The sequence below is a fragment of the Oryza brachyantha genome, chromosome 7, assembly GCF_000231095.2.
Source record: "Oryza brachyantha chromosome 7, ObraRS2, whole genome shotgun sequence".
Lineage (NCBI taxonomy): Eukaryota > Viridiplantae > Streptophyta > Magnoliopsida > Poales > Poaceae > Oryza > Oryza brachyantha.
In genome coordinates, this window is record NC_023169.2 from 9616264 (window position 1) to 9685777 (window position 69514).

General features: G+C 40.4%; 7 protein-coding genes across 13 annotated transcripts; 5 read left to right on the forward strand and 2 right to left on the reverse strand.

Moving 5' to 3' along the window:
* Positions 1-1862: 1862 nt before the first annotated feature.
* Positions 1863-6268, reverse strand: LOC102707325 (luc7-like protein 3). Of its 4 annotated transcripts, XR_001550741.1 has the most exons (9): positions 6117-6268; positions 5862-5990; positions 5721-5760; positions 4120-4195; positions 3852-4046; positions 3551-3760; positions 2228-2634; positions 2093-2135; positions 1863-1998 (listed from the first exon to the last, which is right to left on the reverse strand). XR_001550741.1 is itself a non-coding variant. In XM_015839783.1 (8 exons), exons 1-7 carry the CDS (start codon positions 6157-6159, stop codon positions 2266-2268), a joined length of 1062 nt encoding a protein of 353 aa, XP_015695269.1. In that variant the 5' UTR covers positions 6160-6268; the 3' UTR covers positions 1863-2135; positions 2228-2265. The 4 variants fall into 4 exon arrangements, 2 of the variants coding, with proteins under 2 accessions (XP_015695269.1, XP_015695268.1); XR_001550740.1 differs by having other exon boundaries at positions 2093-2634; XM_015839783.1 differs by having other exon boundaries at positions 1863-2135.
* Positions 6269-9700: 3432 nt separating this feature from the next.
* On the reverse strand, positions 9701-14248 carry LOC102700158 (phosphatidylinositol/phosphatidylcholine transfer protein SFH11). Its single transcript, XM_015839547.1, has 12 exons — positions 14070-14248; positions 13787-13886; positions 13345-13611; positions 12924-13001; positions 12208-12309; positions 12089-12138; positions 11913-12021; positions 11736-11813; positions 10654-10728; positions 10298-10399; positions 10136-10206; positions 9701-10042 (listed from the first exon to the last, which is right to left on the reverse strand). Exons 1-12 carry the CDS (start codon positions 14246-14248, stop codon positions 9994-9996), a joined length of 1260 nt encoding a protein of 419 aa, XP_015695033.1. The 3' UTR covers positions 9701-9993.
* A 7709-nt stretch (positions 14249-21957) lies between these two features.
* LOC102707601 (endo-1,4-beta-xylanase 1-like) lies at positions 21958-27943 on the forward strand. 2 transcript variants are annotated; one of them, XM_015839820.2, is made up of 9 exons: positions 21958-22165; positions 23326-23690; positions 23776-23917; positions 24254-24618; positions 24693-24852; positions 25293-25630; positions 25725-25902; positions 26043-26573; positions 26761-27943. In XM_015839820.2, the coding sequence occupies exons 2-9, from the start codon at positions 23362-23364 to the stop codon at positions 27874-27876; spliced, it is 3159 nt and encodes a 1052-aa protein (XP_015695306.1). In that variant the 5' UTR covers positions 21958-22165; positions 23326-23361; the 3' UTR covers positions 27877-27943. The 2 variants fall into 2 exon arrangements, with proteins under 2 accessions (XP_015695306.1, XP_015695307.2); XM_015839821.2 differs by lacking the exon at positions 21958-22165 and adding an exon at positions 22439-22815.
* Positions 27944-28880: 937 nt separating this feature from the next.
* Positions 28881-34712, forward strand: LOC102707884. 3 transcript variants are annotated; one of them, XM_015839360.2, is made up of 14 exons: positions 28881-29577; positions 29663-29806; positions 29915-30116; positions 30349-30423; positions 30507-30599; positions 30724-30764; positions 31207-31320; positions 31741-31855; positions 31951-32141; positions 32447-32563; positions 32895-32975; positions 33108-33343; positions 33557-33596; positions 33728-34712. In XM_015839360.2, the coding sequence occupies exons 2-14, from the start codon at positions 29753-29755 to the stop codon at positions 34310-34312; spliced, it is 1944 nt and encodes a 647-aa protein (XP_015694846.1). In that variant the 5' UTR covers positions 28881-29577; positions 29663-29752; the 3' UTR covers positions 34313-34712. The 3 variants fall into 3 exon arrangements, with proteins under 3 accessions (XP_015694846.1, XP_006658530.2, XP_015694847.1); XM_006658467.3 differs by having other exon boundaries at positions 28881-29806; XM_015839361.2 differs by lacking the exon at positions 32447-32563 and having other exon boundaries at positions 28881-29806.
* Positions 34713-38065: 3353 nt separating this feature from the next.
* Positions 38066-39738, forward strand: LOC102708167. The gene is made up of 3 exons (XM_015839134.1): positions 38066-38087; positions 38750-39469; positions 39533-39738. The coding sequence occupies exons 1-3, from the start codon at positions 38066-38068 to the stop codon at positions 39736-39738; spliced, it is 948 nt and encodes a 315-aa protein (XP_015694620.1).
* Positions 39739-42997: 3259 nt separating this feature from the next.
* Positions 42998-44612, forward strand: LOC107304606. The gene is made up of 4 exons (XM_015839525.2): positions 42998-43334; positions 43661-43819; positions 43901-44116; positions 44237-44612. Exons 1-4 carry the CDS (start codon positions 43092-43094, stop codon positions 44576-44578), a joined length of 960 nt encoding a protein of 319 aa, XP_015695011.1. The 5' UTR covers positions 42998-43091; the 3' UTR covers positions 44579-44612.
* A 21886-nt stretch (positions 44613-66498) lies between these two features.
* Positions 66499-69465, forward strand: LOC102700355 (sigma intracellular receptor 2-like). Its single transcript, XM_006657605.2, has 2 exons — positions 66499-66938; positions 69015-69465. Exons 1-2 carry the CDS (start codon positions 66615-66617, stop codon positions 69189-69191), a joined length of 501 nt encoding a protein of 166 aa, XP_006657668.1. The 5' UTR covers positions 66499-66614; the 3' UTR covers positions 69192-69465.
* Positions 69466-69514: the final 49 nt, after the last annotated feature.

Here is a 69514-nt window from a genome sequence, read left to right on the forward strand (position 1 = left end):
TGTCGCGAACGAGAAAAGAGACCATATCTCGATCGACGTAGAGCCAGCGCTTAGTGTGCCACGGCAGAGCTCTCGCGCTGTCGCGCATGCAAAGCCCCACGTTTCACTCCACACGTCCTCTCCACCCGCCTCCGCTCCTCTCCGCCGGCTTCCTAGTTAAAAACCCACTTCTGTAGATCAACCTGATTAATGATAATATCTCCAGTTCCGGCCAGGCCAGAGGCGCGCACGGCATGTCGCTTCTGCTGCTCATGGCTCCAGCGAGGAGCTGCGGCGGCGGCGGCCGCTTCGTCGCCGCGGTGGCGTGGGCGACGACCAGCACCGCCGGCGGTGGCACACGGCGGGCGATGGGGACCGTGGCGAAGGGCACCACCCGCGCCGCCGTGCACGGCTCGCGGTCGCCGGCGACGACCACCCTCCAGGTACGTAGCTACTTGGTTGGTGCGTAGTACGTCTTTTGTTTGAGCAAGCTATAAGCATATCTTAATCTTAAAGGAGATAAGAGAGAAGATATATGAGAGAAGAGAACTAATTTACTAACTTATAGCCAGCTGTAGCACAGTCTTTAAGACACATTATGCGTATAATATGTAGGACCATGTATTAATATTTTGTATAATATTTCATAAAAATTATTGTATGAATTTGGCTATTAGATTGACTACAGCTTAACTAGTAGGTGGCTATACTATTGAACTTGCTCTTAAGCCATGCGTATGCGTGACTGCGTGTCGTTCCTCCGTGCAGGACCGGGAGAAGGTGGAGGCGGCGGTAGAGAAAGGGCGGGAGCAGAGGCAGAAGGCGAGAGACGAGGTGGAGGACAAGGTGGACGCCGAGATCACCGCCGGCGGCCACCGTGAGCTGACGAAATGATCAGGCCTTGTCAACCTCTTTACCGTCGAAGCTGCATGCATCTAGCTAGCTACCTACCAAATATGCAGCACTTGCATTTCTTGGTACTTATAGTTTGTAAATAAGAAGGAATAAGTTAGATATGTAACATACACAAAAAGGACTAGAAACTGGCTGAGAAAAGGGTTCGATGCCAAACATGATGTCAACAATAATACTTCTGGCTGTGAATCTAAGCATGGCGACAGATCTGGAGGCCCAAGACGCCAAGCAGAGCATCATCAACGCAGTATTTGATTTCGCCGAGTCTCGCTAGACTTTTTCGTGTGTATAATCATAGATAAGAAAGATATTATGAGATCTCGTCACGCAACAGATGCATAGATAGGTAATTGCTCTTTGATTTCAGGTATCAAGAGAAACTAAAAGCTACAAGTGTTGTTTTGTTCTCTTCACATTCAATTATTCTCGAGGGGGCAGAGATGAGCGGTTACCGTTGGGGATTTCAGGCTGCTCAAGAACCATTTTATGGTGTATCCCACAAGCATGTTTAGGACTGCTTTCCTGAACACATCATTGCTTTCCTCAACTGGGAGAGTTTCCAGGTGACATCCATGATGAAAGCTACGCAAAGCAGGTCAAGCAGTGCATGATTGCATTATAACGTGAGACAACCATAGTAAAATCAGTTTACCTTAGGTAACTTCTGTTAATGATATGCTGAGACCAAACAGGCCAAATGAAGCCAAACATCCGGTAGATCCATCAGTCATAACAAAACTGCGGTGATTCCAGTGAAAATAAACTGTGCATGAACACAGAATTTAGGTTGTTCCTTAGGGGAAAAAAGACATTGATTTATACTTATGTGGTTTTAAACTCACGATGTTGCAAAAAAATTAACAAGTAATTGACTTGTCCCGGATGGTAGGGCAAAAAACGATTCTAGCATGAAAGCAACTAAAGAACCATATCCAAAATGCTCGTTGTAAATGTTACAAAGGGGAATATGGAAGATAAGAAACATGCAATTGTATAACATTACAAACTAATGATCACAGTTACCTTTTACAGGGCTGAATGTGTCTGCATCCAGATTTGCAGTCCAATACTATCGTTGGTGTACTAGCTTTCATCTTTATTAGACTAATTTTCAGTTTCCAATGATGAAACAAAACTTGAGCATATGTACGTTAATATAGAAAACTGAAACATATTAGGAATGGCAGATAATACCTACCTGGTATTTTCCCTCTAAAAGGAAGACTATGAGTCCAACAGAGCTGTTACAGCAAAGCAGAAATTCAACAGGCGCAACACATCGCATAACTCATTTGTACACAGGTTAAATGGCGAAAGGGACATAATGGTCTACCTCATGAGTTTTAACTCGGAATAAAACTATCTATATGTTCACTGATCTGGACTTGATCTTCCATAACCATGCCTGCTTGGAGAACGGGACCTGCTCCTCGCTCTACCCCTGTCCTTTCTCGGATCATCACTCCTATGGCGGTGCCTGTCTCTTTCAGAATCCCTACCATTTCTGTAGGAACTGCTTCTATATTCTGATCCTCTATCCCTGTGATCATGCGACCTTTCTCTACCACGATTGTGATCATAGTACCGATCACGGTCATGGTCACGATCCCCAGACTTCTCTCTTTTAGGACCACCATCCCTGCCTCCAACATCATACTCTTTTTCTCTCTGTTTCCTACGTTCTTCAACTTTCTTCTCCCTTGCAATCCTCTCTTCCTCTCTTGCCTTCTCTTTTGCAGCCTGAATGGAAAAGCAAATAATAAATTAATTCAATAGTATCCATGAGCCTGCATGAGCTAGTTATTTTGTAAATTTCATTATGTTTGTTTTTTTTTAAAAAAAAGACTCCCTCCATTTCACAATAGTTGCCCATCATATGGAGACCATATGCAGAGACCAAGTGGAGAGAAAAGCTAAGAAATTGAAAGTAAATCAGATCCAAACACCCATTTGGTGACATCGTAGCACTCAAAAGAACAGTAGAGTGAGAATATTGAAACTATGTTTGATTTCTTGAAAGCTAAACAATGCGCAATGTCAGTTCTGAAAATTTGCAATGTTTACACCTAAAAGTTTGTTATACCTCATAAGTACACAAGATGATAATTTCAGGCATGTTAGGACTAAAAGGATGAAAAGATTCCATCTATAGCATAAACATATGGCTGGTACTTGATAAATACGATAAGATTATTGTGCCTTCCAAAAATACCACAAAGCTCTATGGAAGTGGATGGAAACAAGCAGCGCTTCTTCTCACAACAAATTGCCCCAGCAACCCATTGTTCAACCCCATGCATCAGCACCAATTTCCATCTCGACTCTCAAAAAGCAGCGATGTCATCCCCATCCACTTCCATCCACAGTTCTGTTGCATTTATGGAAGGAATGGGGCCACGTTGCGGTATGCAGTGAAGGTAGGAATAGTTTTGTAGTATTTATTGGTAGCAGCCAAATGCTCATACTATAATTAGGATTTTTCTCAAATCATAAAATATCACAATATAATAGTTTTAATTTTTTTTATCAGTAGCATATTATTCATAAAAGAAAAAAAAAGCAGCCAAAATCACATATTTAGAATATGGGGACTCCTAGAGTATACAGATAAAAGGATTAAATAAGGATGACTACTTCTACTAAAATTATAGTTCACCTTGTGTTCAGCTAGAAAATCTCTGACCAAACCATAGCCAATATGTTGTTTCCCAGTCACATGGGATTGTGTCCTCTCAAGAACATCATCTGCGACTAAGAATGATCCACATATTTCACAAAGTTCCATCTTCTTCTCTTGTGGAAGCATAGCTGCTTTATTATCTGCTTGGTTTGTCAAAGCTGTCTTCTCAGCATTTAGAAGTTCAACCTGCAATCCAGAAATAGAGAGGCAAGCCCACCAGTTAGTGAAAAGCATTTGAGATAAGTACATAGTCAAAATGAATCTTTAATGACAGTACCTTCCTCATAAGTGCCTCAGCTTCATCTACTTTACCAGCTTCACCAAGCTCCTCAATTTGCTCCAGTAGCTTCTTAACTTTTTCTTCAATAATTGAAAGCTGCTCAGATGTTTTCCCGAGGATGGGAGGTGGCAGAGCAACATCTTGAGCCAACCTTTCTCGACCACGCCTTATTTTTCTATCCAAATCCATAACCTGCAATAGGATAAAGATATGAGATATTCTGATTATCTTTGCAAGAGCAAGTCTGCAACTGAATATAACCCACCAGCTTCTCACATTGTTGAGCAAGTTCTGCCTCAAACCTTCGCATGTAATTATCATGCCTGGGAGAGCTCTCAAAGCTGCACTTACACAGAAAAAAATTTTAATGCATAAATTACTGCATCCCTATATCAGATAGGTAAGCAACAGCGTAACTGAGCTGGATCATTTATTGAAGGGAATGCATCAGCCCCATGCAGCAGGTTAGGCAGGGCAGAATAGGAATAGATAAAACAAAGGTAGGAGATTATCTAATTAGGAAGGAGACAAGGTTCGTTAGTAAATTAGAGGCAGAATTTTAGACCGGTTTCCTAAATATTAGATATTAGTTCCTTGAATGTGAAGGCAGTCCCCTATATATAAAGGGACTGTCCAGCAGTAAAAAAGATGCCCTTGGTTAAATATATTCTATTAAAATAAGTCATAAATTACATATAATACACCATACATAAGTGGGGCAGGTGCATCTAGTACATATTACAAACCATTGGTGTCATTCCAATTTATGTTTGATAGAAAACAAGTATACCCCTTTCCCCTGCGCCATGTTTCTATGTGACTGCAGATTGTGAACCTGCACAGACCTACACAAACAATATTCACAATAAAAGAATTACACTAGTTCTGGACATTTATGCGTATCATGCAAGACATATCTTAATAAATGATCTTCCAAAGCACATAAGATAAAACTAGATTGGTACTGAACTAGCAGAAAAAGTCAAGCTAGCGAAGCCATGACGCTTGTTGGACTGTGTTCATCGGGTACAGGTTGCACATCTAAACATTCTGATTTCCACTTATTTCCATCTATGCGATCAACCGATCACATGATCAAATAATAGCCCATGAACAAACTTAAAGAAAGATCTGTATAATGTAGCTTCTTTCCAACGGTACTATGGAAGTCAACATTATGTGTGGAAAAGTACAATATCCATTTCAAGGCATCAAAGTTGTTGAGAAGATAAAGATACATGCATTGACTCCCTTTAGCCAAAGGAAATTATTGTTTCACCAAGGATTTTCTTAACAAAAGTTAGGTATTACATGATGTATATATTTCACTACGTTTCTCTTATCAATATGTATTTAGCCTTGCGTTTCTATCAGCTTGGCCTTTTTGCCATGATCTTGACATAAATAAAATATTTTAATATATAAAGTTTCTTATGTGTAATTCATCCAGAAGCGACTGCTTCTTCAGACACTAAGTAAAGCGCTGAGGCATCAGCATTCACATGCAAGACATGGTGTGATGCAAGAAATCTAGCATCCAGCTGTCAATAGAAGGTGCAAAAATAAATCACAAAAGGATATACGAAGGAAAATCAATAAATTGCCCCGGGGGAACGTGGAACACCAAATCCTCACCCCTCAAAACTAAATAAACCTTGATGGACAATGCTATAGATAATAGCTCATAGCGCACAAGCATCCATTATCTACACCATCTTAGCATCATGGCATATGCTCTCTCATAACAAAAAAATATCATTTCCACATACCCTAAGTCCTAACACACTCATTTGCTCATCCTACCAGATTAGCAGGCTCAACCTAAAAAACCTAGATAATTCTGAGAAGGCGCGAATCGGGCTTTACCTCTCCTTAAGCTTCAGATCATGAATCTTCGTGCACGGCCCTGCAAGCAGCACCAAAACCGGAATACCTCAGCAACCACTAACGCAACAAGCGCCCGAGACAACGAGACCCACGCAAATCGACCCAAAGGCACAAACATACCGAGGTTGCTCTTGGTGTTGACGAAGAGGTCATGGGGGCAGAAGCGGGCCATGAAGGCGCCGCACACGTCCGGGTCGTCCCACCTCACCTCCTTGTGCGCCTTCCGCTCCTCCTCCGTCAGGTCGCGGGCTACGGAAACAGCGCCCAGGAAAAACAAAACAAAACAGCGCCGGTCAGGAGGAGGCTAGGGTTAGGGTTTCGGCGGGGTGGGAGGCGAGGGCGGGCCGGGGGAGGGAGACTGGTGGGGTGGGGTACCTGTGCCCATGAGCTCGTCGAGGAGAGCTCGCTGCGCGTCCATGGCTGGAGGTGTAGAGGGGCGGCGCCGCAGGGGAGAGGGAGAGGGAGAGGGCGAAGAAGAAACCTTAGGCCGCCTGCTTTTGATGCGGTTTCTCTGCCGGTTTTCTGGGTTTGGGATTACTGGGAGATGTAAATTGAGAGAAGAGAACCGACCCTAGAGGGTGGTGAAATGCAAGAATGCAAGGTTACGAGGTTTTCGGGTGTAATTAAAAAAAATAGAAATACGTCACCTTGTTCTATGCCAATCAGATCAACTTTAGTTTGAACTGTATGTTTTGTTGGTTCGACATATATAACCATAATCGTTCACCTCTCTCTCATTTTCTTGGCGGATCCAGAAAAAATATTAGGATGGACTGGACGAGAGAGAATTGCTTCTAGTCCATCCTTCTCTTCAGTAATACCAAAAATTTTTGTTACGGGAGCTAAGTTGGGGCTTCAATGGCGCAGAGGGACTAGGGGCTGAAGCCCCTTAGCCCCGGTGATGGATCCGCCACTGGCCATCGTCGTTGTTCTCCTTCCCTCTACCCAAGCCTCCCACCGTCGGCGTCTCTCTTGATCGTATTCCTCCGTGTGACGGTATTCCTCCCTCCAAGCCTTTGTGTGCCGCCACTCTGCCAACGTGCTCTCCTCTGCTAGAGTTGTGCTCTTCCACCACCAGTGAGGAGAGAGGAGGGGGATCCTGACCAGTGGGATCTCCCATCGACGTTGTCTCCCACCAGCGCTGTGGCATTCTCGTTGTGGTTCCTTCTTGTTCTCCCCTTCTTGCTAGCAACTCGGCCAGAGAATTATATGTTATTGGCTGATACTACCTGGTATCATATGTATCATATGATATCTCGTGTAAAAATATATAATCGATTTGGTTGATTTGTTCTTGAAGTTGAGGTGGTTTTTACCTGTTAGCCTAGCTCCAATTGATTTTCACAAGAATCACTGCCAGAATCCAAACCAAACAAACATGTAGGACAAATCAATGGTGTTAGTATCTACAAAAACCAGTGACTTCTTTTCACTTTTACCCTCTCCAAGTTGCTGAAGTGAGACAATCATGTGAGGCTAACGTCTGAGTGGCCTACCTCTTACTTGATAATGAGGCCAGTATTTGAGCACCATCGTCTTTTCGTTTCTGCTTATGCTTATAAAACAAAATTTAAATTTTTAACTTTATATTTGGAGTTGATTTTGGGAATTTTTCATCGAAGTTTATTTTCCAGCCTTGACTTTTAGATTGCTAAGAATACATATAAAATTTTTATTCACAAGTATTTTTGTTTACAAATATATCATTTGATTTTTCTATGAAAAAACAAACAATCACCCCAAAGGTTGGCCGAAGCAGCATCTTGGTTGCCTACTATGCTATTCCCTTTGTTTTATATTACTAGCACAATGTCCGTGCTTCACTACGAGCATAAAACTTAGAAAAAAATCTATAAAATTATGTGAATATCATTTAAAATTTGTTTGTCTTAAATGACTTTTTAAATGACCATACATGTAAGTCTTTATACTATATGTTGTAATCTTCGGTTGGTACATGCATTGTATTAGTACTTCTTTTGTTTTTTGAAATTTGTATTACTTCCATTCATGTGTAATACCATTTCTATGTTCAACATGTAAACTATCATTCTTCTATCACTTCAATCTACTGTAGTTATATCTAAAACCATATATCTTAGGCTTTAGGTACTCCATAGGTAATTGAAATTCAGGCGAAGAAACCTTTACCTTGGTGGCCGATTAAAAATATCCCATAGTAATTGAAATTCATATGGAGAAATCCTCACTCTAGTGAACGATCTAAGAAAGCAGATGTATATGTGAACGTGTGCGTATATATCTATCATATAATCTAGCCCCTCATCTTTTTATTTTTGCTTATGTTTATAAACCAAAATTCGATCAATTTAACTTTAAATTTAGAATTTACTTTGGATGTTTCATTGTAGTTCATTTTTGAGCCTAATTAGTGCATGATTATCCATAAGTTCTACAATAACCCACATGTGCTAATGACGGATTAATTACGCTCAAAAGATTCGTCTCGCGGTTTCCAGGCGAGCCGTGGAATTCGTTTTTTCATTCGTGTCCAAAAACTGCTTTCGGCATCCGGACAAACGTTCGATGTGACCACAAAAATTTTTATTTTTGCAAACTAAACACACCCTTATACAAATACAAATCGGAAGTCAAGAATGATAAGAAAAGATAGTAAATACAACTAATGGATAACTTACATATCGGAGGGAGGCTTGTTTTTTTCTGTCTCGTAACCCTTTCTCCTCCGAAAAAATTATAGTGCTGAGTGACGGGTTAAAAAGGACGAGCGGTTTTTTTGCGATAATTTGTTTTGATATTTTTTGCGAGATGTTGCATATTTAAAGGGAGATTACTTAAAATTGGAATCGGATCTAGTCTTGGAGAATCCGATCAAGAGTCTATAGGGGAGATGATGTGCTGCTGTTGCTGATCCCACGCGTCACGCACGGCGCTGCAGGAGTTTGGACGGAATACGACATCTCTGCTGGCTGCTGCTGACAAAAACGACCACGCGTTGCTGCTGCTGCTCACCCACGAGCGTTGCTGCTGCTGCTGACCCAAGGGCCACGGCTTTGCGGAAATGGATCCTCTACCATTTCATGCTAATGCTAATGGTAGAGGATGAACAGTGCACTGTTATTGGATCAATCTCAGCCCCCCGTTTCGTGGTAGACGGCTATGGATCAATATGCTACAGTGATTTGATACAGTACAAAACAGTAATTATTTTATTATTTTAAGCTACAGTACATATGCTAAAATGTTTTGCCATCCTCTCTCTACTTTTTTACTGTGCTACTCTGCCATTGCTAACCTTAGCAATGGCAAGTGATCCGAATCCCGGCTTTGCTGCTTCTCCTCTTGATCCAAGGGCAAGGCTTTGTCGTACGGGAGGAAGGAAATACCAAAGTAGCGCTGAGGTTGTTGTTGCTGCTGCTTATATTATCATGATGTCAGCATAGATGGACGAAAATTCCCGGCATAATCGTTACCGCTTTTTATAATAATATAGATAAGACTTTCTGGTCTTACATAGATTTATATATGTGCTAATTAATCTAGACAAACCTAAAAATTCTTATAATATAAAGCTAAGGGATTACTCATGTTCATCAACACAGCACCAGCGGCCTACCACGGTGACGACGCTACTCTTGCTCATAGAGCTACAAGGCCAAGGCGACCCACCTCTCATATACTTGTTTGATTTCAACTTTTTTATTTTTTTGAGGCAATTTAACTTCAACGTTGTGCTGCTTCCATTGCTGGTGCCTACCACTTCCTTTCTTAGTTTATATTATCGATATTGCTCGGTTTTTTTTTTTTCAATTGTAGCTACAGCTATTTATCTTTGTTGCAGCCGATAATTTATTCCATGCAACATGGATGATGATGGGCTGCGTTTGGGGATTCAATTCGTTGTACAATATTACTATAATTGTTCATTTCGATTTTATACTGACATATTCACAATGCTAAATATGGTGTAATGGGCAAGTATTCTGCGTTCACTAAGGTGAACTTAGCATGGGATGAGAAATTTTGACAAGTAACACATATAACACTTCTTCCTTCTGAGAAGATGCGGTACATGACGCAGCATGCGTGCAAAGAATTTACATAGCGTTTTGAGATCATCATGGTGTACGATTGCTTTCTTTGCTTAGTGTTATACCAGCCAAGGGGCTAACGACTAAGGAATCAGATCATCCGGCGTGTCTATTGTTTTCTATAATGGTATGCTGGTTTAATTTTCTCGCCTCACTTCCTGCTGAAAAGAACGCCTTTTTCACTTCAAGATTAGGACGCTTGATTTGTTGTCTGCATCTACGGCCTCCCTGTGTTCAATAAAAATAGCAGATATTATCTGATATTTTATAATTACAAATGCTGCAATTCGAGAAATGAACAAGTAGATGTCAAATTCTTACCGGAGGAGTTTCCTTAACTGTTCAATGTGGTTTGCAAGCTCATTCTGCTTCTGTAGTAGCGTTTGCAGGGTCTAAACGTACAGCACAACAACAATATTGCCGTTCAGCTAATGTGCAAGATCATGTGGTTTGCAATGTTTTATACTAAGTACCTTTGCTCACCTCCTGGGTCTGAGCAGAGCAATTTTCAAGTTCTTGGATCTTCTCTGAGATTTGTTCGCTGACTTTACTCTGTTGAATATTTCCATTCATATCATTTTCAACCTGTTCCATAGAGGTTTATCAAAAATTAGCAACTGTAAAGTTCTCCTTACATAAGGAAGAGTTGGACCACCATCTGGTTAAACTACCAAAATTGAAGTGCGTACAGGTACATCTGGCTCACAGTCAAGTCATAGCAGAAAAACTCCATATATTTTGTCAGTTGCGGTGTTGAAAGTATGTACGGTCACATGCTTTCAAGTTTCTTAATTGAATTCAAAACAAAAATCAACATAGGGACAGGGAAGTATCAAGACCTGGTTATCCTTCAGCAACATGCCAAGAGTACGTTTCCAGCCAGAAATGGGATGCATTTTTCCTACAGAAGGCTCCTGCAATTAAATATCAAGAATACATAGCTGCTCCTTTTCAAGAAGAATGAGGGAGAGGAGAGACAGAGTGGACAGTTATGACAGGACTCAGAAAAGAAGCTCCAGTTAACGTACAAGTAACAAGTCTATTTTCTTACGGTATGGCATTCACGAATGAAGGAGAAAGAACCAAAAGAAGATGACATAGGTAGATAAAACGAATCAAGTGATGAATTTTATTTTTCTCCCTAACTGACTTATATAGGTGAATCCTTAGGACATGTACAACAGTTCATACTACAGTTGTCTATTTAACACGTAGAGACAGCAAAACAGATTGTATAACGGTTAGACAACTGTTATCTGTTGTCTATAAAGTTCTCTAATACATACTAACTTTATGAGTGGGAGCACGTGCCACTGCCATGGCTGAACGAACGACGGCAACTCTCTCTTCCTTCATTCAATGCTGTGCATGCAAGCACTTTTTGCCTCGATGATAGCATGGAGACAGCTACCGTCTGAGCGCTGTACTTGCCCTTAGGGCTCGTTCGTGAGGGACTAATGAGTCCAATTTCCCTCTCTTTTTCCGTGCGCATATTTCCGAAAATGCTAAACGGTGTATATTTTGCTAAAAAAGTTTATATGAAAGTTGTTTTAAAAAAAATCATATTAATCCATTTTTAAGTTTGCAATAGCTATACTTAATTAATCATATATATGCTAATGACTTTTCTTGTTTCGTGTGCGCTGATTAGACTCATTTGCACCCCCTCCTACGAGCAAGCCCTTAGAACACAAGTCTCACTGACAGGTGTCAATTTATTACAGCAAAATTGGCCAATAGATATATTATATAAAATATTAGATATTAATAGTTTAATAATCCTGAAGTGTTTAACCCATAACAGTCGAAATTGCAAGCATATACCATACCAGTGGCTGCCGACCAAACAGAATTAGGCTGTAACCCTGCTAAAGCCAAAGTGCAAAAGACAACAATAACTGGGCATCTTAAATCTCATTACCTGGTGACTAGGGAAGTCTTCGCTGGTAACTGTAGTATTCATATCATCAAAAGATTTCTGACCTTTACCAAGCACACCCTAAGAAATAGAAATATGCTTCAAGAATCCAAATAACAGGCTTCTTCTTGCTATTTCAGCTCCCAAAAAAATTTCAAAGAACTATACACCATACCTCACCTTAGAAGCTCGAGAAATTTCCTGGTCAATCCAAGGTCCTTTATCTTGGAGCAAGCACCCTCCAGTAGCAGAACAAGTACATGTTCCACCTAAGAAGTCTGGTAAATTACTACAGAAAGGAGCAAACTTCAATCCGTGAAATATGCAAAAGTTAGTTAAAACTTGGAGCATTTTACCTTGGGTCAATTGCTTCTAGTACTGTACCAAGGTAATTGGTCCCTAAAACCTAACAAGTAGGACAGAAGTGAGAAAAAATATGTCTCTCCAACAATAATTAAGAAAGGGCATGCAGTACCTGAATCTTGGCTAAAGTTCTTGCTTCCATGCATGCTTTTAACACTTTCCACAGTGCTCTAAATCCAGAACCAGCATTGATTATGTATAGTTGATTTAATGTCTGTACCAGAAGCAAGACCACGTAAATAGATAGTGGAAAATACTGACATCTGTGGTTAGAGGCAAGAAAAAATGATCATAATTATATGATGCAAGTGAAGGTACAAAAATGTCTCCAATGAAATTTCCTTACGTTTGATTGATATGTACATAAAACGGCATGGCCAAGCAGGAGCTTAATAGTGCATTTGAACATATGCAATAATTTACATGCCTTGCCATTTCATATTCTAGTATTTACACTGAAGCAGTCCACAAGGGTGCTAGAGAACATACATAGTGGGGATCATTTCCCCTCCATCTGATATGTTATTGGTCTCATGCCAGTCAATCTTATCAGTATGTTTTGTTTTACATTATTCAATTGAACTGAAAGATATTACGATTTCACATTTTTTATGAAAGAACATTAGCAGAGTCCCCTACTGTATAGCTTTTAACTTTATATATATAAGGGAAGAGTAATTTACAAAGTTATACAAACGTTTTGCAAATGATAATCATGGAAATATGGATTTGTTAAACTAACCCATGTGTGCATATTGTCTAAAAATTTCACTTACAATATCATGAGACAGATAATACGTTGAAGGCTTAGAAATGGCAAATACAAACCTCTGGATAGTAATTGCTGTCTATCTTTTGAATCTCTATGAACAGCTCCCTTCCAGATTTTGAAAAGTTATTCATGCCCTGAATGTGGAGGAGTCAAGTCAAAATGAACTTACTACAGTAAAAAATAACTTCAACATGTGCCAGTAAGAGCACTTCTAATTATATGTATGGAAGTATCCTGCAAACAGTTCTGTTCCAAGAATGTTAATTTCTATTCCAGCCATAAATGTGTAATTGAAATACAACCTTAAAAGTCATACATCCTTAAGGAGGGACCAAGGTACAGTGCAACCAAAGCAATTCTACTTTCAAAGCATATTTGGTCCCCAAATTTTGCAGAACAGGAAATGGTTGTTCTGTGAAATAATTAAATTGGTGCGGAATAGTAGAACAAAAGTAACTTCATGTAGCAATAACGTACCAATCCTTTCACATCGAATATGGCTGTTGTAGAGCCTATGTGCTTCTTAGCAGCAAGGGAGCAAGCTGGATATCTTAAAGATAAAGTTTTCTCTTGTTCTGATATATGATATTTTACATATCGATCAGTGCTAGTTACTTGCATGAGCTTATTGAGATCCACCAAGCCAATCCTTTCAATATACAATGGCCTGCCAAATCTATCCACTCCATGAAATCCATGAGGATAACATTTTTTTACAGCATCATATTCTTCAAATTTAAAATCCTGCAATATAGAAAAATCATTTCCCTTTAATATTTCAATCATATCGTGCAATACTGTGGCATTCCGTGATTCAGTTTTGATGGATAAAAAAGTATAAGGATACAAGAATACTTTAAGCATTAGTCTTTGGACAACCTTACATGCAGAAATATTACAAACAGTAAGCACACCTTACCTTTGCAATGGCATCAACAGCACATTCTTCACGCCATTTTAGCATATTTAAAAACATTTCTTTTGCTTTTACTATGTTGAATCCTCTCATTTTTAGAAAGCTGCATGATGAAGAAAGCAATCAGATAAAGCCCATCCCGAATGCAAAAAATCAAAAACTCAATACATCAAAACCTAAGAGAAAGGAGGTGTAATATATCTTCTTCTAGTTACGAAGATGGATAATTCTATTGCAGTAACTGTGTACATGACAAAGTTTCTGGATAGCAAACAAATTTCCATACCGTAGTAGGATATGATAGTCGTCAAACTTCTCGGGAAGCTGGTTGTTTGCAAGAAGTAACTCCCTCAAGGATTGCACATATTGCTCTTCCTTCTGATCATAAATACCATCAACAGTATTCCGAGAAATTTTGGTCTTACTATTCCTCCTAATTAACCGGTCAATAGATTTGAAGCTCATCTTTGATATGAGAAGTTTTTCTTGTCTATTTGCAGGAGAAACACTAAGCTTCAAGTGGATAGTTAGTAAAGTTAGTTCTGACAATATGATAGCCATAACTCATAAAAGAATGAGATATACTGTTTTAATGGAACATCGTTTATAAGCATGGATGATGAAGAAAGATTATGAAGAAAAGTAGCATTTTTAGGAGAACAGATGAAGATATTCAATTGATTATATTGTTAGCTACTGACTAGATGAATGGTTATAGACTTCTAACAGGCAGCAGAAGTTTGCAACGTTGGGTTCATGAGCATTAAAAAGAAATCCAATGTCGTTGCAATGATCCTGTGGCCCTGCAAGGTCCTCTAACCTATTTGTAAAAGCAAGTAGACACTAGCATCATAGTAAAGGATTAGGGGTGCATTTCCTCCAGAATTCAGCACACAATTCCACCATCCTCCTGATGCACATGGGCATGGCTACAAGTTAAGGAAATAATGCAAGGGAGAGGAAGAAAGAAAGTGTGATGACCACCGACCAAATTATCGCCTTGATGAGCATGTACATATTCGTTAAACTCAGAGCTACTATGTGTTGGTACATAGTTTCAAGAATGACAAAAAACCAGCAAACAGGACAGTTGGGACACCCTGGGGGCATGACCGGGAAAGAACACAGACTAGAAGAACAGATCATCCTAGGGGCATGAATTGATATAGTGAACAGATTACCTACGTTTGAGTGCTGCAGCGAGGGCACGGTACGACCTGACGTATAACCAGTCCTCCTCCTCCTCCTCCGCCTCTGTCCCGGGGAGATATAATAAAAACAAAAGTCAAGGTTTCTTGGCGTTGCAGGCTTGCAGCGCCTCCCGTCGAACACCTGGTGGGCATGCTGGATGCGGCCCTCGCCAGGCAGTCCGGGTTGCTTCCGCAGGCGGCGATAGGGTAAGGCAAGGCACAGAGGCAGCGAATGCGAATCTCCTGCCGTCCGCACGCACACCATGACGGTGAGGAGCCCCGCGGTGCGTGGGGAGGAGAAGCAAACCTGAGGCGGCGGTATGCTCCTCCTCGCCCATCGCATCACGTGGGCGGCGGTGGTGGAGGAGGTTGCAGGCAAGCAAGGCAAAGGAAGGGGATCTTTTCCTTTCCCGCCGCTCGGAAGCAAAAGCCGGAACCGCGAAAGTGCACGCGACGGCCTCGAGCTCGAACAGCTAGCGCAAGGCTAGCTACCGGCTGGCGCGCCGTGGCGGTGGCGAGCTAGGTGAGCAGCTACGTACTGCCCGCGAGCGGCAGCTGTGCGGAGGTGAGGCGGCGGCCGGGAAGCGTCCGTCCGTGAGCGGCGGGAGGCGAGCCGACCGTCGAGGGGGTGAGGCCGCTGATGCGTACGGCGGTGGGGAGGGGAGGACGGGCGCGAGCCGGCGAGGGGCATTGCTGCGCCGACCGAGGAAGAGACCGACCGTTGTGGCAACTGCAAAGACGAGGAAGAGGTGCCAGAGGCATGGCACTTCATCTTTGAAAATAGTAAACGGTTCAATTTTTTTAGTTTGTTAATTTTTTTTAGAACACTATACAGTCGATAATCGACCATGATCTCAATTGTTACTAATGTCTTAAACTACGAGGCTGCAGGCTCTTTCGTAGTTTGTTAAAAAAAATTAAGTAGTGCAAAAACTGCTTGTCCAGTATTACTGCCTCTATAAAAAAACTTTGAATTTGAAACTTCATTTTGAGTTGAACAACAGTACCTAACTTAACTATTACTTTCTAAAGTTAATTTAAGATCGTTTTATCATAGTAATAAAATGGTCTTTTAACCTCGAATAATACCTATATAATTTATACATTTATTAATTATGAGTCTTAGCTTTACCCATCAATGTCTACATGGTTTGTTTGGATATTGGATGAGCGTAAGTTAATACTCTTTCATGCAACCGTATATTGTCCCTAATATGGAAGGATTTTGTATTTAAATTGTGTCACTTCACGTTTATGTTAACGTTTTTTTAAACGTCAAATCTATGCTTGATATAATGAACATACATAAATATGTTTAATGCCTCTTTTCACAAATTGGTCTTCACTGTTGTGTGGTCCAAGTGATCAAATATGACAACTTCCTAGTCTAAAAAGATTTCATGTATCCCATCCCCATCATAAGAAAAAAAAACATACACAAATTATAAAAGATAGCATTGATTTGGCAAATAAACATGGATAAGAACCACTTATTTTAAGATAAAAATGTAACATTGTTGGAATATGCTATGAGAAAGATGACATTGTTACTAATTCACCACAAATAGGGGTTGTCATAGCCAAAGTTGAATGAGATAATATATATAGTGGTTGTGCGACTATTTTGTAATTGTGACTTTACCAATAACTTCACTCCGCGAGATCGTCGCCGTCGCCGCTGCTATTGGTGGACTCCGACTCAGACTACTTGACCGCCGGGGCGGCTAGGGAGAACCCTGGCGCCGAGCGGAGTCCAACCCTGACGCTCCCGCCGCATAGCGCCTTCTTTGCTCCTGCCAGTATTATCTTTGTAATTAATCTGTTTTTATGTTCCACCACACTATTACCTGTGAACGAAGATTGAGGCAGCCCATCGCGGTCGCCATTGCTATGTGAACTATGTGAAATTTACTTCCCTGCATAGGTAGATCTTATTTAGTCAGTTGCGGTTGTTTGTGATTGCCTTGTTCCTTGTTCCCTCATGCGGTCGCTTAGGGGTAGGTTTAGGCCCGAACGATGTCCACTGCCCAAGGACTGGCGTCTTTTGGAGCCTTGACGGGATATGCTGATTAGCGAGGCTGGCTATCAGGGGTGGCCCGACCGGGGGGAGGGGTCGGGGATAGCATTGATGTCCTTCTGAGCCCCCAGGCGTCAGTCCACCCCGGGACACGGCTCGCATTTTGGGTTCCTTATTTGGCGACATGTGTGACTTAGGTTGGGGGCACGATACAGACAGCTCAGTCAACCACCCTGATGGGGTGCAGCGAGGGGAAGCGGGGGAACACAACAACAAACAAAGCTAAATAGAACATGATATACAAATGGAAAAGAGGTTAGGAACACTTATTCATTGAGATATGGATGTTGGGGGCACAACCACCGTCCCCGACCCAAGGCCAGGCGCCTTTTGGAGCCTTGACAGTTAGTGAGGCTAGCCATTGAGGGTGGTCTAACGGGGGTCGGGGACGACATTGATGCCCTTCTGAGCCCCTAGGCATCAGTTTAGGCTTGGACAGAAAACTCGAAGCTCGTTAGCTTGCTCGGCTCGTGACCAGCTCGACTTGGCTCGTTAGCATAACGAGCCGAGCCGAGCCAGCATTTTAGCTCGATAGCACTATCGAGCTAACTCGAGCTGGCTCGCAAGCAGCCCACGAACCAAACGAGCTCAAAAAAATGTCTCAAGGGAACAGGCCCAGTGGCCTAAATACTGCCCTCTCCCCTAACCCCGTCGTCCACTCCCCCTCCACGCCACCCCCTCCCCGTTGCCATCGGCTCACTGCCACCGCCTCCCCGTCGCCATCATCTCACAGCCGCGTCCCCTCCCCGTCGCCCTCCTCAGCGGCGTCGCCCTCGTTGGCCCCTCACGCCGCTATCCCCGTCCGCCGCCCATCCAGAGCTCCACCACCGCCCCAGCACCGTCTGAGCCCGCTGCCCGGAGCTTCGCCATCGTCCTGGCACCATCCGACCCGTCGCCCTGAGATCCAGCACCGCCCACTACCGCTCAAGCTCGACGCCGTGGCTCTCACGCTGTCGTCATTGAGTTTGCTGTGTCCCTCACCGTCGGGGCCCAAGCCGTCGCCCGCCCACTGCAGGTTGCTTGAGTCGATGTCGCGCGACCTCTCTCCACCGCTGCCCGCCCCCTGTCGCCCCCCTCACCGTACGCCGCCGCCCCAACAGTACGACGCCACCGTGTGCAGTTCAACAAATCTCCAATCTATTGCATGTGCTGGCTCACGAGCTAAACGGGCTGGCTCGAGCTTTTAACGAGTCGAGCCGAGCCGACGTTTTAGCTCGTTATTTATAACGAGCCAGCTTGTTATCCTACCAAGTGATACCGAGTCGAGCCAGCTCGATATCCAGACCTACATCAATCCAACCCAGGGCACGTCGCGTTTCAGGTTCCTTATTTGGCAACGTGCGCGACTTAGGTCGGGGGGGACGTGTAATCACGCGTCAGGAGTGCGCCCCTCTTGGGAGAGATGCCACTTGTGGCACACGTTGTCGGAGGCGGCAAAGTCCGCGTTGCCAGCAAGCGGGCGCGTGCTCCTCCTGAGGAGCAGGCATCGCTCGTGACTTGTGCCTCGCGGCGCTCGTCGCGCCACCTCTTGATGCTCAGGTGAGCATCGCTCTCGGCGTAGAGCTTGCTCGTCCGCGCGCGTTGTCGGAGGCGGCAAAGTCCGTGTTGCCGGTAAGCGAGCGTGTGCTCCTCCTGAGGAGCGGGCGTCGCTCGTGACCTGTGCCTCGCAGCGCTCGTCGCATCGCCTCTCGATGCTCAGGTGAGCATCGCTCTCGGCGCAGAGCACGCTAGTTCGTGCGCGTTGGTCATGGATGATGGTGGGGCATGGAGAGCTCGGGTCGCCAAGGCCACTCTCCGCACCCGTCGCCACGCCATGGTCGAGGTGGAGGCCGTGCTGCGGGAGGCCGCATTTGACGTGCGGTTGACGGCCACTAGCTGCTTCGCTGTCGTGACCATCTTGGACACGTTGTCCAGCCAATGCTAGGCGTTGGTCCTCAGGTCTGGTGTAACCGAGGGATGGCGTAGTAACGCCTCAGTGGCCTAGAGAGCGCCCTCAGGGGTGCCAAACTCTAGGCGGTGTTGCTCCCCGTCCCTGACCCCCTGTGTTGCGCATCGGCGCGCTCATCAAGGAGAGGCACAAAGGCATCTGCTTCAGCCGCGGTTGCCTGCGCCGCTGCAGGGTCTTCGTCTACCGCAGGGCGCCGGGCAGTGGTGGCAGTGGATGGAGGATGTCGAGGATGACAGCGACACGACCGGTGAGGGCGATGACAACCCCCACTACCGCGCCAACTGTCGTGACCAACTTGGCCTCATCGTCCAGCCAGCGCTAGGCGTTGGTCCCCGGGTCTAGGGTGACCGGGGGATGGCGTAGGAGTGCCTCCGCGGCCTGGAGAGCGTCCTCAGGGGTGCCAAACTCTAGGCGGCGTCGCTCCCCGCCCCTGTGCTACGCACCGGCGCTCTCATCGGGGAGGGGCGCAAAGGCGTCAGCATCAGCCACGGCTGCCTGTGTCGCTGCGGGGTCTTCGCCCACCGCGGGGACGTCGGCACGGCGGTGGCGGTAGAAGAGATCCACGAGGGTGTCTGCGACGCCGGTAGTGGGGGCTGTTATTGCCCTCACCGGCCACGTCGCTGTCATCCTCAACGCCCTCCGCCACCACACTTGGGTCGCGGTGCTGGGGCGAAACGCGGTTCTCCTACCCTTCCACCATCACTGATCGACGATCGCAATCGAAGAAGGTTCCTTTCCGGAAGGTGGGAAGGAAAGGCTTTCGAAAAAACCCAAACGACGCTCCCCCTACCTAGCGCGCTAGCTGTCGGAGGCTGAGCTCCTCGAGCGGGAGTTCGTTGAACCCCTTTTTGAGTTTGGCCCAGGGGTGCAGGGTTGAGTCCAAGAAAGCCCTGTGAAAGAAGGAACACACAAGAGGAATTATACACGTTCGGGCCGCTGGGAAGCGTAATACCCTATCCTGTTGCTTGGGCACTATATGAGTAAATGCTATGTCTTCTTCTCATCCGTCCCCTCTAATAGTTGGGTAGGGCCTCCTTTTATAGTAGTAAGGGGACACCACAATCGCTATGGTCTTACCAACTACCGAAGCATAGACTATCATTACGCTACGGCTTGCAGCCCATCATCATGCTTGGTCGACGCTGTGGCGATTTGCTGGCATCAAACTACTCTCGTCCGATCCTATCCGTCAGCGGGTAGGTGTAGTGGGCAGCCATGCTGTCCTTGTCCGGTCCCATCAGTCAGAAAGTTGGTGGAGGGGGCGACCACACCTCTCCTGCCCGGTCCCATCGGTCAGCGTCTTGACCTTAGGACCAACACTCATTCGGACTCAGCGGTCCGAACGGGGCAGCCGCCCTTGCTTCTCCGCAGCTGTCCGTCGCATTTCATGCGACGGCGACGGAGAGGGGACAGGTCATCCTTGCGATGACAGGGACGTCACCGCGCTGTCAGGGATGCCTGTCCCCTTTTTTGCCTCTTTTTTTGTGGGGAGCGAACAGGGGCGCATGCCCATGCCCATCATGCGGGCGCTGCGCACCTCAGGCCCCTTCCTATCACAATAAATGTGGCAGTTGGGTTCCAGGGCTGCGCCTGCCACGCAGTGGGCCTCGTGGTGCCTTGGCCGTGCACCGAGGGGGTCAGGGGCGCCCCGACCCCTCCACTCGGCCAACCCTTTCAGGTCTAACCCTTGGGGCCCACGTGTCCTAGGGCCCGACCTCCCTTCCCTCTCAGGCTTAAGAGTTCCTGGGCCCACAGTTGTCACGTGGCAACCATTCAGGGGATACCCCTGGACTCATATCTCCGACAAAATCTATATAGTCAGAACGATTTCCAAGCTAACATAGGCCGCGTTCGGCCACCCCTATAAGTTAACTTATCCTCCTCGTTTTTCGCGCGCACGCTTCCCGAACGGCTAAACGGTGTATATTTTGCAAAAAAATTTCTATAGGAAGTTGTTTTAAAAAATCATATTAATTTATTTTATATTTTTGTAATAATTAATAATTAATTAATCATGTACTAATCTATTACTACGTTTTTCGCGCTGGGTAAGTTAACTTACCACGCTCGAAACGAACGCGGCCATAATCCGTGTAATTTTTCCTATATGTAATATTTTTGAAATTGTTTTAAAAGTAAATTTCAAATTAGTGTAGTAGCTAATTAGTTTGTTTATATCTTTAAATAACTATATAGAACCACATAATTTAGAAAATGTCATAATGTTACGAGAAACGACCAATGACAACTTTATACCGCTGCTCTAAGTTTATAAACACAATGTGGGAGGTTTGCACTAGTTTAGTACATGGTGGTACAACCGCATAGGGGTAATATAGAGATTCATATCTTCTGTCATAATGATAATTCTATTACATACATTAACATATGGATTTTTAAAAAGAATGAGACCTATATATGAGTGATGGTAATAACATTAATAAAATGATAGACAATTCTAGCTCTTAGAGCAGGTACAATAGCAGGCTATAAGCCAGCTATAAATATATTTTAAAGAGATAATAGAGGAGGGAGAAGAGATATGAGCTACTAATTTGTAGCCAGCTGTATATGGGCACCAAGATAAAATATGTGTATGACATGTGGGACCATGTATTAATGTTTGTAGCTAACTATTGTATGAATTGACTATAGATAAATTGGAGCTAGTAATTAGCTATACTATTGAACTTGCTCTTAAGTATCTATACTCTATACAGTGGTGGCAGTGAATCTATCACCTATCTCACTGCCAAAACCCTTTTATTTTTTGGAAAGAAATAATAAATAAGACCTATATATGAAAATATTTTAATTAACTCTAATTCAATAACAACAAATGATATATTTTTTTAAAAAATTCCCGTCACAACCCATTCGAAATGGAGTATGCTGTTTTGCTCGAAGCAAAACAAAGAAAGGGGGAGGTGGAAATTGGTAGGTCCACGGGGAAGAACAGCCAAACCCCACTGAAGAAGTTCCAACTTCTAACTCGTTCGCGGCGTTTCCTATTCTTCGATCGGTTCGCCTTCCCGGCGTCGGAGGAGACGGCCACCGCCGCGCCCTGTTGCCTATAACGTCACCTTCACCACTGCAGCTCGCCGGTCACTCCGCGGTGCAGCCCCATTCCTCCCGCCTCCGGCCCGGCCGCCGATCTTCTCTGCGAGGTACCCCGCCACTCGAGAGATTCCCGTTCGCGTCCTGACTCCTGTGTGACACATTCTGGCATTGTTTTTTTGTTTTTGACCGTCTCGGGTTGACGACCACCGCGTGTTCGGCGTTATGCCGCAGAGGAGAGGAGCGCCGAGGGGAGGTAGGAGCAGGAGCAGGAGCAAGGTCGAGCAGTTCCGCGTTCTTGGCATCTGATCCCATCTCCACGCCCGTCGGTTTCCCCCGTGGACGACGCAACCCATCTCGGCGGGCAATCGCAAAGGCGCGGCGGGCGCGCGGACGGACAGGACAGCGCCGTCTGTGCTGTCCTTGTATAGCTGTATACTTCCCTTCTTCCTCAAGCCGTCTTCTCCACTGTCGCCACCGCCTCTGGATGCCGGTAGTTGGGGGAGGGGGGTAAACTGCCGCTGTCTCACGCGCCTTTCTTCTCTCTTCCTTTCCTTGGTCTTCTTGGCTGCCGGCCGAGCGAGCCCAGTAGTCCACCCACCGGCAGGTTTCCTGCCTCCTCCGCCGCTGCCCGAGACCGTGCGGGATTTGAGACGAGATGAGGCGCTGTGGGTGCCTCTCCTCCTTGTGCCGCACTCGGCGGGGTGGCCGCGCGGCGACCCCGCTCCCGCAGCCCGACCCACCGCGTCTCGAGCCCAAGGTATCGTCCGTCCGTAGCTAGTGCCTTCATTTCTTGGCCTTGGTGTTACCTTTCGCGATCCAAATCCAAAGGCAATGTGTTTACTAGGGACGCTGGCTTGACCTGGAAGGATCTTGGATAGTGTTGCTCGGTGGTGCTAGGTATTTAGTTCATTGCTTGCTGATTGACTACAATATCAGACTGAATCAAAAAAAATAAAAGACTACAATATCAGACATAAAGAGAATAATGGGTGTGGTCAGGGCGTGTTTACAATGTTTCATGGTTGGAAGTTTGATTGCTTGTTTGCAAGATATATAGTTGTAGAGTTTGACACAAAAGGAAGGGATGAACTAGATCCCACAAAAAGCATGCTGATCCACAGTAATATGGATTGGAACCTCTAGTTTCACAAGTCCTTACCCGTTTATATATGTGATAGGATGTTAGCTGTCCATGAATTTTCAGTTGCTTCCCCAATGACATGGACTAGGCATGTGGAAATTTATTTTTTCATACAATGTTGAGCAGGAAGTAGAGGACCACGGCGCTTCTGATAAAGTTGTCATGGAGAACATTCTGTCAAACAATGATTTTTCTGAAGGTCTACATTTGTGGCATCCTAATGGTTGCCATGGATTTGTGGCTGTTGAAGGATCAGGTTACCATCATGGAATAAGGCCTCATTCAGGGTCAAATTATGCTGTGCTTACTCATCGTGCACATAATTGGCAAGGGCTCGAGCAGGACATAACAGAAAATGTCACTATTGGTACTGAGTACATTGTTGCTGCTCATGTCAGAGTTCATGGTGAACTCAATGAGCCTGTTGAAATTAAGGCCACTCTAAAACTTGAGGGCGAGGGTTCTTCTAAAAACTATCAATCAGTTGCAAGGTATTTTAACTGGAGTGTGCTTTTTGGTGGTTTTATAGAATATTAACCAACATCATGGATTTACCAATTGGAATGGTTTAACCAGGATTTTAGCCCCCAAAGACTGTTGGGAGAAGTTGGAAGGTTCATTTGAACTAACAACCCTACCAAGACATTTGGTATTCTACATCGAAGGTCCCCCTCCTGGTGTAGACTTGCTCATAGATTCAGTCACCATCTCCTACAAGGTATTCTTTTAAATCTCTTGTTTATGTTCATGTCAGAACCATCTTGTCATGTAAGAACCATGCTCTAAAAGACTAAAAGTCTCATTTAATACTTTCGGTTCACACATATTTCTCAGTAGTCATAGCAAGGGGATGAAATATCATATGCCAAAACTAATTGCAATCATGATAGATTTTTCTTAACACTACAGTTATTGCTATGCATAATTGAAACATGTCGTCTTTTGCTTCTTTTTTCCCCATCAAGCTATCAGCTAAAAGGTTGACATTTTAATATTTGATTGGATTCATTAGATTCTTTTCTACAATTTCCTAACTACTTCAAAGTTTCTGTAGAAAACAGAGAGGGCAGCATCCACACAGGTTAACGGAACAGAAAACATCATTCGAAACTATGATTTTTCTGATGGCCTTCATTCGTGGCATCCTATTTGCTGCCATGCATACGTGGCATCTCAATGGTCTGGTTTTCTTGATGGTATTAGAGGGAACTCAGGAGAGAATTATGCTGTAGTTTCAAAGAGAACTGAAAGCTGGCAAGGTCTTGAACAAGATATCACAGATAAAGTATCTGCTGGTACTGCTTATGCAGTTTCGGCCTATGTTAGAGTTGATGGGAATATCCATGCGAAAGCTGAAGTCAAAGCAACCTTGAGATTGCATAATCCAGATGATTCAACACACTACAATTCTGTTGGAAGGTACTTTTTCATAAAAGTTGTTCGGTATCCAAATTTTCTTATCACCCCTAATTGTTGCCATCTTGATTTAACAGTGTGTTAGCTTCAAAAGAAAAGTGGGAGAAGATGGAAGGCTCTTTTTGTTTGGCAAATATGCCAAAACGTGTGGTATTCTACTTGGAAGGACCACCTGCTGGCGTGGACCTTATAATTGATTCTGTAAATATAGCTTGCTCTGGATACCAACAGTTAAAAGTGAGTAATTTTCCATGTGCATTTGCTTTAACCTTTCTCTAAAAACGTTATTAACAACCTTTTCCTCGACGATAATCTTGGCATGCCATATGTTTGGGGGTATATTGGGGCTGAGCAACTAACTTGAATGTACTGAATGCTGTGCTTGTCAGCTTCATCCCTTGTGGAGTGCTAAAATTCTTCTTGGCCAAAAATTAAGTTTTGAACCCTTACTTTTTATCTAACTCTAATATATTTCCATATAGAACTTTTAGTGCAAAAAGGTAACACATACTTGAATTTTCTGCTAATTTTTTTTTTATGAATGCTGATGTCTGGTTTACTCTTCAGTGGATTTATGTAATCAATAATCAGATGTCCATTCATGCTATTCCTGCTATAGAAAACAAACATTGGCTTTTCAGCCTCTGCTTATTACTTGTTAATCTTTCTCTCCAAAGGAAATAACAGTACCGAGTGGAATTGATACCATTATTAAGAATCCTCACTTTGAAGAAGGATTAAACAATTGGTCTGGAAGAGGATGCAATATCTGTAGGCATGAGGTCAATGCTTATGGGAATGTTCGGGCTTTAAGTGGCAGCTATTTTGCTTCAGCCACTGGACGGGTCCACAATTGGAATGGCATCCAGCAAGACATCACTGGCAGGGTACAGAGAAAAGTTCTTTATGAGATAAGTTCTGCTGTCCGCATATTTGGGAGTGCTAATGATACTGAAATTCGCATTACTTTGTGGGTACAAGAATATGGCCGTGAACGATATGTAAGCCTTGCAAAGTAAGAATGCTTATTTCATTGGTTGCACGTACTGTGACAATTGACAGCTTTACAACATATATACTGATTTACTAACATTTTCTATAAACAAAAGAAATCAGGCATCAGATAAGCAGTGGACACATCTGAAAGGGAAGTTATTCCTTCATGCTCCATTTTCCAAAGCGGTCGTTTTTATAGAGGGGCCACCTGCAGGCATTGACATTCTTGTAGATGGCCTTGTCCTGTCTCCAGCAAGAAAACTCCATGCTGCACCCCGCCCAAAAGTTGAGGTTTGTAAGCTAATTACTTCATACTCAATAGTTCTTTTTTAAATGATCCTGGCATATGTTAAAAAATGTCTCAAATCATGACAATGAGTATTGAAATTTTGGAGTCCAATCCTGAAGTAAGGATTTTCTTTATATTGCAGAATGTTACGTATGGAGCTAATGTAATACATAACAGTGCTTTCACTCATGGGCTTTCTGGGTGGAGTCCTATGGGGTCATGTCGATTGAGTGTCCACACTGAATCACCCCATATGCTATCTTCCATCTTGAATGACCCTTTACAGCAACATATAAAAGGTCGTTATATCCATGCCACAAATCGCACAGATGTGTGGATGGGTCCTTCTCAGGTGATAACTGACAGGCTTAGGCTGCACACCACTTACAGAGTTTCTGCTTGGGTACGTGCTGGGTCTGGAGGACATGGACGTTACCATGTAAATGTTTGTCTTGCTGTAGATCATCAGTGGGTTAATGGTGGGCAAGTGGAAGCTGATAGTGATCAATGGTATGAAATCAAAGGAGCATTCAAGCTCGAAAAGCAGCCATCAAAAGTCACCGCATATGTTCAGGGGCCTCCTCCAGGTGTTGATCTTAGAGTCATGGGGTTCCAAATTTATGCTGTTGATAGAAAAGCACGCTTTGAATATCTGAAGGAGAAAACAGACAAGGTGAACTTTCCTAACTTTTTATATGTAAAGATAATAAATTTTTGTGCCTGCAGAAGCTTATAAAACTAAAGATCTTCATTTATTCATGGCAATTTTAGACTAATATTTGGTCTGGACGGTACCCATTGTTTGCTTATAATAGCGATGATTGTGGTGACATTAAAGCTAATTTCTTTTTTTCTAATAGGTAAGGAAGCGTGAAATCATTCTGAAGTTTCAGGGATCAAATGCTGCAAATATTATTGGTTCACCTATCAGGATACAACAGACTGAGAACAGTTTTCCATTTGGGTCATGCATAGGGAGAAGTAACATTGAGAACGAGGATCTTGCTGATTTCTTTGTGAAGAACTTCAATTGGGCTGTATTTGAAAATGAACTGAAGTGGTACTGGACAGAGGCTGAACAAGGGAGGCTAAATTATAAAGATTCTGATGAGTTGCTTGAATTTTGCCGGAAACATAACATTCAAGTTCGTGGTCACTGCTTATTTTGGGAAGTGGAAGATGCAGTCCAAGGATGGCTTCGATCGTTGCATGGTCACCACCTGATGGCTGCTATACAAAATCGTCTGCAAAGCCTGTTGTCAAGGTACAAAGGTCAGTTTAAACATCATGATGTAAACAATGAGATGCTTCATGGGTCTTTCTACCAAGATAGACTGGGAAGGGATATTAGAGCTCACATGTTCAGGGAAGCACATAAACTTGACCCCTCAGCAGTCCTCTTTGTAAACGACTACAACGTCGAAGATAGATGCGACTCAAAATCCACCCCAGAAAAGTTCATTGAGCAGATCGTTGATCTCCAAGAAAGGGGTGCTCCAGTTGGTGGGATTGGCTTGCAAGGCCACATCACTCACCCAGTTGGAGACATCATATGTGATTCCCTGGACAAGCTCTCCATACTGGGTCTCCCTATTTGGATCACTGAATTGGATGTCACGGCAGAGAATGAGCACATCCGAGCTGATGATCTAGAGGTGTACCTTCGCGAAGCATTTGCACATCCTTCCGTGGAGGGGATTATTCTTTGGGGATTCTGGGAGCTGTTCATGTTCCGTGAACATGCTCACCTGGTTGATGTTGATGGAGCGATCAATGAGGCTGGCAAAAGGTACCTTGCTCTGAAGCAGGAGTGGTTAACCAACATTACTGGCCACGTGGATCACCAAGGAGAGTTGAAGTTCAGAGGCTATCATGGGTCATACACTGTAGAAGTAGCGACGCCTTCGGGGAAGGTAACTAGATCATTTGTTGTTCACAAGGAGAACGCGGTTCAGGTGGTTACTTTGGACATTTAGCTTGTAGTAGATCACATGGTGTGTTTCTACGCTCTTTGGATGCTGAGAGTATGCTGTTTGCTTCCAACGCTTTACCATGTACTTGAACTGCAAAAATTGCTGCCATGTCACATGTATAGTTAGGGCCATATTCACATTTACCTCACAAGTGCCTTACCATTGCCTTTTTTAAGATAACTAGCACAATGTCCATGCTTCACCGAAGATAAACAATTACAGTTTCATATAAAATACCCGTATAACATGTACATAATTTATTAGACAACCACTTTATACAAACAATCTATATTTAAATCAATACAAGGATTTTTTCTATTGGAAAATAAATTTTGATTAAAAAACCCCAAAATCAGACTCTAAATTTAAGTTTAAAAATTTAAATTTTGGTTTATAAACATATGCATAAGCGAAAAGATGAAAAATGTATATTTAACGTCCTCATCTACGCTGATGGTGTTAGTTAGCACATCATGTCTGTAATAGTGCTAAATTTTTAAAAGAACTTTTTCTCCGACAATAATTATATAAGAGCAACCAACCATAAGGATAACATTTTGAAGATGTTACGTCCAAGGTTTCACTTATCACGATAATCGAGGGCTCCGTCAAGAATTGATAATGGTTTTGAGCGGTTTCCTCCGGGAAAAACCGTCCAAATTCAAAAAAATTGAAAATTTTTGATGAAAAATTAAGAAATAAACGAGGTGATAGATATGTATTTATTGAGGTTAGATGTGAAGCAAGTTTTCAAAAAACTCAATGAGTCGCTTGAAAAACTAAGAAATGATTATTTGATGAGTTAATTGGAGAATAACCAGTTTTGTTTATACTGTTCATCAGGCCCAGCTTGGCCCAAATAGGAAGAATGACACCAACATTAATGCTCACGGACGGTGAAATGGTCCACAATGTCCCTCTCCCTCTCCCCCTTTTCCTTGCACGCACTAGCACTCCAGCCGACGACCAGCGCTGCCAGATCCACTGCCTCCGCCTGAAGAAGCAGCAAAACCGTGCGGCATGCCCCGATAATCGTGACGGATGTAGCAGTAACCGTCTCAGAGCGAGGGCGATTATCGCTCATATCATCATGGTTTTTAGCTGAAACCGTACGATTATCGTCCAAAACCATAATCTGCAAGTCTTTGCGATAATCGTGCGGAACTGCGCGATAATCACGCCTTACCACGCGATATGGTGGCCGAAGCCATCACGATTTTGTTTGAATTTTTAAATTTGAATTTGTCCGATAGATTGCAATAGCACTAAGAGAAAACAGCTCATCAAGTTCTTGTGTGGTTTTTAAACGATTATCGTGATAATCATCGATGATTATCGTGGCTCCTCCGCCTAGGAACGGTTTGGAGTGTCTCGGCGAGAAATGAAACCCTGGTTACGTCCCAACCATAATAATAATTATATGAGCATAAGGTGGTAAATAGTTAAATTTGCCGGTTTCCGATCAGAGATCCGTACAGCCGGAGGAGAGTCACGGGGCTCCGGCGCGGCACGGCCAGCCTTCTCTTTTCCCGCGTCGCGCCTCCTCACGTTCGCCGCCGGCGAGCTCGGTCGGCGCCACGGACCCGGTCTCGATCTTAGATTCCGCCACCTACCCTTCTCCCCTGAGCCGGCGTCCTCGGGAGCAACGGGCCGGCGAGCGGGTTTCGGGAGCCGTCCCGACTCGGGCCTCGAACTGAATTGGAGGTATCCCCTACTCCTCTTCCTCCACGCCCTTATCACCAGACGGCGTGGCATGGGTTGGAAATCCATCTTACATGATTCCATCCAGTTTCCTCTGGATTGCTCTCTGATGCATGGTGCAGTACCAAGAGAAGTTTGTTAGGTCCACCTCTGGTTCACTCTTCACTGTCACCGAGGGATGAATTTGGCAGCAGTAACAATGGAGGCAGTTCATGACTGTGTGGTCAAGCTGGTTAGTATTTGCTGCATAATAAAAAAAAAAACCGTTCAATGTTAATCATGAGTTGGGTGAAAATGGGTGCTTGAGTCTTAGCTGATACTGCTATTTTTTGTTGATAAGAGGAGCAATCCTCGGCGGCGCAGGGATACTGTCTGTGTTGGCTGTGGGGCTGGATTTGGGGGTGACAGGCCGATGGCGGCTCTGAAGCTACTGGAGAGAGTCAAGGAGCTTAACTACCTTGTGCTTGAGTGTTTGGCCGAGCGAACTCTCGCGGATCGCTACCAAATTATGATGTCAGGGGGGAAAGGATTTGATCCCCGAGGTATATATTCTGAAAGGATGTGAAATATCCGGTTTTTAGATTGTGGAGAGAACTTTGGGCAAGTCTAATGTATATGTTCTTTGCCTCCAAATACTTAATCGGATTTATGTCCTTTATCCTATTTGGGTCTTTATCTCTGGAGGAAAAGACTACAAATTTATTTTACTGTGTTGTATTTAATGATGTAGATATGGTTTTTTGGTGCACTTTTACTTAATATGGTTACATGCAGTTAAGGAATGGATGTCTGTGCTTCTACCCTTAGCCTTGGATAGAGAAGTTTGCATAATAACTAACATGGGTGCTGGTAAGAGATTGCAAACTGTAGTTTGTAGAACCTCATTTTGTTTTTGCTTGTTTAGATGATGTATGTGCCCTTGTAAATGGCAGTGGATCCACTTGGAGCACAGGAAGAAGTTCTGAATCTGGCATCTACTTTGGGATTGGAGCTAACGGTTGCTGTAGCTTATGAAGCATCTTCAGGTACTTTTGGTCTCCCCTCTAGAACCAAGCAATGATCTTTTGTTGCCACTAATTAAGGCCTTGGATGGGTTAAAGAATTCAGTCATGCAAGATGAATTTAAGCTTAGGTTGTCTCTTTTTGCAGGAAATTCTATATATTCTAATGAATCAACTGGGGTGGGACAGGTAATCTAGATTTCTTTGCCTCATGTTAGTACATTTATTTAAAAAGCTTGATGCTTCTAAACATACAACAATTACCCACGATTGATCAGTAGCATTCGAACATTTGAATTTACAGTACGTGATTTACCTATGTTTAGTGTACGTACCATGTGGTTCAGCCCTCGAAGAATTTTGATCTACATGAGGTGGCCATGTGATTACTACTGGGAGATGTAGATAATTCTTCAGATAAAAACCATAACTTTTAAGCAAGTAGAGTTCACTCATCAGGGGATGCAATTCTATAGTGTACCCAAACTCCAGCACTAATTATTAACATGTTTTTCTTGCCTTGTTTTGATACAGGCATTGTTCTAACATTATTTTCTCTCAAATGTGCCTATGCTCAACCAAAATTTCTATTTTGGCTCTCTATTTGATGGTATTTTCGTTGTATGTGAAGGGCAGAAGCACATACCTTGGTGCCGCCTCCATTGTACACTGCCTAGAAAATGGCAAACCACAGGTTGTGATTACTTCTCGGGTTGCTGATGCTGCGCTGTTCTTGGCACCTATGGTATGCTTTCAATGGCTTGTTCAGTTGTTCTTATGTTTGTATGGATTTTTAAACTCTCCATGTTCCAATGTAAATGTTAAAGTGGATATTACTTCAGGAACAGGTTGCTCTGAAGTGTTTTGCGACATGCATGCATCAAAAAATATGTAATTAGGCAATCTTTGAAGCTCAGTTATTAGCATGTCTATCTTGTGGATCTTGTGGATAAATGCACAAAGATTATACACGATGTAGGAATTTCAGAGATTGTTCTGGTTTCCTTGATACACAAAAGCCGATCCTATCATTTTGTCAGCTTTTAGTTATGAACTTATGATACTTTTCTTAAGATTGTGCAAAATAATAATGCAATTATGGCCGAGTTTCTTCAATACCATGTTTATTTAGTTAATCCTTTCCCCTGTCCCTTTTCAATGTAAGGTATATGAATTAGGTTGGAACTGGAATGACTTTGAGGAGTTGTCACAAGGGACATTGGCTAGCCATCTTTTGGAATGTGGATGCCAACTCACTGGAGGGTATTTCATGCACCCTGGTACAGTTCTTATTCTTTCAAAATCATTAGGATGCTGAATTTTCACTACAGTTATGATTTATGTTTTTCTATGCTCTACTTGTGGTAAAGAGCAGGAGATGCATACCGAGATTTTTCTTTTGAACAGCTTCTGGGTTTGTCTCTTCCATATGCCGAAGTCAGTTACAAAGGAGAAGTGTGTGTTGGGAAGGCAGAGGGCAGTGGAGGTCTTATAAACTACAGCACATGTGCAGAACAGCTTCTGTATGAAGTTGGAGATCCTGCAAACTACATCACTCCTGATCTGGTGAGATCTTTCAAATGCCAGTTTTACTTGTACTCCCTCCGTCCCAAAATGTAATGGATTCCAGCATTTGAATTTTGTCCTAAATTTAAGGGGTTTTAGTATAGTACTTGTCATATCAATCATCTTTCATTTAAATTTCTTCCCACCTTACCCCCAACTACTTCGCACTTCCTGTATTAATGTGATGCATTGATTTTTTTTCTCTATCCTTAATTTCTCCAAAACAACCTACAATCCCTTACATTTGGGGACGGAGGGAGTAGATAGCTTCTTTTCTGAACAGTGATTATATTCTTTTGGGTCAGGTTGTAGATTTCCGTGATGTGAAGTTCCACCAAATATCAAAAGACAAGGTCCTCTGCAAAGGAGCAAAACCATCTAATCCTTGCCAGCCTGAGAAACTCCTCCAGTTGCTTCCTACTGTATGTTTACCTTAGAATATATTTGTCACTTATTTGAAGTTTTTTCCTTTAATTTTTGTCCAAGTTAGCATCTGAATACATAGTATTGACATGTCGCATGATGTTTTGATTCCATAAATGCACTTCCTTGAGGTTGGCATAGTATTTGAATTTGTCATCATATGTCTGAAATTTTATTACAATTATTGAATTAAAAAAACACTCTTTTTTAAGTTTCATCAGTAGTGAACAATAGTGTCTCAGGAAGGATTTTTAATCAAGAGCTTTCGTTAACATCAGCTATAGATAGTTTGTCTAGTGGGTCACTTTCTCATTCTCACATCTTAAATAGGAGAGTGGATGGAAAGGATGGGGAGAGATATCATATGGTGGCCAAGAGTGTTTGAAACGGGCTCACGCAGCAGAATACCTAGTAAGTCCATACTCCCCCTCCCCATATTCTTCAAATAACCCCTGATATGTTAATAATTGAAACTAATGTTTTACACTACAAGCGATATCACAAAAGCAGTTTATCCACTTGCATCTTTTCTTCTGGAATTAGGTTAGATCATGGATGGAGGAAACATATCCTGGTATTGAAGAAAAAGTTATCTCATACATAATAGGATATGATAGTTTGAAAACTATTGGAGGAAACAAAGACAGTCCTGACAAACAAGTGATGGATGCCAGGCTTCGGATGGATGGGCTTTTTGAGCTGGAAGAACATGCTGTCAAATTTGTTAAAGAATTCATTGCGCTTTATACAAATGGGCCAGCTGGTGGTGGCGGCATAAGGTATTTACAATAATCTTTTTTTATCAACAATGCTCAAGTATAGGTCCTGGCTTATAGTTGAGCATAGCATAAGCTTGTGCACAGAATTACGCACCGCTCAGATGGATGACCTATGCCAAAGCTATATTTACACCATCAGTGGAGAAGGTGTCTGCAATTTTCTCTTGCTTTTGAACTTGTAAAACCATCTGACGTGTGTTTCGTGATTTATAGCACTGGACAGAAGAAGGAAATAACCCTGCAGAAAATACTGGTATGGATAATGACCGTAATTCGTTCCAGGAGAGAATAGAGATATACAAAATGTTCATCCTTTTCTGTTCTACCAGAGAACACATTTACATAGCTTGCTATGGATAGCACTGAGATTTGTATTTTGTACAGGTTGATCGGGAAAAGATCTTCTGGCAAGCAAATATGAAGAGATCGACTCATCCTTGCTCGCAGTCGCAGAAGCAGGCTACAAATGTTGACAAGGGTCAAATGCGTGACCAGCAAAAGCACAAGCACCCAGGACGTGGTGCTATGGGCACTCAGCACTCAAACACAGGCATGGACACCATAATGCCATCTGCTGTTCCTGCTCCATCCGGAACAAAGATGCCTCTTCACCGCATAGCTCACGGCAGGGCCGGCGACAAGGGAAATGATCTGAATTTCTCCATCATTCCTCACTTCCCTGGTGACATTGGCCGGCTCAGGGCAGTGATCACTCGAGACTGGGTCAAGAATGCTGTTTCACCGCTTCTTGATTCCTCCTCATTCCCCACCGATCGATCAGTTCGGCGTCGAAATGATCTGCTGGAGCATGTAACTGTCGAGATCTATGATGTCCTAGGAGTCAGCTCTCTGAACGTTGTGGTGAGGAGTATCCTCGATGGTGGCGTGAATTCTTCGAGAAGAATTGATCGGCACGGGAAGACTCTGTCCGATCTCATCTTGTGCCAAAATGTTATCCTGCCTCCGTGACCGGAGAAGTATACCTGGTCATGTAGCTTGTGCCATGGCTTGTTCCAGCTTTTCGTCTTTTCACATATGCTTATAAGTCAAAATTTAAATTTTAAAACCAATGTTTAGAGTTGATTTTGGAGTTTTTTCATCGTACCTTTGCTTTTAGATCTCTAAGAGCACATATCTAAATGTTTTCCCACAAATTTTTTGATTATTAATAAGCCGTTTCGTATTTTCGCTTATTCGCTTATGCTTAATTTTTGAAACAACTAGGCTAAAACTTTTGCATGCAAATGCAGCTAGGGAAATTTTGCATGGGAATAGAAGAGGTGAACTGATCCCTTTTACCCTTTGTCTTGGAGTGCATTCGCTTGTATGTACATGAGAAAATACTCTAAAATGGGCAAATGTGCATCTTTCCAGGTATACTTCTGTGTTGAATGGATGAATAGTTGAATGATTTGTGACAACTATTCATGGGTACAAACGACTGCACTAACTATTATATAACTATTATAGAGTTGAAAAATGGATTTAAAACAATTTTCTAAGCAATTCATATATAGATTTTTCAAATAAAAACTGCATTCACTCTACCATAACAGTAGTACTTCTGCTATCTTCTGAGGTGATTAAGGTTGAGGTGAGAAATGACTGTGATTTGTTGAGGACATGTAGCAAAGAAATTAAATGAGTTGTTTGTGATTGACTGAGGTGGGTTAGTACGTGAAGAAGTATTAGTATTTTGGGACAAATTTTGAATATGAGAGGTAATAATATTGTGGGACGAAGGGAGTGTTGTTTAGAAGTTTGCCAAGTGTGTTCTCATTCTATTCCATTTCTCTCATAGGAAAAGAACATACCCTGCAATATTAGACGAGATATTACATGTTTGATGTCATTGGGTGTTGTCTTTTTGCATTTTTCTAAAAAAAAGCCAAACGGCATATTTGTAAACGTAAAGTAATTTATGAATAAAATTTTTGTACTATACATGTTCTTAGAGAGTTAAAAGTAAATACTGAAAAATAAACCACGATAAAAAAAACTCTAAAATCAACTTCAAATATAAGATTCAAAATTCAAATTTTAACGCATAAGTAAAAATAGAGGTGAATATTGAGTAGCGTTCCAAATTTGTCAACTCTATTTCCATAGCAAGTCTTTGAGTGATGCCATCTGTATTGAGCTGGCCAACAATCAATTCAGCTATTGCTACGTCCTCTGGGCTGTTGCCATCAATTTGTTTCTACTGCTTTTGGCAGCTAGCATAATCTCATCGTGATTCGTGTGGTACTAGTTTGTCATGTTGTTAGGAAGGTGAGAAAGAAAAGTCATAAATATAGCTGGAATATTTAGATTATATATTATTGCCCATAGCGTGAGCTAGTGAAACCTGCCATTATAGGAACACCTCATAAGTAACCATACCATTTAATAATACAATGGTGTTTTGTTGGCTGACTACTCACTGGCCATAATGTGGACCAATCTTATGTTCAAAATTATGATAATGCTAAGTGAAAAACCTTTAAAAAAGAAATATCGTTTAAATTAACATTGTTTCAACTATTCCACTTTCTCTACCTATAAATGCTGAAATTAATGATTAAAAGCTATTATGTTGGAGCAAGGGTGTGGAAGAGGGTGAGAAAATTCTAATTCTACCACAATGTGGGAGAAGATGTTTCTCCACTTAAAAAAATGTTTCTTCATCACAAGGATCCATGAAGTTCATGAAGGGAAAGTAGTCAAGATGTAACATAACAGTACAACTGGCACGCAATCAAAGATAAACGCTCCGAGTCACCTAGGTAGACACCTGTGCAATGTGACTAGGTAGAAGGCAAGGCACATACTGCATATAGAGACAACGACAACTCATGCTATATCAAGTTTTTTTTTCACTTTATAGATGGTATGACGTGAATCACTTAAAAGCAACTTGCATGTCCGGTGGAGGTCAAGGGTGCCAAGGAGCGCCTAGATGTAACATATTTATCATTTAATTTTAGAGAGGAAAGGGAATATGCATATTTCTATGCAATAAATAGTTCTCACTTACAAAATGAGAAAATCCTAAATTTCATTCCCCACATATTTTCTTTAAAACCTCGCCTTGCTACTGGAGGAATCCGAAGTTCTAGCATCCACCTTCTCTCTAGATCCCCGAGGGGATAAATTCAAGAGGAGATATGCGTGTTTATCAAACATATTCCTAGATCTGGCATATGTTTCTACGATATCCTCGACAACATCTCCAATCTGCCAACGAATCTACTTGGTAAGAACAATTTCTTCATCCTACTCTTCTTCTCGATCCAAATAACTAATAATAAGAAAGGTTGATTATACTATGAGGTATATCGATTTACTATAGATTTTATTTTGTGTGATAACTCGAGTCATAGTTAGTGGATTAATTTGTATTCCCCTTTAGATTTTCTTACCATAAATTGATGAACTAGATGTGACATATGTTCCATATGGAATTTAGAAAGAAAGTGATAGTACAGTTCATATTACAATCCATACCAGGACTAAAATATACTAGTTCCTAGTTTTTTTTTCACTGAGTAGGTATTTGTGACCTTACCCACATAGGATAAATTTGGCGGAGTGCTTATGGTACATTGTTGCTTGCCTAACTGTCCTCACAATTCCATTTGCCTACTGGTTGGTGGTTTTGCTTTCAACCATGCTATGTATTGTTACCTGTTGCATCGCTTGGTTTGGCTTGCTGGGCTTGGCTAGTTGGTCCATCATAACAACAACTATCATTTGATTTGGCATGGCCCATATTAGACAATTCTGGCCCATCCCCTGCTCTCCTCTACCCAAAAAGCTTACCTCAAACAACATATAGTGCTTGATGAATGGATGTTTTTCTACAAGAGTTGGGGTGGGGAATGAGGATTACCCAATACCCATGGTCCAACGCTCCAACTATACACAGAGGAGGTTCTCAATTAGATTTGCTTCACAGCAGAGTATATGAAATGTGTGCTTGTTTTGCTTTTAATCTATTTGGACGTGATGTATCCACTAAAAACCAACCAAAAGGTGTAGGTCTCTGCCCGGATTTTCTCCACCTTTGCATTGCTTATACTAGACTAGGTGTATGATGTAATCATACGATTGCATTAGGTATTCATCATATGGTTCAAAGTGAAAAAAACGATGATGATACTAATTATATTGTTCAGAAAATTTGTATATACTTTGTCCTAAACAGCAGCTCAATATCGAAAATGAAATTGGCAGTAAACAGTGTGAACATGCATACTACATTTTGTATCCCTGTAATGTTTTAAAAACTTATGATCATGGTTCTTCCAGCAATCAACAGAAAACATGAACGCAATCACTTAGGCCTACTTTGGAACACATGCTACATTCGGGCGTTCACCGCACAGAGGCGATCTCGAACACTAAGCTTTTCCAGTCTGGAAAACTGAAAAAAATCCCAACTCTCTAGTGCCTAGTTTTTGCTATATTCTCTATCTAAAACTCTTGGCTACCAGTCATCATATTTCATAGTGCAAAATACCATAATATGCAATCCCCATTAAATACATCCATTGTATTGTATGGTCGGTGTTTTTGCATCTCTGTATTTTTCACTATTAGTTCATTCTGTTTTTAGGGTATTTTTTCACTGAGTCATGTGCTCTGATTTATTTTGGTATTCCGCTGAAAAGCTATCTAATTTATGTTTTAGGTATCACCAGAAGCAGCACCAGAGGAAATAATTATCTGAAAAGCAAGATCATGCCGAAAGACAAAACTCAAGGTTAGTTTTGTACATTATGCAGACCGACTTGAATCATAACATGCCCAGAATAAAATATGTCCATATGTCAATTCATTTGCCTGCATATCTTTTTGCCTATGAAATAATTTATTTGTATGCTAAGCAAAAGGGTAACACATCTCTACTATTTAAAACGGAGTTGTCCGCTTCCTCCTTACCCTATGTCATATAAAAACCATCGCTTAGAAAAAAATCAAATGGTTTCCTTAAGAAAACTGTTTCTTTTCTTCATGGGCATGTGCAGTTTATCATTAGTTGTATTGAATGTTTCTTCTCTCTATGGGCCTATGCAGTCCATCGTTATTTATATAGACTTGTTGTAATGCACGGTTGTATTACTAGTATATATTATATGAGCAATTTTACCGCCCTTGAGAAAGTACAATGAGGTACCACTTTTTTCTATATAAATTTTGGTACCTCTTGGTATCTTAGGTATTATGAGGTACCAAATTTAACACTAAAATTTTGATACATCTTGATACCTACTCAAGAACTGTAAAATTGCTCATATTATATGCATCAATTGAGCTTCATTACTGTTGTAGTTAGTTTCCTTTGCTTACAATTTGAACGCATACCAAAATTCTCAACAACCATGCTTCAATCTCAGTGAATAAAGTAGTTTAATTTTTTGGCAGGAGCATCAAGAGGTTCTGAACTTATGCCTCCTAAGATTCATGGAAAGCGTTCAGCACGCCCTAGGGGAAGGAACTATACACCCTGGTCACCACTTCAGGGCCTCCTGAACTCTGTAAAGAAGATGAAGAAGTACAGGAACGATCAGAGTGCTGCCTCAAAGACGATGAAATCAACTAAAGGAGACAACATGCCAAGCAGTGCATCTAAAATGGCACCTAACTTGAAGGAGAACAATGGTGAAGATACCAAGTTCAAACTTCTAGCAATAAAAACAGAGATCACCGAGCGAATCAATCCGAAAATGCGCGGTAAACGCTCGGCGCGCCACAGGGCAAAGGAGCCTGCATTATGGGCATCACAGGATGAGCTCCTGAGATTTGAAACTGGGGAAACCAAGCATGGGGATGGTGATCAGGATGTTTGCTCAATGAAGATGAAAACATCTTCTAAGGGAAAGGAGAAAACTGGTGCCGATGATGACGTCACCGAGAATACTTCAGCTGATCAGGTGAAGAACATCACTACTAGTGCAGATCCAAACAAGAAGGATGCTGTGCCAGCTCCCAAAACTCCAGTGGAGTTCATGGGCAACAAGCATGCAGGTGAAGATACTATCGAGGAGGAGGATCAGGAAGCCTTGATGACTGATGCTACTGTAGCTGCTCTCAAGGATCAGGCTGCTGCTGATCAGGTCACTGATGTTCACAAACCAGACTATGGTAAGCATGACACTGCAGTAACTTTCATCCTCTACATTATATCAAAGCAGCACTGGTGAGAAGTTTTCATGGTTTCAGGTGCAGAAGCTGCTCTTGCATCCATATATGGGTCAGAGCCCTCCGAATGGGACCTGTGCATCACATTTGCTGTCAAGCTGCTGATGGACGAGGCACCAATTCCAGAGGACGCTGCAGAAGTTGAAGAGTTCTTCAGGCAAAACATGAACGACGCGAACATCGCAAATATTGCAGGACCTTTTGTCCCCTAGGAAAAGCTACAGAGCACCGTTACAGGATGAAGTGGAGATGCAAGTTGTAATCTGCTTAATTAGCTGGGAGAATTTTAATAAGATGTGCTTGACACAATTAGATTTGCAAGGATTCAATTCGCTTGTGATGTTTGTTAATTTTGTTGTGATGGATTGATGCAGTACCTTGTGGGGGAAATAAATTGTCCCTTCTGGTAAATGGCTTGAGTATAGCTATTGCAGTGAGCTTTCCTGCTGTGGTTAATAATGAGAGATTTGCTTCGGTGCAACAAAAAGTATCTCGAGTTACCGGTATCTCGCGGTACCAAATCATTTCTAATTGTTGGATCAAATAGTGTATATCCTACTCAGCTATATCTAATGGTGGGAAACGATTTGATATCTCAAGTTATTTTTTGTTGGACTAGAGCAAATCTCTAATAATGAAGGAAACATTACAAGTTTTTCCTTTCTGTTTACAATGTTGACGCCATAAAAATGGCTCTACTACAGGTTTTCAGCATCGCCAAGAAAATGGATGTATTCTGACTCACATTTCCATGCTTACATTGTATTAAAGAGCCTGCCTTGTTTAAGCCATTTTTTAGTTCTATTGTATAATGTGGTAATATATAATTCACTCCTGTAAACAAGTGTCTATTACGATATAATCATCCATAAGAGAATGCTTCCTAAATCTTGTGTGTGCATGGCTTCGCTATTTTATGAGTTGATGTTTACTTATAAGTTTTCATGAAACAGGGGGAACGAATTAACTGTGGACAGCCAATTTAGCTTGAAATAAAAAAAAAAACTTGCCCAAACCTTGTATGATGGTGGAGTCATACATGAATGACTACACCTAATAGGATTTAAATCCTCATGCCCATTAATATTGAGCACATGCCTATGCATTTTGAATAGAAATTTAGTGAGGTCAGTGATTTATAGTTGGTCCCAGTCCTTTTGAACTTGTGTTAGAGAACACACATATGGATGTGTGAGTGTGGTGCATATGCATAGTGGTGTTGGTGGAAGTGTGCTTTTACATGTAACGAGAAAATAAATTTGTCTAAGTGTTAATGTTATAAATTTTGCCCCAAACCAAACGAGTCGAGCAAGGTAGCCATTAGAGCATCTCTAACAGATTTGACAAATGCCTCTCTTTACACTAACATTTGCACTCCAACAGATTGACCAATCGATAGCCAAGCCATCCGACTCGTCAAACTACTCCTACCGCTAGTCAAAATTGACCACCCAAAATACACTTGCAAAACATGGGCCCCATGCATGGGCCTACACAGCATCACCTCCCAGCCAACGTTTCCTCCACCCGTCCTAGGCCAGATCCAAAGCCACCGGGGGGTCCCTGCCGCTGCCGGGAGAGCTCTCGAGTTCACCACCATCTGGGGCACTGTCGCTGCCCCCGAGCAAGCCATTGCCACCATTGGAGTAAAAGACAATTTTAACTCTCTATTTCTTTTGATAAACTAGCTAAAAGATATTTGGAGAGTGAGATTAGAGAGATTGTTGAAGATGCTCTTACCTTGTACTAGGAACTGGACAAGGTTGTATATTGTCTTCTAATACCGTAGGATTGGAGTATTACCTTTTTAAAAATACATATTTTTATATAAGATTTGTAATATTTTTTAGTTAACTATTTGAAAACTTAATTGATTTATGCGTATTATTTTCAACCCAACTTATTTTAAATAATACTTTCATAAGATCATAGAGATAGTGATACTAACGGTTAGTGTATGTAAGTAAACAGTAATATCGGAATACTAAAAAAAAATAGAATACTAGATAAAATGGTATGTTTCAGCTTGCGAGGATCATAGCATTGTAAAACACTCAGTCCTATCAATTGCCTTATATCTTATTACCCACTATGAATTTTTAAATTTTTAAGACTTAATTTTGAAGTTAATTTAAGATTTTTATCGAATTCATTTCAGCATTTGCTAAAATTGTTAAACACACATATACAAATTTCACTTCTAAAATATTTTTGATCACCGCTGAAAACCAAATTATCAGAGTGCTTCTTTTGGTTTTTCTGAGTGGAAGACTACCGGGCCAAGTGCCTAGCAGTATATTTTACAGAATAAAGAGTAAAAGAATTACAAAAGGCTAAAGTCCAAAAGAAAGTACAGTGTTGGTAACCAATCAGAAAACTTTTAAGTATCTCATTCATTCTGCCCTAAACAAAAACCACCAATCTTCAAACGAAGGAACTGAATTTATGAAGATTTTCCTATTTCTTTGCTTCCAAATATGCTAGCAAGCGACGAAAACAATTTCTAGGAAGCACTTTTTCATGAATCTGAGTCCTGAAAGTACTATCATCGGAAAGAAATCCAGAGAGGTGTTCCAACAAATACCAAGTTTTCTCTCGCATCATTTGCTAAAAGGGCATTGAAAAAACAGATGAACCCTGGTTTCTCTCTTACTTGACGCAATTAACTTTTCTTCTTACTTAAAAAATTATACAATTATCATTTATTGTATTATGAATTGTTTTATCATTATACGTAAACTTTAAGCACAACATAAAATTAAATATTTTTAATACAAATTAAATAATATAAATGATCAAATATATATATATATATATATATATATATATATATATATATATATAAGTTAACATCATTAACGTACAAATCGAATATCGAATGGCCTCATCTTCTCGCTTTTGCTTATAAGCTAAAATTTAAATTTTTAACCTTAAGTTTGAAGTTAATTTTATATTTTTTCATTATATTTTATTTTTTAGCTTTTACTTTTAAATTGCTAAGAACATATATATAAAAATTTTATTCATAAATTTTTTGTTTGTAAATATAGAGTTCGATTTTTCCTTAAAATGCTAAATAATGATTCTAGAATATAGTATTATAATAGACACGTAGATACTAACCTTAGAACTAACCTTAGAACTCAGGTAGCCACTTTGTTTATCCTCTTTTCTCAACCTATATTTTCTTGTTTGTCACGCACATTTTTCGAACCGCTAAACAATGTACTTCTTATCAAAAAAAGTTCTATAGAAAAGTTATTTTAAAAAAACATATCAATTCATTTTTCATATTTTTACCTAATTATTAATTAATCATGGTAGTTCACCGTTTTTTAGATATGACCCACGTGTGATTGGATCATATAGGCCATATATTATTAAGATATATTAGCATATATCTAACTTTATAAAATCATAATGACACGCACGGCCGTAATTTTTTTTTTTTGGTTACTAACAAAAAAGAACATTTGGCAGCAGGCGGCATGGGTTAGAGCCGACCTACCCACCACGGCGAGGCGACGGACGGACGGACGGACACGAGCGGCGCTCCACTTTGGAGATGCTCTTGCCCGCACCAGCAGCGGCAGCGCCGTCGCCTCCTCTTCTCCCCCACTGGCCCCGAGGCTGCGGCAGCGGGGCTCCTCGCCCTCCTCCTCGCATATGCGCCGCGCAGCTCCGTGCTCCGACCACGCTCCTGCTCCCGCGCCGTAGCCCTTTCGGCTGCTCTTGCTCCCCCTCTCCCTCTCCCTCCCCCTCCCCCTCCCCCGGCGGCGACGAGGACGGTGCGCGCCAGCTGTTCGATGTAATGTTCCCCTGCCGGGTGCCTTGCCTAGTTGCTCGCTCGTCTTTTTGCCAACTCAGGCGGTGTATCGTGGAGATGATTCTTGGTATAGTAGTTTGCAAAATTGCAATGATCTAGGAGTGAACTCGTTATTCTGCTGTTTGCCATGGCTGAGACGTCCTGTGCTGGTTGCCCAGTTCCCTCTATAAGACCGACAACTTCGATCCTTGCAAATAATCTGTTTAGTTTCCATTCTATAATATCTGGGATTAACTGTGCTGTAAAATTGCAATTGTGATTCCGCAGTATAAATCATCGTAAAATGATGTATTGTGATGATACAACAGGAGTTTTCAGTCCTCTCTCCAAATGTTCCATGGGAGGTCGAGGACATATGGAGAACATTTGCAGCATATTTCTTTGTCTTGCATATCCCTTTCAGCTTTGGAGGGCTTGGTGTGGTGGCTCAACTGCTACATTGTCCCTCACTTGATCCCTTGACCACAGTAAGTGGTATCATTTTCCAAATCATCATTTTGATTAACTCCTCTTAGTATACATTCTTTTTAAGTGCTGTTTCTTTGTAGGTCTCTACCACAGTCGTGCTTCAATTGACAGAGCTTACTTTGGCTTTAGCGCTGTTGCAGCACACTACAAAAAATGATCATAAAGTTTGGTCCTTCTTTGCCGGGAAGCTCTGTCCACAACAGAATTGGATAAAAGAAACCGTACTAGGTTTCATATTTTTGATGACCATGGTTTCATTCACAACTGTAGTTGCTGACAAATTGATAGGTCTTGAGGTCAGATGCAATTCGAGCAGTTCTATGTCAGGCCTATTATCAGGATTGCTCCGTTACAATACCCCAGATTTATCTTTCAATTAGTAAGAAGCTAATTCTTTCTTTATTCAATTCTTGCAGGATACATATGATCCAATGTTAAGGAAAATACTTTCTGACAGTCCAACCTCTAGGCTATTGTGTGTTTTCCTATACTGTGTGATTGCTCCATTGTCAGAAGAAACTATTTACCGTGGATTCCTTGTAACAGCCCTATCTTCCTCACTGAAATGGAAGGATGCTGTAATCATTAGTTCCCTTATGTTCAGCATAGCACACTTTTCCATAAATAGTTCATTTCAGTTGTTTGTCATTGGATGTATCACAGGGTTAGCTTATTGTCGAACTGGTACATTGGTAGCGCCACTCACAATCCATTCATTGTATAATGCAGCAATATTGTATATGACTTTGATGTCTTAATTTTCTTAAGAGTATTAGGTACATGCCAATCTTTTCCCCACTTTACTATTTTTCATCACATTTTTGGTAGGAGTTTTTCCTTCACCCATCATATTGTTTAAAGTCAGTGTGCTACATGTGGTTAATAAGATGAGGTAATCTTAAAACTATTGTTCCCTTTAGGCCTAAGTACTAAAGTACATACTAATAATTTTAGCTATCTTTCTTTTGGTGACTCACCAACCAACCCAGCAGTGATCGATAACAGAATGAGGTGCTAAGTTCATAGAAATTATGTTTTTATTCATATAAAGTTGCAAAATCCTAAAACGTTATGAAAGTTGTGTTATATTAAATTGAATCCACACATCCAACCAATTTGATGGCATCTCTTTACAGCCTGACTTTCTATTATCCTGAGTTGCATACATGTATTTTTGCTTTTGATCTGAATATGAGATTATCTTCATGACAAGTCATGGACATTCTTTTTATGATTCTCTAGACTAAAACTGCGAATCAATACACCAGAACTACCTGAGAAAAAGAACAATCTTTAAAAAAAAATCGAAATCAAGGTTGAATAACTAAAGACTGGGAAAGTGATCCAACTGTTTATAGCAACCACATTATATATGTATATCGAAGAATAATGAGCAAATCCAAGAATGCATGATTTTTTAAGCCAGAAAAGTGGAAGAGCAAACAATACTATCTTTCACTTTAATAAAATTATTAGCAGCAACAACAGACTATAAGTGAAATGGGAGCGACATTAAACTCTTTAGCATCTTAATCTGTGGTATGCATGACTTTTGTGACCTTTTAAAGCCATGGTTCTCTCTCCGAAACTACTTAGGGTTTCAGTAACTGCTAAAGTACTCAGGCAGGCAGAGGTACACCAAGGCAACAATTTTTTTATAATAGAAAAAAACAACTCTTAATATTTAACATCTTGCACTTGTTATTCCTTCAATCCACTCCAAAGGAGATCCTCTGCCTTTGTTCCAAAGTATATCTGTTGATTTTATCTTGTATGCGTGTAACAGCCAAAAGAAAAACTGTTAAGTTAATTCCTTTCAACAAGCTAAGAGAGTACCTACAGGATAAGAGGTAAGTTTCAGTTTTGCAATCTAGAACCAACTGTTTTCTTACGAGAAAAGGAGGGTGAACTAATCACATATTTTTGGCCATGGTACAATGTACTAGTATTCTACTGCTAGTATTATCGTCGGCAGAAGAATTTTGACCATTGACTTAAAGTTCTACTATAAGTAGAAAAAATATTTAACTGCCAATAATTAATATGGTATTATAAATAGATCCTATCTATTAGGTTAGAAAAAATAAATGGTCTAGATTAGTTCTACTACGAATAGATAACATTGTAAAACACCTATTTTATATTACTTGAGGACACATCTAGAGGCATCATTATCTTTTACTAGTATAATTTTTGGTGCCTTTTAGTATCCAGGTACTATAGCCGAGGTTGCTCCTCAGCCCTCTACCGATCGCTTTCTAAGGTTGTGGAGCCAAGCGACCAAGAATCGACTGAAGGATGTGTGAAAGGGACCATCTCTTTGGTGGCCCTAGTGGCTTGGGAGATTTGGAAGCACCACAATAACTGTGTTTTCAATGGCGCCAATCCTAAAGTTGTGACGGTCTTGTAAGTGGTAAAAATTAGGGTTATCTTTAGTGTGTCGCAGGAGCTTCTGGCCTTCAAAAGCTCCTTAGTGGGACGACAAGCCTAGAGACCTAAGCTCTTCGGGTGGTCTAGTATGTGGGTCTCGGCAGGAGGGCTCAGGTCCTCCTACTTTGTAAATATTTTTGATTTTGTATTGCTTTTTCTTCCCCTTAACGAAATGAAATGTAACTCTCCTGTGTTTTGGAGAAAAAAAAGTAGGCAAAATTTGCTATACAGGGCATCGAAAAAACACGTAATTAGTCGGTGGATACCGTAAGATCAGGAATTTGCTGCAGGGCACCATAAAAATGTGGTAATTAGCTGGTAGACACTCCGGCCATTATTTTATTTATTTCTTAATCAAAAAATTTAAAAATGACGAGATTGCCCTCGGTGGCCGGGTCGTCGCTGTCCTCGCCGCAGCTGGGTCGCCGCCGCTGCCACGGGCTCACTCGCCCTGTAGGCTAGGGTTCAGGTGTCATGTGGCGCCTAGACCGATCGGGTCTAATTCGACTGGACCTAGTCGGCATAACGGGTTGGCCACCGAGGGTAATCTCGTTATTTTTAAAATTTTTGACTTAGGAATAAATAAAATAATGGCCAGAGTATCTAGTAGCTAATTACCATATTTTTGTAGTGCCCTACAGCAAATTCGTGATCTTACGGTGTCCACCGGCTAATTACGCGTTTTTTCAATGCCCTGTAGCAAATTTTGCCAAAAAAGTATCCAGGTACTTCTCAAAATAAGAAGTACTATTTGTGTTTTATCATCTAATAAAAAAATATTAAACGTAAATTTTTTTGAATACGAAGAGTCAAACATTGTATCTAGAAACTGAAAAATTGATTTGTTTTCGGACGGAGGGAGTACTTGCCACAATAGGGAAAACTTTTCCATTCATCTGCAGTGTGATTGGTATCCTGATACCAGGGGCAGATCTACCGGGTGGCTGGCGGGGCTCCAGCCCCTCTACACGCTGGATTCCCTATAGAAAATATGGTAGAGGGGAGGGGGAAGAAGATGGGGGGCTCAAGGAGCAGGTAACTAGACCCCCTAACCTTTGCATCTTGGATCCGCCACTGCCTGATACAACTTGTAGTTTAACATAGTAATACTAATGCTTTAGAAAAATCTACTTTTATTTTATATGTGATGATTTATAGGTGTTTTCTAGATTTCAACACCCTAAAATTGCACATTGATCAAAATAAACTTACAGTTTTATGTCATGTGTAACTTTAGTCTCTTTTTACTGTAATTTTGATTAGTATATGTCTTTGAATATTTTATACTAAATTGTGCAAATGTCCATAGATTGTTTTATGTTTTGGTTGAAACAATTCATTGCTCAACATTTTATTATACGAGGGAAGGGACTGTTTTTAAATAGAGAATGAGGGAATGATGAGAATGGCTTGTTTTTATCCAAGTGATGAAAAAAATGCTTCTTTTATCTACAAGGCATTATTGGTCAATCTAGTGTGCTATTTCATAATGTTAATCCATTTCTACTATGCCATTAGCCAATGTTTTATGCTTAACCCAATCTTATTCTAAAATTTGTTGTAGATTGACATTAGTTTTGTGCGTGCATGATTTGTTGATCAATTGTTTATTATGGTGGATCCTTTTTACATACATATATGTAGCAATATCTACATCTGATTCATACATAGATGATGATAGATCACTGCATCTTCACTTGTCCATATCAATTTATCATTCTTAGAAGTTTAGTTGTAGAAATGATACATGCTTTATTGGTGTTCCTTTTCTATTACTTTTTGGAAAAAAAATATCTTTTCTGTATCAGTACATTATACATCCTTTGATTCATAGAGGTTTCAAACAATCATGTGAAACAGGTATCTTCTTGTCATTGATGATATATGGGATGCGCAAACTTGGAGAATAATAGAATGTGCACTGGTAAAGAACAATCAAGGCAGCAGATCGTCACCACAACACGTATAAGTGATATAGCTACATCTTGTTGCTGCTCTTATGGTGATCAAGTATATGAAATGAAAACTCTTAGTGCTACTGACTCCAAAAGGTTGCTTTTCAGAAGAACTTTTAGTTCTGATGAAAGGTGCCCTCCTCAATTGAAGGAAGCTGCAAATGACATATTGAGAAAAATGTGGTGGTTTACCGCTGGCTATTATTTCTATATCAAGTTTACTGGCTACCAAACCAAAATCAATAGGCCATTGGGGGTATGGTGAAAAGTCGAATTAATTATAAACAAGAAAACAGTCCTGATATTGAATTAATGACATGGGTTTTATCTCTCAGCTACTTTGATCTTCCTCGCCATCTGCAAACATGTTTAATGTATTTGAGTATATTTCCAGAAGATTATGTGACAAAGAAAGATCGTCTGGTGGGTAGATGGATCGCAGAAGGATTCATTAATGCAAAACAAGGAAAAAGTCTACTTGAGATTGGGGATAATTATTTCAATGATCTCACTAATTAATAGGAGCTTGGTCCAGCCAGTTGACAGAGGATGATGGTCAGGCGCAAGCTTGCAGCAGAGTGCATGATACCATTCTTGATTTCCTTGTATCTAGATCAAATGAAGAGAATTTTCTTACTCTGGTTGGTGGTTCAAATCTCATATATACTCCAGTTGGTAAGATTCGTCGTGTATCATTCCATAAAAACAGTGAAGGAAGTGTGTCACCAGGCTAGCACACATGATCAAGACGTCATGTCCGTTCGTTCACTACATTTTTGCATGCTGGACAGATGTCTCCTCTTCTTGGTTTTTATGGTCTGCGTGTATTAGACCTTGAAAATTTTAGTGCATTGAAAAACCACAATCTTGAAAATATAGGAAGACTAATTCAGTTGAGGTATCTGAACATCAAAGGAACATTTATAAGTGTACTGCCAAGCCAGATAGTAGAACTCCAATATCTGGAGTTAATAGTGTAGGGATACATGTATGCTATAGTAGGGTAAAATAAAATTTTCTACCATGTAAATCAAGACCATGCAAGTAGATTACCATATATTGTTACCACGACGCGCTATGCAGTGAAAAAAGGTGCTAAAAAGCCAAATTAGTGTTGGCGATCTGACGCGTGTTGATGCAGATAAAGTAGTCGATCGTTGTAGTCCAACATTCTCCTCCACACGCATACACCTCACGGTGTAACTTTGCCGATCAGCACCGCAATTTGGCGGTGCCTCTATTGGTACCCAGGGAAGGAACACCACACACAGATGTGCCAGCTTTCGAGGGTGGCTAGGGCTTAGCTTGGGAGGAGGATGACTAGGGTTTTTTTTCTCGCGATGAACCAGCCTCCTCACCCCTTATATATAAGACCCAAAACTGAGCCTCCAAGGCACACAGGAGTCTTACTCAGATCACTATCCAAACTAAGCCCGTATTGAATCGACATCCGATTCCCATGTGTGACCTATTGGTTTATGAATACTCGATTGCTATCCGAAAACTTCTTTTCAGTCCACGTACCAACAATTGCTCCTAGCAAAACATGTGTTTTAATCAATGCAGTAGATTTTTTTTATTTTCAAAGCCGGACTAAATAATCCGGTGAATAGGCTCCTGTTCGTTTCCCATGATAGGCTTTGAATTTTTCAGGCACAATGTCCAAGCTACTAAACCATGCACGGTATAGCAAAAAATTCTATATTAAAGTTCTCTATCTTATTATTATGAAGAGAATTTCCAGTTTAATAGTAGTTAATTTAGTTAGTTATATCCTTAAATAACTATCATAGTATCAGATGATCCACTGTCTCTGTAAATCTTAGGAGAGAAGAGCATCATCTTAGGTGTCATCCGGCTGGAATATGAAATCCTCCGAAATTTTGACCTTTCTTAACGGCTCCACAGAAGTGAAATTTTGTTACTCCCTCCCATTTTTTTTGAACTAGCCAATGTCAAACATTTACATATCGAGAGAGTATTATTCTAAGAGACTAACCGCATATATGCTCCTAGTAGCAGTTGCGGTTTGTATCTCGCATAGCATACACTAGCAACGGTTTCACTTCTGTGTCGTATATATATGTAAGGATTGGATGGTTGCAATTTAGACAACGATTGCGAGTGTGTCTATATATATATCAGACCTAGGGGAGGGTAGGGGGGGGGGGGGCGATGGTCCCAAGACCACCATAAAAATCTCAGCTTAAGCCTATATATATATATATATATATGAAAATTAGATACACGTATATATGAGAATAACATTATTTATTAACATATAAAAAATACATTCTTGATTATTTGGTATTGTTATATTTATATATGTGACAATTTAAAGAGTTCTGGAAGTGTTAACGTTGGAATTTTGATAGCCGTTAGTGTTTTGACCATTGGAAAAATATGATAAAAAAATGAAGTTCATACATTTGCAAATAGTATTTTTATAAAGTGAGGCTGATAATTTCGTAACATGTTAGGTTAAGGTTTGGAAGCTGACTCGTGCATAGGAAGGTATCCATAAAGAAGATTGCTGGTTTCCAAATCGGATATAGATAAAATGTTTTAATATTGCCAGTTTATTTTCCTTACAGACAAGACTCCGACTGGTTTCGTATAGCCGAATCGGACTCCAACTTTACCCAAGGATATAAATATGGATATTTAATAAATCATGATTAATTATTAACTAGTTGTATATAGTCAATTTTTTACATCGATTGTTATTATTACTCTAAAGCCTATCAATCTATTACTGTGTTCTTAGATCAAGTTGGATGATCATCATACCAACCATCAGCTTAGAGGACGATTGGCTGGTTGAACTTAAAAATGTTTTCTTCTTGTCAGTTACGGGGTTAAATTGACTGGAGTTAAGCAGACCTCCTAGGCCATTGAACTACCCATAATAAAAATTACCCATTGAACTTAACTACTTGTATATGGTGAATTTTATGTCAACACTAAATTGAAATACCCATAATAAAAATTCTAGATAGGGTTGAAAACGGATCAGATATGGATGGAAACTAGATCTACCATATTCGTTTTCATATTTTTTTTTGGAATCGAAAACTCCGGATACAAAAACGGAATCAAATATTGTTAAATACAGATATGAAGTGAAATATGAAACAGGATGAATACGGTAATGAATTATTACCAAAGTATAAAACCCCTCAAATCGAGCTTCTAAAATCAACGAAGAGACATAGCTCATTATTTATCGCTGGATCGTTGAGTTGGCGCGTGGAGATGGTGCGGTGGGGGTCGGTGGTAGGGGCGAGTCAACGCCGCCGGCAGAGAAGGGGAGGTGGATACGGCTGGTGATGGTCGACGGCGGCAGGGGCGAGTCGGCGCCGCTAGCAGAGAAGGGGAGGTGGAGACGGCTGGCGAGTGGCGACGGGCGGCGGCGGCAGGAGCGGGTCGGCAACGGCAGCAGGGCGGCGAGGACGAAGACGGGGGAGGTGGAGTCGACTGGGGTCCTGGCCTCATAGGGACGTGCGATGGCGGCAGCTGGCAGGGGCAGCGGCGCAGTATGCCGCCGACAAGGGCAGGGGCGGCGTTCTCTCCTCTCGCCCTCTCGGTCTCTCGTTCTCTCGGGCGGCCGCACCGTAGTGGCGTAGTGCACGCACGCACACACAACAGTAGAACACGCATAGGCCTTGGGCTTCTAGAGTTAACTGGTTATGGGCTATTGGGCTTTAACAAATTTTGGTATGTGGGCTGGCCTATGGCATATGAGAGCTGCGGATATCCGGTAAAAAGTCCCGGATAGTTTCCGACTGTTTGCGCTATCCGTCGGATAACCGCGCGACTATATCCGAATCTGTATCCAATAAAAATATATGAATCCGAATCCGAGAAAATCCGAACCGAAGCTATCCGAATTCGAAAACAGGTCCGGAACTCGAAAACAGGTCCGGAACTCGAAAACTATATGTACCCCTTTCATCCTAATTCTAGATACCACTGCCACTAGGATGCACTCTCATGTGAAGATTTGCATGCATCCACACATGTGCACTTATTTAATGTGCATCTTTTATTATTGGATGGAGGGCAGTGTATTCTGTCTCATTAAGGGCGTGTTCTCAAGTGTTACACGAGCAAAACTTTTTCCTTTTTTCATGCTCATGTTTACCGAACTGCTAAACATTATATTTTTTTAAGAAAAAATATTAAAATTTATTTAAAAAATCAGATTAATCTTTTTTAAGTTTGTAAAAGCTAATACTCAATTAATTATATGTTAATAGCTTTTTTTTTTATGTGCTCCGACTAGACATGTTATCACTAGCAGCCGCGAACGAGCCCTAAGCAATGGTTTGGTAGTAACTTGATCTCTCTCTTTGTCTAACATAGTACTCCCTCCGGTTTTCTACTATATGGGGTGCCCTTGTATCACATAATTTTAGCATCGAGCAGGGTTCACAAATCCATAAAAAACCGATCAGTTTTCACGAAAAACCAAGGTTTCGGCATGGAACGGTAGTAGATCCTGCCAGCAATTTCAATGGGGTTTTTTTTTTTGCCAAAATTCAATCTTGAACTGATAAATAACACAACAAATTAAAAACAAACCAATAAATCATTAGATAATAGTACATCATATTGCGATAAAACCAATTTCAAAAGAATAATTGGATTCCAGTGTACTTCTTGAACTGCACAATTTGAAACAAACGAAAAATGCTTAACCAAAGTACAAGCTAATATAAACTATGCTGTTAACCGAGATCCTTGTGTACTGGAGGAAGGAGATCCTCCTGTAAATTATCGTAGCAAGCGATGAAGCCATCGGCAGCAGTGTACCCAACAGTACTTTGGGATCTAGGAGAGCAAGTTACCAGTCATCAGAAAACTGGTCTGAATCTTCCAAACATTTCGTGGTTTTCTAGCTCTGCCACGGCTCTCGAACGCTGAACCTGTTGAGCTGATGAAATTCGGTTCCCAACACCTCCAATCCCTAGCTGTCATCATCTAATCGACCAGAAAATTGGCAGAAAAAAAATTTCCATTGATGTGCAGACAATGCCTCTAATTATCCGTGTTGCTATAATATCATATATTTGTAAAGCTTTTAAGTATTTTGTATCTCAGATTGAAGCGCCAAAGTATGACTCCAATAAATTTTTAGGTACACAGAAAATGCCTTCATTTAATACAACAAAAATTGGTGGAAGATACAAATAAAAGTGTGACTATATATATCGCACCAATGTGTGCTCCAAACTATAGAAAATAGCAAGTTGGTATTCCTCGTATAAGTTCCATATCCCCGTAATCCACATCTTTTTATTTACAGTCACACAATAAAAGGGTTCTCATACGGTGTACTAACCGTCGGATGGACATGATCACTAACATGGAACATCTACAATAAAGGATCTGCTTTTCCTAATCCATATGTGTAATGGCAATATATGTTAACCACGTGGATAAATGGCTAATGGTAATGTATGTTTACCATGTGGGTAGTAAAGGTTGGACCTACATAACTGGTAAGTTGGGCCCCACAGCAATGATTGGTTGGAGAAGAAACAAAGTGAGAGTTTTAATAATTTTTTAATGTTTGCTACCCGGTAATAATGCTATTGTTGTATGATGATACTACCTCCTTATTACATTTCATGCATATTGTGTTGCCCTAACGGTTCATTTGTATGCATATGTTTGTAAATGATGTATAATTTCAAAATTTTCGTACAGAGCTGTGAGATTGGGATTAACTGTATTTAACAATACCTTTGTACTATTGCGTACTACTTACATATAATGCCATATATATTACGGTAATGTATTTGACTAGTTTATTGTGGAATTGAATAGCTCAATTGGTATCCCATGTTATTTTAGACCGTTGATTTTAGACGATGCAACGAATGATAATACTATTACCTTATAAGCGGCCATATGTATTTCCTTTATCATCTAGGGTAATCAATATATTTGGCATCATATTTTAGAAGAAAATTAATTCTAAATGTGCATTCCATATAATATTTGGCCAATTAAAGAATTCCGTTTGGATGAATGAAACCAAGCAATCATTCAAGTATTCTTGTCAAATATTGTCTTAACTTGTTTTTTTTGTCCTTTTTATATAACTCCTTGAGGAGAAACCTACAAAATTCAAGCATATCTAGCATCATGGCATGGTTAATGCCCAAAATTTGGTTCACACTTCACAATCAACAAATTAGAGAATTGGGATTGGACAGAATGTAAGGAGCTGTTTGGTTCGGCCCAATTTAGTCCGTATCGGATCACACCATGAACTTAAAACGTTACTTACGTTTGTTTTAGATGGGCCGTAATCACATTCCATGGGATCCGATTCCGGGCCAGTAGTAAGTTGATACGGCAAAAATCTGGGCTGTATCTGTTACCGATACGGAAGCCTCGCGCACACGCCGCCGTGGCTCCAGATCTCGCGCACGCGGTGCCGCCGTTCTGCCCACGTTGCCGGCGATGTTCCACCTCCAACACCCGGCCGGCGACGCTCCACCTCCAGCCCCCAGCCGACGACGCTCCATCCCCGCCCCTAGGATCCATCCTCAGCTCCCGACGACGCTCCATCGCCAGCAACGTCCCTCTCCGACGCCACGGCTTCTTCAGCCACCACCGGCCCCCTGCTTCGCCGACGACACTCGATGGTGAGCTCGCTCATTCACAGCCACCACTTCCCCCTCCCCTTCTCCTCCATCTGGATGCATCTCAACTCTTGCTAACCCGTAACCTCCCCTTTGCTTCCTGCTCATGCCAGCTTGAGTTCCGTCGCCCTCGTGTTCACAGGGAAGGTACCACTAAGCCTGGTAATGGGCCAGCTAACCCACGGGCCGAACGGGCAAAGGTCTAATGGGCTGATATTGGTGCATCTTTTATGGGCTGTACAAACTAGAGGGCAGGATTGGGTTGGGCCACATAAAATGAGGGTTGGCATGGGCTGGGCACGAAAATATTTCATATGTGCTACAAAGGATTCAGTCCGTGGGCTATGAAAGAGGGTTGCACAGGCAGGAGCCAGCTAGCCAGGAAGGCAGCAACGGCTCTCATCTTCTTCGACTCCTCTGCGTCGTCGTCGCCGCCGCCATGAGCGAGCTTTGGATCGGCCGTGGCCCCTGCCTTGAGCCTCCTCTTCCACAAGTGTGCCCCTTGCTTCCATTCTCCCCCCTCTCCCCTCCCTTCCTCTCCCTTCCTCTCCCTATTTTTCTTGTTTTCACGTGCTAGGGTTTTGGGGTTCTTGGTTTTATTATCATTAACCCATTTGTGTAAGTTTATCTAATTAGGTTTGCATGCATGCACATAATCAACCCCTTTGTGTACGTTTGAGTGCTCCATAAGTGAGTTTTCCTCTTTCTTTTACGATACAACCATCGTAGATTTTGCCCATTTTATCTATTTTACTCTATTAATTAATCATCATTTTCTTAATTTTGGGAGCATAATTAACTAATCATCATTAACCAATATGCAGTGTAGAGAGATATATATACCAGTATATATTGATGAATTGACATCACCCATTTGTTCAAATATGGAATTTTTCATTCTCTGGGTTCTATAAGCCTATAAATTGATAATTTGAATCTAGTTATTCACATTTCAGATTACTTCTTGATTATAAGGAAACTTCTTTACATACCATGGAAAGAGCTATTTCTACATCAGATGCTTCGGTTGACAGCCTCACTGTTGATCTTTCTTACAACGCTCACATAAGAAAATGGCTAGAGTTTGGGAGCATATTGAGACAGAACTAATTGATGGAAAAGAAAAGACAATCTGCAAATTTAATATAGATAGTTTAATTATGTCTCATAAGCATAGAGTGGATTGTTTTAAATTTACTGTTTCAGCTAATGTTGATCACTCATCATCTTCATAATGTCCTCTATTTCAGATAATCATAGATGCATCTGGAGCACCTGATGTCCTAACCAAATTCAATTGATGGCACATTAGATGCAGTGACACATACTCTCTCGTGATGCAGTGATGCACAACCAAATTCAAGCTAGGGTTAATCGGGGGCACTAATTAGAACATCATAATTAGATTTTTTTTTGTTTTGTTCAATCACTTTTCACGTTTGCACATACTCTCTTGTAGTCTCATGTTTATTTGAGCTAGCCTTTTGGAGTCCACAAGCTATTCTGTTGTGCTTTGGTGGCTACTGCAATGAACATGCTCAATGGCCCAATGGGGTTATTCCCTTCATTGTTTGTGGGTTGTCCAAGGGTTTAAAATGGGCTGGGATTGACTAAGGGCTGATATGTGTGAGGGTTAGGGTTGGTTTGGGCTAAAATTTTATTTAGTGGGCTGGGGTGGGGTTCATGGCACTCTATTGATACAAATGGGGCAGGGTGGGGTTTGGGTTGGGCCACGGCCCATTACCAGGCTTAGGTACCACTGCTCAGATCTTCAGCACCGCCTCCAGTCTTGCCGTTGTAGTGACCTCCTCGACGGTGAGTTCCCTCCCGTCTTGCCGTTGCACCATCTCTAGTCTTTCATTCTTGTTCTTGATTTTGGGTCATGAGGTTGCAGTTTATGTGATGCTGATGATGCAAGCTTGTGATCTTTTCATTAATTAATTTACCATGGATTATTGCTGCTTGTGATGAACAATGTTATTCTGAATTTTACCACTATTGCTTGTGAAAATAGAGCTAGCTAGCCTCTAGCTGAACGAGGTCATTATCAGATGGCTAAATTGATTGGCCTACAGTTTCTTTGTTATTTCTTTTTTTTTACAAGAGAGGACTCATTGCTTCCAGTGAAATTGATTGGCAAACCCTATTGTGCTCTCCTTGTGAATTGTCTTTATTTTATGATTTTATCCACGTAAATTTATTTGGATTATCGTCATATATTTTTAGTGGTGTCAGGTCTGGAGTTATGTTTCTATTTAGGTTAGTCATCTATTTTTTAAAATGATAACTGATAAGGTTAGTCATTTGTTTAGTTTAGTTTTTGTTAATTAAAGCCCCACCAAGTTATCTTTCTAAAGTTGTAGGTGTTGCATCTATTTCTATGAAAGTGCCTACTCAGATGAGTATACTTCTAGCTCTTCCAGCGTCTCTTAGGAGGGAGTACGCGATGAAAATTCTCACCGGTAATTCACTTTATCATTTTACATATTAAAGACCAGTAACAATGCAAAGGGTCTGTATGGTTCTAGGTCTTTCGCTTGTGATGGTAGTTACTTATTCATTTAGCTAAGCTTCTTTGCTCTGATGCTGTAGCACTTGCTTTGATAATGTCACTTTTCTTTTTTTTCATTGGTTTTATTAATCATTGTATGCTTGCATATAATGTTCCACTAATTTCTTTCATTACCAGATGAAGCATAGAAGAACTAAAGTGTTGTCTCTTGGCTCTCAATCATTTGATGCCAGGCTTTGTCTACATACTCAAAGTGCAGTCTTCTGCTACTCATCATAAGTCCTAACTACATATGAGATTCTATTTAATAATTTTAGTTTCAAGTCGTAACTTTGAATGCCTGAATATATAAAGCTCTAAATTTCTGAATGTCTTGTGTGTATGCTTGAAACAAGCACAAGGGTCTGTTTGTCTATATAGACATGGAATTGTAGTCTTGTTTATTTTGGTCTGAGGTTTACTATGAGTTTTTTAGGTAATCTTTCCTTTTGGTGAAAGAGTGTGCTAAGATTCATGTTCTGAACCTTGCAAGTTATTATACCTATAGCTTTCTATATTTTTACTGTTCATAATGTAGTTTTCCGTGTTAATCCATTCTGAAAGTTCTCAAATTATCATTGTTGTATTCTTATAGTGTGCATTAGATTGATATTATATATGATTTTCAGTTTCGCGTGCAGCTTCTTCCATTAATTAAGGAGAGTGCAGATTGGTGTGCAGCTGTGAAAATTCAGTTTGGTATGTAGCAGTGAAAATTTGTCATAACTGTGAAAAATTTGTCATAACTGTGAAAAATTTGTAATAAGCGTATATATATATATATGCAGCTGTTACTTGAAATATGCAGCTGTCAAAATTTGTCAGCTGATAGAGACAAATTAAGGAGAGTGAAAAATTATCATCCGTGGATTGGCTCTCGTGAAAATAAACAAAGTCAGCAGTAGTGACATGTTCAGTTGCATCTGTTACCTGTCCACCCATCCAAACAACGTAATCTAGTCCCATTGCGTTACATCAGCAAAACAAACAAAGCCTGTAATTTGATACCATGTAAACGGTTGCCGCCGGATCCGATTTCAATGACATTTGCGATACATATATTCAACCAAACAACACCGAAGGAGCAGGCCTGTGAGACCTTTTTATTGGGCTTATTTGGGTGAATATGGTCTCTTTGCTATATTTTTTCCCCACAGTCGTCGTAAATTTAAAATGCTGGCCAACGGATCTCGCGATGGAACCATCTTATCGATACATGGACTTATCCATTATTAACCCGTAGGAATGACTCTGGGCTACACAGAATGAACTTTAGTTTCCTAATTTTATTGGGAGCTCAAGCTAACTGAATTCTAGCACCACAAATGAAACGAAACCAACAAAAGTTTTACTTATTTTCTTTTGAATAGTCCATACCAAATTACATACTTAACCTTCTTCAATTGATACCTAGCCCGCATTTTAAGCATATTTTCTTAAGTATATCATATGTAATGCATCCTTTTCATATTATAACACTCCATCTTTTCGCTTCTGCTTATGTTTATAAGTCAAAATTTGAATTTTTAACCTCAAATTTGGAGTTGATTTTGGTGTTTTTTCACCGAAGTTTATTCTTTCAGTCTTGGTTTTTATATCACTAAGAATACGTACATAAAAGCTTCATTCACAAATTATTTTTTGTTTGCAAATATATCGTTTAATTTTCCCCTAAGATTTTCTAATCTTGCTTAGATTCATCAATTGATTAATACATATGATTTGTATATGTCCGGATATATGAACTTCCATATAAATTGAGACAAGACTAAAAAGTCATAGTTAGATTAAGGGTAATCAACGGTTCATTAATTTTTCAAGCACTGTAGTAAGTCTTTTTTTTTTCTATTAGAGATATATTACGGTTAGAGACATATTAAGATATAATTGGTTTGTATGGACTCTTTTCTTTTCTCTAAATCCTTCATTATCTTCTAACCATACACTCGTATATATATTTCTTATTTAGTGGATTTTGATATAATTTAATCCATAAATCAGCAAGAAAATAAAGTATCATAACTATAAGTGATTCTCTAGTACTACGTACTAATACTTACCAAGAATATGATAATTTCAAAATTATCATAACAAAGCATGTTAATTGTTTGTAAAAGCAGAAACATATATCCCATGACTCCACTAACAACACTCATGGATGATATGGAGATGATGGAGCCGACGGTGTGATTTTAGGTAGAGTAGAGGTATTTTTTATTAACACGTGATTAAATCGGCAATAACCGTGGCATCAATTACGCTGTTGTGGGATTATAGGGTTAACTCAGTACATAAATGCTCATATTGCACATGCATCCACCCAGGTACTAGGTCCGGTCTGATCGGTCAATATAGTATTATTGTTTAGCTTTTTTGTGTGCCTTTGGAGTTTAATAGATTAAATGGATCTAACCCAATTATATACTGGCCTCTTAGGCTCGATACAAATTCCCACTTATACAATACATCTTTATCCCTAAACTATCCAATAATTTATCGCCAAAATCATTCATGTCGTCATGAGCCTAATATTCTCGGCTTGAAATAATCCAAACAAAACCTTAAGATAATGACTCAATTTACAAAAACTGAATTTTGAAAACAAAGTCAGCAGGAGTATTCTCAACCATATAAAAGGCTCCCTAGTGTTTTATCACCGAGTGAAATCTGCACTCTCTGCCTTTGTCTTTCACTTTCTCGTCATGGTGCCAAGCCAAATTAATGGAGCAAACGATGAAACCATCAACAATAGTGTCTCTGGTCTCTGGGGTATAGGAGAGCCAGTCACCAGTATACACAAGAGTCCAATGATCATCCAGCTGGCCTTGATCTTCATGGCATTTCTTAGTTAATTTTCTCGCTACGCCCAGAGCCACTGAACATCTAGTTTGGCTCATGGACACAATTTGACTCCCAAGTCCCAACACCTCCAATCCCCTACCATCTACTCAACAGGTGAATGTAGTGGCACGATATTTCTTCAATGATGTCTTGGCATGCCCTCATTAGCTAGGTACCCGCAGCTAATATATATCATCTCAAAAAAAAAAAAGAGTAGCACCATTATATGCCTTCTTTACTTCACTGGGAGCGAACTTTCATTGTGTTATACTTTTCTTCAATACGATACAAACGTTATATATAAACATGCACACATATACTCTACCCCATAAGCATCTCTAAAGGCTGAGAGTCGGTTATATCTTTTGAGATTGACGAAATCACCACTAATGGCATTGGAGTATGTGAAAGCTCAACTTTGAGGGGGCAGAGTATGTCTCCAATTAACATATTTTGGTACACAGGAAATGCCTCCATTTAACAAAAAAAAAGGTGAGAGATACAAATTGCACATCGATGGCACTAAAACACTATGGCATATGTTTCATGTTATAACAAATTTTGTTTTTTTCTTCTAAAGTCACACTCCTTTAAATTAAATGTTTATAGAAAAATATTACAAAATATATAATACTAAACTAGTTTTATTAAATAGAACATTGAATATATTTTAACTGTATTATGCTAGCTTTATGTTGAAATATTGCTATATTTTATATAAATTTGGTTCCATTTATAGAAACTTGACTTCGAAAAAAAGAAAATTAAAACGGCATGTGAAACAGATGGAGTATATAAAATAGCACGGGGCCATTCCTAATGTAGATTTTTGATTCATATATTGCGCATCCTTTTCTTTACATATATATATTCATACAATCACACCACTAAACATGTGATCTTTATATATATAAAAAAAGTCCTAATATATAATTCAATTTATAGCAAACGCTCGACCACCCATAAGAGCAAATTTAATAGTAAAGCCAACTTACTAACTATAAGCTTATATTATAGTCAAGACATATAATAGATTGGCTATAAGGTTAGCTATAATTTTTATCTCCTATCTCTTTCTCTTAACTTTACATTTAATGCATTTTTCTTAGAGTTGGTGTATAGCTGGCTCTTGCATAAGAGCCAACCCTACCATTTACTATTATACTTGCTCTAAGGAAAACTAATTAACCACAGACTATCAACATTTACTAACTGCACTGTAGACTGGCAGATTTAATGGTGGGGCACTGTCCTGATCTGTCGCTCTCTTTTTTCCCCACATATTGTATACAGCCATGTGCTCCAGTGCGCCAACATACACAATGCACAGCCACACACCGACAAGGCAAATCAATTAGGCATTAGTATATGATGATTGATTTTTAATAATTATAAATTAATAATGGATTATTTGAATTTTAAGCAACTTCTACTAAGATTTTTTAAAAACACACAGTTAAACAGTTTGAAAAACATGCTAACACAAAATGACACAATCTGCCATGTTTGCACTATCTTTTAGCTTATATTTATGCTTATTCTTATGACTTATTAGCAAAAAAAATAATTTACAGGTAAAACTTTTATTCACGTGTCTGTAGCAATTCAAATACAAATGTAGTAAGATAATGATAAAAGACCCAAAAAATCCCAATATTAAGTTTTTAAATTTTAAATTTTGGTTTATAAGCAAAACATAAGCCAAACGATGCGACCTGATTTGAACTTTTCTTAAACTACATAGACAAGATAAAAATTACTGCTCACTGTTTCATCGAAAGCAACTCAATAATGCTATGTTTCATGGAAAACCGAAAGCTTGTTTTAACTCAGAAACAACGCACGATGGTGTAGGACATTATGTAATATAATCTACATGATGTTTGCTTATATATGTTACCTTGTTCCTGTTTGATTTTGGCAGTAGCGCTAGCTGTAGCACACTTTCCGGCTTCTCCCATCCACACTTCAAGCATGCTCTTGCTGCCTCGCTCTTTCATAATTGAGTAAAAAAAATAAAATTAAATAAACTCTCACGGACTTATTTGCATTGTTGCCTTCTTCACAAACCAGTTAAAAGGTAAGGTTAGATCTCCATCTTGATAGGATAATCTCAGTAGAAGCCAAATTAACTTATTATCAAACTGTGAAATGAAGTACTATATTTCATTGATGACTAGCTAGTAACATGTCATATAATTAAGGATAGACGTACATTAGACCTATAGGGAAATATTACACAGGCCCTCAAAATTATCATTATGCCCACATTATGCATGTAAGGACTTTTAAACAGGCACTTATTTCTGTTTTTTGTTGGAAATTATCTGTTCATATTCGCTCCGTTTTCAGTCCTAGTATGGATGCCTCGTTTTTTATACAGTAGACCAGGAGACATATGAGAAAGTTGGAGACCGTTGACACCTCTGGAGGCCATTTGGGTTGGAGTACCACCGATCGAGAAACTTCCCTGAGATAATTAAGCCTGAGTGATATGTTTGATTGGGTAACCTGACCATCTGATGATTATTAGACAGCCTCTGTTAGTCTAATTTGGAGACCTTGGCTCATTGAGGGAGCAAAGCCAAGTGATTAGTGAACCAGCTATAGGAGCCAAGCATCGATTAAGTATGCATGACCTCCACAGTTCCAGTCAGGCTCAATTGGATGACAAGAAATTATTCTGTATTCCTGGTGTCTCTGCTATGCCTTTCTGTTTTTTCTCTTGTTTAATTTTATGGACATGCCTCCGATGGTTTTGTCACAATTAAAAGTCTACGGTATTTACGGTGGATCATGGTAATATCGTTTGGTGCAACTGCTCGTATGTATTAGGAGTTCTGCAATGCTCTCTATGAGTAGTAGAACTAATTTAGATTGTTTTTTCCTAATCAAATGGATCGGATCTATTTATATTACCACAACAACGAATGGTAATAGAATATTTTTTCTACTGGTAGTAGAATATTAAATCAACGGTTGAGATTCATCAATAATAATCTGGTAGTAGAATAGTACCAGTGGAGAGTATTGTAGTTAAGCTCTTTATATATTTTTCTGTATAGGAAACTACTTTGATATAACAAATATTGTATGTTACTGGGAGAGTTAACATTTAGATAACATATTTTCTCTAGTCATAATTCAATATATAAAACAAACTGCAACGATTAAAGAGTTATAATTCGACTACAACTTCAAATTAAACATAGCACAACACGATACAACCACCACAAATTGATCCTAAAAGTAAAACTAACTGATTTAAGAAAGCGGTCAAAAATAACTACGTAGTTAACTTGTCAAACTAACCAACAAATGTTCAATCATGTACTACATATCAATTTTCTGCTCAAGTCAACCAAACTCCACCGCAATGCCTGAGCCTAACCCTAACCAGGCAAATGGAAATCAATGTAGCTATAGGGAATGTATTTTTTGTCATGCAGTCTCAAGTGGTTGCAACCGCCCAGCAGTTCTTATAATGTTTTCCAGCTCTGGTTGACAGCCTACACAGAATTGGAGTGCATGGATGTCACTTCCCATTAGAAGACAGACACAATAAGGATTACATTTACATCCATATATGTGCAAAAATTAATGGTTTGGCTATGTGCATTCATGTTAGGTGCGGAGAATACCGGATGTAATTTCATTGCTTAGTAAAATATCCAATATATAAGAAAAATGTGCCTTCAGTTAACTATTTGGAATGGTAATTCAGACCGAATTACAGGACCAGAGGATGATGCCGCAAGCTTTTCATACAACAATGGAGAAGAATAAGAGCATCCCCAACAGCTCATCTAAATTTGGTCATCCATATTTTTATTTAGATGATCATCTAAACTAGTTTCGTCCTCCATGTCTCTTTATACTCCACTAGGTCATCCATATATAATATCCTCTATATCTCTTTGGAGGATGGAGAGAGATAATCTAAATATGAAGGTTCTCTCTCCAAATATAGATGACATCTAAAAATAGATGATAGGATAGCCGTTCTGTTGGAGCTCAATTTATAGTCTTCATCCTCTATTTTCAGGATAGAGGATGGGATAGATGAGCTGTTGAGGATACTCTAATGGCCACTTTGCACGTCTATCCTCTAGGGGAAAAGCTAGCATATTTACATTAAAAAAATAATTTATAAAAAAATTATATACACGTTTTTTGTGATCTAAAATCCAAGGCTAAAAATAAAGTACGATGAAAAAAACTCAAAATCAACTTTAAAGTTAAGGTTGAAAATTCACATTTTGGCTTATAAAATAAGCAAAACGAAAAGTGTAGGATAGCACCAACTACTTTCCATTATAACGGTCCATACTACTGGGAATAGGTTAGGATTTATTTTTTGCCTTTTGTTTTGTTTTAGGGTGGAAAAAGGGATGAGAAGAAGAACACATGTGTTGTTTTTAAATAGGAAATTTAGAGTATGAAAATATAGTTACAAGAGTATATACAAGTAATGGTATAGCGTATTTAGAGCAACAGACACTACTCATCATTTCTTTACCCTCCATGTCATAAAAAAAACTAATACTAGAGATCACTTTTACGATACAAATACTACTAACTCACATATAGATTTAATGTTACTTATCTCTCATCATGTCTTAGGTGTTGTGTAGAAATCATGTCTTGTGGCTTTGTTCATTTAATCACTTGTCACATCATCTATCATCCTATATGGCAATTTATTTAATTATATAAATATCATCTTAATCATTACATTCTAAATACTCTATGATGCATGATTCACAATGCAATGCAATGACCAAAAGGTGACCGACTTAGATATGACCAAACCAACAATATATATTTTGATAAAACAAATGTGCGTGATTTCTATATTAGATTTATATTTTATACATTAGTATAAAGAAACGTTGAACCATGAGTTGTTTGTGTTATCGCTTTGCAGAAGTAGTTGCATGGTTCAAGCCATGGTAAACGAGCGTACAAAAGATATGGATAATCAATGAGGTTGATTGGGAACCAAAATATAACGTTTCTCAAGTCTATTTCTGCATCCCCACGTCACTTTCGCCCATACAAAACAAAAAATAAAGGTCCATATATTTGCATTCAGATTTAGCCTGCTAACAATGTTAACTTCAAACGGCCTTTACCGTTGATCCAGAATACTTCTCAAAGCCCATAAGTACCTGGTGAAAAGCTTATAAGGTCTAACTTCAAATGATTTTGATCCTACATCAAAATTCCTCTGCAACTATCTAGAATCATCAAAACAAACACATCCATCATTCAGTTTGAATCTGTTTTGGGCCCAAGACTTCTAATTACGTCGTAGGCTATTCCTAGGGTGCCCATTGTCATATTCAGTAGTCATCATTGTTTTTAGGTGGATTTTGTTTAAATTATTCTGTCGTTACAGTTTCATCGCTAAATCGGTTTGTGAAACCAAATTCGTTAGCTTAATTATTTAACTGTAATATCCAGACTGTGTTTGCCTTGTTCATGTGAATTTGTTCGATTAGTTGCAGGAGATTGTTTGATTGTCCAGACTTCTAACCATGTTCCACGTCAGCGAAAAATGGCGAAAAGAAAAAAAAAGCATAGAGACCAGGCCAATCGAAGAGTTGGCAATAAGTTTGTGTTTGTTTCTAGGGACTAAACTTTAGCCTCTAGTCACATCGGATATTTAGACACTTATTATAAATAGTAAATATAGTCTATAAATAAAACTCATCCATAATCTTGGACTAATTCGCGAGACGAATCTAATGAGCCTAATTAATCCATGATTAGCGTATGTGGTTCTACAGTAAATATTCATTAATTATGGATTAATTATGCTCAAAAAATTCGTCTCGCGAATTAGCTCTTATTTATGAAATTAGTATTTTGATTAGTCTATATTTAATACTTTAAATTAGTGTCCAAATATCCGATGTGACGTGGGGCTAAAAAGTTTAGCCCCATCTAAGCAACCCCTGGTGTTTGGGACAAGGGACTTATTTTTCGTCACTTCTTATTTAAACATAAACTATTAATAAAACTTATTCATAATCTTGGACTAATTCGCGAGACGGATCTATTGAGCCTAATTAATCCATAATTAGTCTATGTGATGCTACAGTAAATATACTATAATTATAGATTAATTAAGCTTAAAAAATTTATCTCATGAATTACCACTCATTTATGAAATTAGTTTTTTTATTAATTTATATTTAATACGTAAACAACCCAAATTTCCCAAAGCTATGTGACGATCTCTCCTTGTTTCGAGGTGGACCCAAGCTCCATTTCTTCTCCTCGAGATCCCCCGGCGCCGGCGAGGCAGGCTCCACCGTAAGCTCGCATCGCCGTCGCGCGCGCGCCCGCGGGCCAAATGGGATTCTTCTCGGCGGTGGCCGACGCGACCGTGGTGCTCTTCTCCCTCACGGTCGCGGTGGCGGCGCCGCTGATCGACGCGCAGTCCGTCCTCCCGCGCCACCTCTTCCCGGCGCCGCTCGTCTCCCTCAAGCGGTGGTACGCCCGCGAGTTCGGAGACTACCTCATGGCCCGGCCGCCGGGCTTCCTCCGCGGGCTCGTCTGGCTCGAGCTCGCCTTCCTCTGGCCGCTCGCCGTCGCCACCCTCTATGGGGTCCTCGCCCGCCGCCGCTGGGCCGCCACCACCTCCCTCATCGCGGGCGTCTCCACCCTCACCTCCATGGTAACTCAATCCCATTCGCTCCCTCCCTGCTCGATGTCTTTGTGCTTCGCGGTTCGCGTTCTTGTTGCTTGGGAGGATCAATGCGCGGTCTCTGCTTCGGATCTGCAAGGCGCAGAGGCCAATTCTGGAATTATTTTCCCCCTTTTTGTGGGAAGGTGGATACCTAGTCTCAGATCGATAATTTTGGAACGAAGTAGAAAAATGGATCGTCCTCATGGAGTGCTTGCGCTGTATAGGCAGTGCATTTTTAATTTGTTCTAGTGGTAGTTTGTTTGCGTGCATTGGTCTGGGTTTGACCAATGAAATCTTTAGTCCAACTGAATGTTCGAATTACTTTTGGATCTCATTTTAGTTGGTACTGTTGTTTGTCTATGTAAATGTTCATAGTGGGTTCCAAGCAAGAATGTAGATTTTTATTAATGCCCTGACTGAAGCATTGAGCTACTTAGAGTGGAAAAGACCGAAAGCTCAACTGATTTCGGCATTGATTTTCTATCCAATTACACAATTTCTTTGTGTAGTTGCGCATGGTTCTAATATAGTAGTCATGACACCTTGTAACTGTCCAACTGGGCATAGTCTTGACAAAGTAATATCCAGATGTCCAGCATAAATCTTAACTACATAAAGCACTTGTTGTTCAATCCTTAAAATGGTGAGCCATAATGTTGGAAGAAATAATTGAGAGAACTGCTTCATTCATTTATTTCATTTTTACATATATTTCGATAGTTGCATTATTCATTTATTGCACTGTTACATATATTTCAATAGTGCTAAAAAGCTGACCATCTGTCACTGTTTTTACAATTTAAATGTTCTTTTTGCTCGCAAGGTAATATTTTGATTAGATTTAGCCCATCTCTAATGTCAGGAAACATATAAAAGATGTTGGAGGTTTTTTAAAATAAATCTGATGATAAAAATTGTAACATGCTAATGTGGGAGCATACAACTAATCTAGAAGCATGCCATGGCACAGTACCATAAGCAGAAGGCAAAATACTCTTGTTTTATCCCATCCAAGATTGTAAAGTCATCCTTTAAAATAGAGAAGCATGTAGCCCACTACTTATCACCATCCATCTAGCAGCTCTGGCCAGATCGACTTTGTGTTAAGAATTAAGACAATTTATTCCAAGGTATCCATTCATATCTTTCATGTCCTATGGATGTATTATCTGAAACATAATTACTCTTATCTGTTGTGTTTATTAATTTTTTTTATTTACTGGCTTCCATTGTGTGTTTACATGTAAATTCCACTTCCTGCAATTGAGGGTGTACAGGCTTTTTGCTTGAATAGCTAACCGTTTTCACAGTTTTCTCCGTTCAAATATACGCACACATTTTGTGACTTCTTATTATAAATTTGTCTTGTTTCAAGTTTACATAACTGATCGTAGATTCACAGTGAAAAAGGAATGAAGGTTAAGAACAGAACACTTAATGCTTGCCAGAGCATTAGGCGTGCAACAGTTGTACTTTACATTAAGGAGTCAGACTGTAGAAACTACTGTTCGTCATTTTGGAGCCAGACTAGAAACTCCAGAAGACATTTGTTGGACAAACATGCATGTTCAATTGCCCTGCACTCAATGAACATCAGTCGATGTCATTGCAATATTCAGTCTGAATTTCCTGAATGCTCTTTGATACTTCTTCACTGCAAACTGCAAATAGACATAAAAAATCAGAGAAAAATATTGGTTACATAGTAGCATTCATCTTTTTGCCAGATTTCATTTGTGAGCTAGAAGAAACAACAAAGAGTTTCAATGAATAGTAGCATTCTTCTTTTTGTCAGATTTCATTTTTAGCATGAGACTTTTTATTTCTACGCATGTAGAAAGAATTATATTTAAATTATTTAGCATGGTTCATTGTTGTTTAAATTTTATTTATTATTTATGGGTTTTCTTTTCGTGATCATTTGTGTCCTGTTTTGAATTGGATGTATGCACGAGTGCATAAAGTGGTGGGATGCATCAGATATTTTTCTAACCTGGAATGAATGATGTCATCTACTGATCGTTCTTTTGACATGCTCTTAATGTTTGATTATAATCATTTCAGTCTGCAATACTTGGAGAGATTCTGGGCTCAAAGAAAGCGACACCAAAATTGCTTCAGATGTATGTTCCTTTCGCCGTTTTCGCTGTCATTGCAATTCTACGTGGACTATGCTCGTCTACTCCACGTGGTACCGCTGGTTCATCACTTGGACCTTCTGCTAGGAAGAAGAGAGCCTAAGATGCTGTTTTGGTTTACCTTATGTCAACAAGCCTTGAGAACCACTCATTTTCATCTGATAATTTCACTATAAAGAAGATATCTCTGGGATGTTGGTCGTCTCACAATTTTCCCCTCAGAGTAAGCTTTTATATGTTGTTGGTCGTCTCACAATGTTGGTTACAATTTTCCCCTCAAAGGAGTGATGTACCTGTGCAACTATGACCTATGCAAGAGACTGACATGTTATTTACTCTGGCCATAGATGTGAAATGTATCATCTGTATTGATGCAATTCCCAATTTCCATAGATGTAGTACGCATCATCTGTATTTACGCATCAT

Bases quoted from the DNA above. Each gene is read 5' to 3' on its own strand.
- LOC102707325 (XM_015839783.1), bottom strand. From the start codon at position 6,159: ATGGACGCGCAGCGAGCTCTCCTCGACGAGCTCATGGGCACAG. The intron at 4,047-4,119 runs GTGGGTTATATT...ATCCTATTGCAG, and splicing joins CTCAACAATGTGAGAAGCTG to GTTATGGATTTGGATAGAAA. The intron at 3,761-3,851 runs GTACTGTCATTA...TCTGGATTGCAG, and splicing joins CTGAGGCACTTATGAGGAAG to GTTGAACTTCTAAATGCTGA.
- LOC102700158 (XM_015839547.1), bottom strand. From the start codon at position 14,248: ATGAGCTTCAAATCTATTGACCGGTTAATTAGGAGGAATAGTAAGACC. The intron at 13,887-14,069 runs GTATGGAAATTT...TTCATCATGCAG, and splicing joins GACTATCATATCCTACTACG to CTTTCTAAAAATGAGAGGAT. The intron at 10,729-11,735 runs GTAATGAGATTT...ATTTAATTGCAG, and splicing joins AAGACTTCCCTAGTCACCAG to GAGCCTTCTGTAGGAAAAAT.
- LOC102707601 (XM_015839821.2), top strand. From the start codon at position 22,714: ATGAGGCGCTGTGGGTGCCTCTCCTCCTTGTGCCGCACTCGGCGGGGT. The intron at 24,853-25,292 runs GTGAGTAATTTT...TTCTCTCCAAAG, and splicing joins CTGGATACCAACAGTTAAAA to GAAATAACAGTACCGAGTGG. The intron at 25,903-26,042 runs GTTTGTAAGCTA...TTTATATTGCAG, and splicing joins CACCCCGCCCAAAAGTTGAG to AATGTTACGTATGGAGCTAA.
- LOC102707884 (XM_006658467.3), top strand. From the start codon at position 29,753: ATGAATTTGGCAGCAGTAACAATGGAGGCAGTTCATGACTGTGTGGTC. The intron at 30,117-30,348 runs GTATATATTCTG...GGTTACATGCAG, and splicing joins GAAAGGATTTGATCCCCGAG to TTAAGGAATGGATGTCTGTG. The intron at 31,856-31,950 runs GTACAGTTCTTA...GGTAAAGAGCAG, and splicing joins AGGGTATTTCATGCACCCTG to GAGATGCATACCGAGATTTT.
- LOC102708167 (XM_015839134.1), top strand. From the start codon at position 38,066: ATGCCGAAAGACAAAACTCAAG. The intron at 38,088-38,749 runs GTTAGTTTTGTA...ATTTTTTGGCAG, and splicing joins GCCGAAAGACAAAACTCAAG to GAGCATCAAGAGGTTCTGAA. The intron at 39,470-39,532 runs GTAAGCATGACA...ACTGGTGAGAAG, and splicing joins TGTTCACAAACCAGACTATG to TTTTCATGGTTTCAGGTGCA.
- LOC107304606 (XM_015839525.2), top strand. From the start codon at position 43,092: ATGCTCTTGCCCGCACCAGCAGCGGCAGCGCCGTCGCCTCCTCTTCTC. The intron at 43,335-43,660 runs GTAATGTTCCCC...ATGATACAACAG, and splicing joins GTGCGCGCCAGCTGTTCGAT to GAGTTTTCAGTCCTCTCTCC. The intron at 43,820-43,900 runs GTAAGTGGTATC...GTTTCTTTGTAG, and splicing joins CACTTGATCCCTTGACCACA to GTCTCTACCACAGTCGTGCT.
- LOC102700355 (XM_006657605.2), top strand. From the start codon at position 66,615: ATGGGATTCTTCTCGGCGGTGGCCGACGCGACCGTGGTGCTCTTCTCC. The intron at 66,939-69,014 runs GTAACTCAATCC...TAATCATTTCAG, and splicing joins TCTCCACCCTCACCTCCATG to TCTGCAATACTTGGAGAGAT.